At 36.4% G+C, this 72,089-nt stretch overlaps 2 protein-coding genes and 1 pseudogene across 3 annotated transcripts; 2 read left to right on the forward strand and 1 right to left on the reverse strand.

Moving 5' to 3' along the window:
- The first annotated feature begins 21,078 nt into the window (after positions 1 to 21,078).
- LOC127133773 (uncharacterized) lies at positions 21,079 to 21,178 on the forward strand (annotated as a pseudogene).
- A 25,873-nt stretch (positions 21,179 to 47,051) lies between these two features.
- LOC127125901 (uncharacterized) lies at positions 47,052 to 49,699 on the forward strand. Of its 2 annotated transcripts, none has more exons than XM_051054756.1 (2): positions 47,052 to 47,726; positions 49,413 to 49,699. In XM_051054756.1, exons 1-2 carry the CDS (start codon positions 47,056 to 47,058, stop codon positions 49,426 to 49,428), a joined length of 687 nt encoding a protein of 228 aa, XP_050910713.1. In that variant the 5' UTR covers positions 47,052 to 47,055; the 3' UTR covers positions 49,429 to 49,699. The 2 variants fall into 2 exon arrangements, with proteins under 2 accessions (XP_050910713.1, XP_050910714.1); XM_051054757.1 differs by having other exon boundaries at positions 49,422 to 49,699.
- A 15,071-nt stretch (positions 49,700 to 64,770) lies between these two features.
- LOC127130129 (uncharacterized) lies at positions 64,771 to 68,274 on the reverse strand. Its single transcript, XM_051059193.1, has 3 exons — positions 68,176 to 68,274; positions 65,530 to 65,684; positions 64,771 to 65,206 (listed from the first exon to the last, which is right to left on the reverse strand). The coding sequence occupies exons 1-3, from the start codon at positions 68,272 to 68,274 to the stop codon at positions 64,771 to 64,773; spliced, it is 690 nt and encodes a 229-aa protein (XP_050915150.1).
- Positions 68,275 to 72,089: the final 3,815 nt, after the last annotated feature.

Here is a 72,089-nt window from a genome sequence, read left to right on the forward strand (position 1 = left end):
AAATATAATAACTCATTTATAATTTATTTTTATATGAGCTATATTAATTCATTGGTTCTTTAAAAAATAAGTGAGAAGTTTAATAGGTACTTTATTTTTGTAAAAGAGTTTTTTTTTATAAGTGTAATAGATTTTAATCTCTTTTGTAGTTATTTATGTATAATTAATTCTCTTAACTCTTGGTTGAGGGTGTTTACTATCATCGTCTCCCTTGCAATAATTTGATTGTTTTAAGAATTATAATGGGACTTAATGTTTTATCCATCTCAAGAGGTGGCAACAATCTTGATTAAGAATATGCCATTCTAATCGCCTTTATAGACGGATTGGATCCCTCATAAGGATTCAGCATCTTGATCCGGCGGCAAGGATCTCACGTAGAGATTTAGCGTTTTGATCATCTCTATGGCTAGCAAGGATGTCACATATAGATTCAGTGCTTTGATCACCTCTATGGGCAATATTTTCTCCAGCTTGTTGATTTCCTGAAGAAAAGAAAAGGTAATGACCATTAAACACAAATCTACTAAGATAGTAAAATCACATGCCTCATTAAAAAACCCCACCCTATGGAAACTACAGAGGGAAAATAGTGAATCTTCCGAAATAACTTGTCCTTACAATTTTCAGAGATGTAATACTCGTCTATAAAAATCAATAACAAACTAGTTAAACAGCAGTAAAGAAAAACAAATGGATGACAACGATGAGTGTGGTTCTAGAGGGCATTTCTTTTAGCCTTTCAATCTTCGATATCTTCAGCCTCCTCGCTTTTGTAGCTTCATCTTGGCAATTTTATTCCTGAACCCACTTTCTTGGCTTTCGTGCCTAGAGTGAGGACCATTTTCAGCTTGAGGCTCTCTACGTAACATTTTCTGGAAATCTCCTGATCTCCTTGGATGACATCCACCCGTCCATTCGGGAGTGAGTACTTCATGCATAAATACATATTGGATAAGGCAACGCCTAGCTAGTTAAAAGTAGGTCGCCCTATAATCATATTATAAAAAGAAGGGTGTCAATAACCAGATACATGATCTTTATCTCATTGGTCTGGTCATGCTCTTCAAAAGTGGTCTTCAGCGTGATGTATCCCTTTACTTGTACCTGCTCACTAGAGAATTCAACCAGTGAACCCTTAAAGGGTTTTAGGTTATCTACGTCAAGGTGAAGCCTTTCAAATGCCTCCCAATAGAGAATGTTTGTAGAGCTTCCTTGGTCTACGAGAACTCTTTAAATCTCTCATTTGTCACATATGACGGTAATGATCATGGGGTCATCATTATGAGGGTGGATGTCAGCTGCATCTTTCTTAGAGAAGGCGGTTGTGGCTTCTAGATCTTAGATCTCACTTTCACCTTTGACGTCAGGGAAGTCTTCTATATTTAGGATTTGGCGAGCGTAAAGCTATTTTCCTCGTCCCTGGTGAATCCTTTTATTATGGTGTTGAGCTTGTGGTGCACTGCTTTGCTACCCTCTCCCTAGGATGCCTCTTTTGCTTTGTTGGGCCTACGGCCTCCTACGTCGTCTCACCCTCACAAGTTTGACTTGTCTGACCGATGGGAAGAATCTCCCTTTACATATTTCTTTAGGTGTTCCTCTCGGATTAGTATCTTGATTTCTTTCTTAAGTTAGTAACAATCTTTAATGTGGTGCCCCTTGACTCTATGGAATTTGCACCATCCTCCCGGTTCAGTACATATTACCTTCACCTTCGGAGCGGGCGACGTAGAGATGTTGTGCAGGTGAAGAACCTCACGCTAAATTTGTTCACGGCGGGTGTTTAGGGGCACAAAGTTCTCTGTCATCTTGCCCATTCTCTTGAACATAATCTTGTCTTTTATGGGAGAGGTATAATTACTCTTCCTTTTTTACATCATGTAGCTTCTTTTCGGCTTTGCTTTCCTCGCCCTTTATGTAACATTCTGCTCTAGTGACCGCTTCTGTTAACGAAGGCGCTGACTTTTAGGCAAGAGACTCATTGAAGGGTTTTGCCTTAAGTCCATTTTGTAACGCTCTCACAAACATTTATATATTTAGTGGGAAAACCCTGATGGTGGCTTCGTTAAACTGGGTGTGGTAGTCCCTCAGCGACTCTAATGGACCCTGGCGTATATTGAACAGGCTGGTGGTAGGCCATCAACACTCTAGGTGAGAGACTCGTTGAAGTATCTTGTATTGAGTCCATTTTGGAACATGCTCACAAACATTTCTTGGTTTGGTGTGATGACCCTGATAGTGGCCTCATTAAAACGGGCGAGTAGTCTCTGTCATACCCTAATTTTACCCCTTATATTCCACCTATCATATCATTTGAATTTCAACTAAGATCACAAGCATGGTATCCTCCTAACTTTACCTTTTTGGGTTTACCTTTGTGGGAGATCATCGAGCACCCTTTGTGTTTCTTTTTCACCTTTTTGCTTGCCTACATTCTAACTTTGCTAACCTTATTCAAAATACAAAAATATGTGTTCTTTCCTTTTTCTTATTATATAAGGTAGGGACTTGCAATCAAAGGATCAAGCTTGGTTTCTAAATTAGGGTTTTGATTCTCAAAGTCAAAGCTTTGATCAACAAATGGTTCACAAGATCTTTCACTTCAAGGCATCACGTATAATCTTAGGTCACATTCATGTTAAGCTTCATTCAACATCATTTTATCGAGAGAAGTTCAAGTTGGTACATGATTTCAAAGGTTATTTAAGTATAGTTCATGTGTTTATTTCCATGCCATCTCCATCCAGTTTTCAAGCAATTATCAAGATTATTCAATGGACAATCAAGCTTCCTTCATTTGGTATTCAAGTGTTCATCATTGGGCCTTTAGATGCAAGAAATGGCAATAAATCATAAATTGGTACATGTTTGGTTGACCTAAAATCAAGTATGGCATGTCACTTGGTCCAAACACCATAACTATCTCATTTTTCAATATTTTTGGAATCTACTTTGAGCTAAATGTCACATTTGAATCTCCCCTACAACTTTGCTTCAAGGGTCAAACATCAATTTTGCATCTAAGTCCATGAACTTTGGAATTTTCTAAGATGTCTATGTGTGCATAAAAGTAGGCCCTAGACCTGGTCGACCTAATTCCTAGCCTAGAATTCAGGTCACGATCCCAACTTTTCATCCATGCCATTTTCAACTCAAGCATCATTTTAATTTGATTCTTTTTGCATTTGATTTTTTTACCATGAGGAGATCATTTGGTACAAAGAATATCTCAAAACGCATGAGTGAATTTCATTTAGCCTAAGCTCCAACATGGTACCTCAAGCTCTACTTCTTGCGCAAGTTTCAGGTCATGAAATTTGTGCCAATCTCAAAATGGGACCACCTGCACATGTCCAATCTCTTTGGCAAAGCAAAACGCATCTGAACAAGTGCAAAACGGCTTGGTTTCATCATCAACTTACACATTTCATGTTTCATTTCACACGGATTACAAAACACCAAAACTCAACCCTAATTCACACGAGTTTACCTCCATTTCACACATATCATGATCTCACTTCATTTACTATAAATATAGGGTTGATTTGCCTTTATTTCCAAGCTTTGATAGCCAAGTAAACTCTGAAGCCATTTGAACCCGATATCTCAAAAAAAAAACTAACCATTTATTTTATTCAAGCTCTTTTAGCTTCGAATCATCGCCCAGAACTCTTCATCGACCTCCTCTGAAGCTAATTGAAGCATTGTCGTGGCTTGAAACTCCTTGGAACCAGACTTCCAGATCTACCATTGTTGACCTCTAAAGCTTCAATTGGAAAGGTAGATACGAGTTAAATTTATGAGCAAGCAAGTTACCATTCTCTTCGTCTTGATTCACTGATCAAAAGCCATCACCTACCTTGAATTTATAATGCATACTAGTCATTTAATTTTACTTTTAAGAACTAGGGTTCTTCGTGTTCTTGAGTAAATTCTCTCTGGTCATAGTCAATCAATGGCTTTAAAGCAAAGAGACGCGAACGATGATGTGAGTTGATGCTTAAACATGTGTTGTTTGAGCTTAAAACTCAGAGTTCATGATTTGCCAAAGATCCGGTTCAAAGGTTGAAGACGAGTGTTTTCGCGCGTGTTTGAGGGAAATTCAAATTTCCTTTGCTCTTTGGTATTTTCAAGCCACGACAATGCTCCAATTGGCGCCATTTTCAAAATATTTTCTATTTTTATTTGGGAGTTTCAACCAAAAGTTTTTTTACTTTTAAATAAGTGGCTCTTCGTGCGTGTTTGAATTTAATTTCTTGTAGTTTTTTTTACTTTCTCAAATTTTCTTGGCATTTTATTTGATGTTTTGATGCCTCTTTGGTATTTTCCATTTTAAAATCATTTCTATTTTCCATTTTCCATTTTAAAATCATTTCTATTTTGACTTTTGTTGACTTGGATCATAACTAGGTTGACCAATGCTTGTATTAAATTTCATAATTTCAAACTTATCATTTAAATGATCATTTGATCATTTTTGGTACTTTGGACTAATGATAAGTTGATCCCACTGCATTGTGAACTTAGTTGATTAAAGTTGATGATAGATGATCCCTTGCCTTGTTTCAATTGTGGTTGATCATCTCTCTTGTTCTCCATTTTTCTCTTTTCTTCTTCTGTTTTAACTATTGTGTTATATTGTTTTAGGAGAATGATTTTTGTATCATTTCTCTAGCATGTATGACACATAAATTGTTATTGGCCGACCTCAAATAGGTGTGACTTCTATATAAGTTCACTTACGATTACTTAACATAGCGCTAAATTGTCTAGAATCGGTTGAATCCTCATTAATACTAACATTGACATATTAATTATGCTAACATCTAATATTTACTTTTATGTTTTTACATTTATGTCATTTACATTCTTGCCTTTTACTTCTTCTTTTTTTGCTTTCTTATTTCAAAAGAAAAAAAAAACATTATAAAATGGCTAAAAACCCTAAAAAACTTTAATTTGGTCTCATGGACTTTGTGTTACTATCCCTTGCCTGATGAGTATTTTGGACTTTGGACCTTAGGACTTAGTGCTTTCTCCTTGCTTGGAGTATATTTGATGCTTTGTGATTCATTTGAGACCTTGTGATCCCTGTGGACCCTTTGATCTTCAATTCAAGACTTGGATGTTTCTTTGTGACTTTGTTGTTCATCTGGATCTTCTGATATTCACCTACTTCTGTGCTTTTTCATCTTGTGGATCAATCCAAATGGAAAGGAATGTTTTTTTGACCAAATGTTAAATGTTTGCTCCATCTTATGGTTAGTACACTTGCACGCACAAAGGCTTTCTCTTGAGCTGCCTTACAATGAGACATTTTATTTCATGTCATTTACTTTATGCTTTAGGGTAGTCTCTTCATCTCCTTCCCACTTCTTCAATTTTCAAAACGCCCCCTATTTCAAAAACCTCTTATTTTCAAACTTCACACATTTTCTTAATAAATCTTGGCTTTGTCAAGTGATTCAGAAAATCTTTTTCTCAGTGAATGCTAAAACAATTAAGCATACTTAGACTCTTTTTTTTTCAAACTTCTAAAAAAGGACAAACCTCATCAAACTTCTTTTTGTGCCTTTGTGCACGTTCCTTTAAGGGCTTTTTTAGGAAAAGATTGGATATTAGTCTATTCTCATAGTGATGCAAACCACTATAGTTCTACAATATGTTGAGAAATGATTGACATTTTTCACCTGAATATTGAGACGTGCTTGTGAGAAAGTCCAAGTAAAAGTTTTCCATATAAAGATGATGTAAATGCTTATTTCCTCATACTTGTGGGTAGTAAGCTGAGTTTTCCACTTGAATACGACAAAATGTATTTTCAAATTAAAATTAATCAACAAATAACCCAACCTTTTTATAAACACAAATTTGCAAGTGGTTCCTATTGAGTACCATAGATGTGAGAGATGTCAATACCTTCCCCTTGCATAACCAACCCCCATATCCAAATCTCTATTTTGTTTGACCTTTTATGGGTTTTGTTCGGCCTTTTTCTCATTCCCTTTGGAAAAAATAAAGTTTAGTGGCAACTCTTGCTTTTCTGAGTTAAGTTAATCAATAACTTAATCTCAAAATTTTCCCACTACGACAGCTGACGACTCTGTTGGGGAGTAGTCTCTAAGTGGGTTAAGCCTAGCTTGTTTATCTATATTTATGTTATTGCTTTTTGTTTGCTGTTTTTGTTTGTGTGTGCTTGGTGATCTCTGTGTGGTGAGATAAGTCCCCTACCCTGACTTGAGTGCACTTGAGTGAGGATGGTGGTATAGTCTTGTTGACCCTATTGGCGTTAGGCCTTGTTAGGTTAGCATGAGAACCCCGCTCAGATGAGACCCCTTTGGAGGTATTAATGTCTTGCGAGTAGTCGTAATGGCGTTAATATTTTTGACCTAGGAGTCTGAGATTCTGAGTGACCTTAGAACACTATAACCCCTCTTGGCATTTTAGGATGTAGTGTGGTAACCTTTCTGGCGTATGCCTGGTCTGGTTTATACACGATACTACACTCAGACGAGGTTCTCTTGAGAATATTATTAGTCTACGAACAAGTAGTTAAACCGATAATATCTGAAAGATGGATTTACGACTCTAGGAACTTTTATAGAACCTGGTTACTGTTTGTGACATCCAAAGCTATAGAACACCCTGTGGGATGGTTGTCACACTGTCCACCTGACTTCATGCTCGTGATGTTGAACCTTTGAACCCCCATGTTTGTGATTGTGGCATAATCATGCATTCATGAACATATCTTTTTCATCTGGTTTTCAAGGAACTTATGAACTTTATTTGCAAACATCACATGTAATTTGAGTATGGACCCTGGAAGGAGAAACACTCATCAGTTCCATTTCAAACGTCCTGAATTGAAAGAGTTAAGGGAGCTAGGATATTTGGTGGCTTGTCCTTCTGATTTCAAGGAACGGTATGGCAGACTTTTGAATATGTTGAATACTGATGTAGAAGACGAAGTCCTGGACACCTTGGTACAGTTCTATGATTCAGCGTATATGTGTTTCACTTTTCCTGATTATCAGCTTGCACCTACTTTGGAGGAGTATTCCTATTACATAGGCTTACTTGTATCAGATCAGATATCGTTTAATGGTTTAGAGGAGATTCCTGAGTCTCATGTCATTGGAGAGGCTATGCATTTTAGAAAATGGGAGATTGATGTTAATCTTGTGACTAAAGGAGGTGTTTTTGGTATACCTGCTAAATTCTTGATGAAAAAGGTTACTACTCTTACTAGTGCTGGGAGTATGGTTGCTTTCGAAGTTGCTATCGCTTTGCTTATTTGTGGCATAGTCTTGTTCCTTAATGTTGACAACTTTGTGAACATTAATGTTATCCATATGTTTCTGATTCGGAGTTCAATTCCTACTTTGCTCGCAGATACCTACTATAAATAACATAACATTATGAGTATACCTTACAATCCACATGTTGGTGTAGTCATTAATCCTTGCAATCCTAATAGCCAAAACATTACATTATGAGTATACATAACATATAAGTTTATAAAGTACCAAAACATAGCAGTTTGTAAAATACATCTTCATAATGTTAGGTAAGATGTCATCATCAGTAAGGTTTGCAAATCTCATTCTATTTTTTACCCACTTTTCCATTATGTATGTTCTAATCTTTTCTAGCATTGTCACTATAGGCTTAGCTCTTGCTTCAATAATAACACTATTGAAGGCCTCTGACATGTTGTTCAACATGCTATCACACTTAGAGGTTGTCTTGAATTAAGATTTGTTCATAAACCTAGGAGGTGTTTTTGTCATATGCTTGAACGCTTCCTCATTAACATCTCTCATTTATCTCATTTCCCTTTCCCAAGATTATGAATATGTTGACTTAGTAAATTTCCATATAATCTCTTTCAACTTCTTTCCAAAAAATCTATTCCTAAAATTGTTGTACAAATGGCATACGCAAAACCTCTGTTCCACACCCGGTAAAAGTTCATCTGTAACTGACAAGAGACCCTAACAAATAAATACAAGAGTCATTATCACAAATTCAAAACATTATAATCATGCACAAAATAAATACGAGATTAATTATCACAAATTCAATACATTTTGTTGGTCTGATATGAAGGTATATGTACAATAATGGCTTTTACCTCAAATATCCTCAATCAATAGTTCTAGAAACAATATCCAATTGTCTTTTGTTTCACCTTTAACAATGGCAAAGGCTATTGGCATCATTTGGTCGTTTGGATCTGTTCCTATAGTTGCCAATATTTGTCCTCCACGTATGCCCTTCAAAAAACAGTCGTCAAGCCCAATTATAGGTTTACATTATTTGAAACTCTCTTTGCAAGATACATAAATCCATTGGAAGTGATGCCTATTGTCACTTGCATTATCTGGAACAGGTTGAACATTAATCTTGACAGTTGAACTAAAATTTATTTTAAGGATTTTATGTGCATATGCATAAATTCTTGTATACTGTTCTAAAAAGGAGCCATCAACCAATCCTCTTATTGCACACCTATCCCTAACAGCCTTAGTCTTGTTTACACCAACATTCCATTTCCTTTGGGCTTTTTCCTTGATGTCCCTGGTTTTCAGATTTGGATTATCTTTCAAAGAGTTTTTAATTCTTTTACTTAACCATTTTGTAGTCATGAGCTTCACATTATATGATCTACTACAGTTATGCTTATCCACCAATTTCCTCAATTGCCAAGAATCTTCATATGATAACTTGCCACATTATGCATTCCAATCACACCTTTCTTTATATATCACTCTTACCCTTTGTTTATCATTTTTAGAGAACCTCAAATCCCTTCCTAACTGGACTGCATATGAAGTAATTGCCTCCTTAAAATCATTCTTTGTTGCAAAATAGGTTCCTAATTCCCATTTGTAGTCTGACATGTTTTTGGGCATTTTGAAAACAAAATACTTCTTCCTATAATAGTTACTTTCATCATCAGTTTCACACTCACTCTCTAATTCCTCACTAGCACCTTCAGATTCCTCACTATGTTTTTCCCTTTACGTTCTGCCTCTTTATCATAACCCAGTAAATGTGTAATATCTTCTTCCATTAAACCATCATTGTCTTCATTTGAGTCTTGAAAGGCAACATCTAAGGCACTGTCATACTGAAAACTCACATCATCATTATCACTCATATGATCAGCCCCATTAACATCAACATGATTACCTCCTACCTCACCCTTACTCATATCCCCAGCCTCATTAATATCAACATTATTATCTCTTACCTCACCCTCACTCATATCCCGAGCCCCATTAACATCAACATTAGTATCTCCTACCTCACCCTCACTCATATCCTCAGCCCCATTAGCATCAACATTTGTGCCTCCAACCTCAACCTTATTCAAGTCACTTACATCATCTGCTTTACCATTGAGAACTTCTTCAACCAGGCTTTCAATGACATTTTCAGTTTCATCAACACTAACTATAACCTTAACTATGTTTTCAGTTTCATCCTCTATAGGTCCATCATAATAATCAGGTTGAGAAACTGAATGTTGCACATACAAATGAACACTCTTATGTACCTTACATAAATCAACTATATCTTGGGCACCTTTATCATCACTTAAAGTAAACAAACCAATTATTGGGTCCTTGTATATTATTGTTCCAGATTCCTCATATCACAGTTCTTTAACAATCTCTAACACCTCAAAATAACTCCATTTATCAACATCAGACTTCACCTTAGCAATTGAACCCTAATAACTTGACTCATCACATATTTATCCGTAATATACCTAAAAATTACAATATTTTGAATCAGGAAAACAAAACCCTAAATCCATGACAAACCCTAAAATGTAAACCCAGATGAACCATAAAATAGAATTGGACGAAGATTAAAAAGAAGAAAAAGAACATCACTGGTATTCTCTTTAGAAATCTGATCGCTCGACTGGGTGAGTCGAGAATGGGATACAAACTGCAAGTGCACAGTTCTATCGCGTAGTTTTAAAAGATATCGATCCCACAGGGACTTATGAATCGATATACCGTTATCTAAAGTTACTACGTAAATCTAAGGTGAAGATGTTTGATTGTTTGGGGAAAAACTAAGAGCTAAATTAATGTCTAGATAAAATATTAATAAAACGGATATCGGTATGTAATTCGTCAAAACTAGGGAATCAAGTCTTTGTCGGTTTCTTGGTTTTAAAATGAATCGTTTCGGTTAACTTTATTGGTTAAAGGTTCTATCTCAAACTCTCGCTCTGTTGAATAAACCATGATTTTATATTAATGTTGCTGTCACTTATAATTAAGTCAAAAACCATATTTTGAAAACAATAAAGTTGCAGAAACTCTTTTTAAGAAAATACTGACCGTTTTAAACACCCTTATCTCAAACTCTCGCTCTGTTGACTTAGGTTATATAATTAAATCCAAATGCTTAACTCTCGTCCTCACATTCAATCTTTAAAAATACTTTTTGGAAAAGGTCAGAATTTAATTAACTCTAAAACTTGCTCTCGCCCTGATCTAGAATTAATGCCTAACTTACACTGTCCAGTTAAAATCTCAAACTCTCGCTCTATTGATTTTAACTTCTTTATGTCTTTTACTTTTGTAAAAAATCTTGTTATTAAACCTGTAAGTTGAGACCATAAAAAGATTGATTTTGATTTTAAGTTTAGATAGACCGACTCAGTCTCGATCCCTTATTCTGCTTACTTTACATACCGATACCTAGGCAAATTAGCCAGACATGCTAAATAAACAAGAATTTATATCATGCATAAACAGACTCATTCCAGGCAGGCAATATGAATAAACAATAGAATAAAACATTAAAAATTAAATAACAATTAAAGAACCTGAATGCGTAATACAATGGTCTTGAACACTCCACCACAAGCCGGTAGGATTTGTTCTTCGATTCTTCAATTAAGCAGTAAAATAAATCAAGGAAATAAAACTCGAATATAACGTAAGGTTAAATCCGGTATAAAGTTGCACAGTAGTTTCCGGTGTAGAAACTATTACGCGAAAAAATATCTAAAAGCTAAAAACGGGAAAGATAAATTGCAAGGGAAAAGAGAAAGTAAAGCTTGCAAAAGAAATAAATAAAATGAACAATGCTGGAAAGGAAGAAAAATAAGCAAAGGCGTGAAAGGAAAATTTGGCAGAGCTTCCGCAAAACTGAGCGTGCAAAAACTGTCCTCCCGGCAAAGAGAGGAGATGGCTATTTATAATAGCCTTGGTAACTGCATTCCGTTCCCTACGAGTCTTCAGCATGGCTAAATACACGGCTTGGGAATAGGACACGAAGTCCTCAACGTTACTTCCATTCTTCTGAGAGCGTAACTTGCGCCAAAAAGCTAGTGGACTGGTGTGACGCTCGTCACACCATGTGTGACGTCCGTCACAAGGCTACTTCGCGTGACGCTCGTCACAACCCTTGTGACGCCCGTCACAGGGGCAACGTGCGCTTTCTTTTGGGCTGGGCTTGGTCTTGGTTATTTGTTTCCTTTTTATTGCTTTTTACACCTCCTTTTCTTCCCTTTTTCACTTTTGCTTCAAAATGGGTACCTGATGTAAATAGAAAAGAAATACTGCATAATATCTGATAAAATGGGATAAATTAAAGTAAATGATAATATAATCTAATTAAATTAAGTCTTAAAATGTGATATAATTTCATGTTATCAAACTCCCCCATACTTAAATCTTTGCTTGTCCTCAAGCAAAATTCAGTATAGAACTTGTTAAAAGTTTTAGCCAGATGAAATTTCAAAGCACACATCAATTCGTACTAGGTTGCGAATGCATTTTTGTTTAGGAGGACTTGAGTTTAATCTTGACATCAACAACCACCGTTACAACTTAGATAACCCTATTTTTATGCCAATCAGTTTCAAGTACCCTATGATAGCTATCCTGGTTCCTTTAGTCTTATTTTACCCGTTTTCATTCTAGCGAAATCACATTAAGCCCTTTATCTTTTCGCGCACATAGTGGAGTAACCGGTTAGTGATTATGATCCGCTTTTAGCTAGAAGTTCTGGTATATAAGTCGGATAACTTCATTATTCAGTCCATTGCAAATTGCGGGGGATCGAACCGTAGTCCGCCCTACCAAGTTCAGTACCAGATTCCTACTGAACCAACTCATAATGGATCTTTCGTATTGTGCTTTTGCATGATCTGCAACCTTTAGATTAAATGATCTGGTAAGGATCACCTAATTTAATTAGTGCATTTCTTGATATATTTATATATTTTAGGTTACTTTGGGGATCATTCACTTATATTCATCGGCTCTCCACGTAGTTTGCTATTAAGATGGTGCTGACTTCTGTATAAACTACTTGGGGTTGCCATAGAACTAAAAGTTCAAGGAATTGGTATAATAGGTACTTTATCCTGATCTAACATATTGAGGTTCTCAGAGCGTTGTTATGGTAATAATTTTGTTTTGATCTCACTCAAGTTTTATAAAGTAAGCAACCTTTATACTTATTGGGTGTGTTAAAATTTTTGTTATGGCTCAGGAAATTGAGGGGAATAGATAATAGAAAATTTTCACACTTAGGAACTTAACTTAAAATAAATATATATATATATATATATATATATATATATATATTTTTATATATATAGGGAAAGAAAAAAAAAAGGGAAATAACAATGAAAGGGAGAGTACATATTTGAAAAATGAGAATGGAAAGAATATTGTTTCCCCCCCATACTTAAACTAAACATTGTCCTCAATGTTTTAAGGAAATGAAATACAAGATGGAAAGGAAAAAGAAAATAACAACTAAGGCTGCCTTCCGCCTCTGGTTCTTGGACCTGGTGATCTTTGACGTATGTCTAAGTTGTTGAACCTGCTAAACAACTCAGTAAATCGCTGGTCGGTTATGGCATTCTGAGCATCCTGTTGCTGTTGCATTTGACGCATCATCTGCATCATCTCTGTATTCTGTGCCTGCATTCCATCGATAGCATCCATAATGTCATCGTTGGTCGCAGGCCTTCTTCGTCGACGACGTTGGGAGGATGGGCCGGCTGCATTACTGGAAGGGTTTAGCGGGACTGATTGTTGTGTTGGCGGATGATCACCTTGTTCCATTTCTTCAAACTCATCTGTTTGCTGGTTTGTTTGTGAAGGCTCGGTGGTTTCAGGAGCGCTAAGATCGTAGAGGTGGCGGTCGGGGTTTGTGACATCAGTTAGGGTGGTATTGGGTAGCACAACACTCGGGACTGCTTGGTTGTTCACCATAAGATAATAGCCTCCGCCTACTCTGTTTTTAATCAGGCGGCTGGAGCGGCAATAGCTGATATCCATAGACAGGGGAGGTAGGGATTCTAAAGTTTGGAGTTTATCCCCTAGGTTCAGGCCAAGTGCTATGGAGGTTATTAATCCACCAACTATAAAGGGTTGCCGGCCTCTAGCACATAAGGTGCGGATATGATGAAAGAGAAAAGAGGCGGCGTTTACCTGAGCATCCGATTCGAAAACGCACTGGAGGAAAAATAACTCCTTTGAGTTGACCTTACTGTTGTTTGGTCTTCCAAAAAGTGTGTTTTGCAGGATACGGAGAAAATAACGGATGGTGGGGTTATGGATGTGGGAGAGAAGGAGTTCTTCCCAGTTGTAGGTATTTATACCGGAAATTTTCTTAAAAAGATCGAAAACTAGAACTGTGTTCCAGTTTGAGGTTGGAGGGATTCTGGCATGCAGCAGACCTTCGGTGGGAAATTGTAGCATGGCACTCAATTGGCGTTGGGTTAGAGAGTACTCGGTGTTAAACATACGGAAGGTTGCGGTACCGGTCAGAAATTCACCTTCACCGACGGGAGTGGTGTAGTCGTAAGAACTTAGGAATTCTAAGGTTAGGGAAGGGTAGGTGGGTTGGTTATGGGTGCAAAGGAAGGTTAAATCGGCTTTACGGAGCATCCACTCGATACCTTGGAGTAAGCCCAATTGTTGTAAACAAGTTAAATCGGGGTACCTGGTGGAAGCGACGCCTCGCTGTTGGAAGCGCTCGAATTGCTCTTGCTGATAGTTGTCATCTCCGGATCGGAAGATGATATTTCCGAAATTTTGATTTCCCGCCATTGTGATGAATTTTTGAAGGGATGATTTGGAAAGGAAAAGAAGTGTATTTGATATGAGAGAATTGTTTTGTGGTGAATGAAGGAAGTTTTGGTAGGTATTTATAGGAGAAGGATTGGAAGGTAGAAAGAAAAAGTGGTTGAAAAGTAATTAAGTGTGGTAAATGAAAAATGAATGGGGAATGTAAAAAATTAAAGTGTAACGTTTGTCTCCAACGGCTCCTTAACGTTCACTTGTCTGAAGGGCGTTACGCTCGTCACAGGGGTGTGACGTTCGTAACAGGCGTTTTGCGTGCCGTTCGTCATGGAGTGTGTGACGCTCGTCACACCTCCTTTTTGGCAAGGCTTCAGTGGCGCTTCACAGAATTACTTTGGTAGCGTATTTTAATGTTTCATTTTGCTTATGATCATTTTTAGTATGCAATTTTAATGCATTGTGCACGCTTACTTGCTTTGTATAATAATAATAATAGGTAACAACAGTAGAGCATAATAGCCATTGCATAATAAAATTAATTAAACAGCTTCAATAAAAATGATCATAATGTATTACAGGGAAGGAAAATAATGAAATGAAATAGAAATAAACATGAATTCAAACAACATTAATGAAAAAAATCTAGCCTAAAACTAAATAACTTAGAAAGAAATATAACTAAATTCCATCTATCTTCGGATCTCTGGCCGGAGGAGTAAAAGAGTTAACATGATGCCGTAACATACGTAACTGACTTGCCGTGCTGCTCATGTATTCTAGGATTTCAAGTCTCAAGTTATGGAAATCTTCCCTGAGGGCGTCTTGCTCTGACATCAAGGCTTCAATGACTGTTTTAATATTTGTTCCTGGCATATGATGTCGGAGATCAGGCATGACTGATTCTTCGGTCAGGACAGGCTGAGGAGGAGGATCAATATCATAGTAGCCGGAAGGTGTCTGAGGGTCAGATTCAGCAAGAGAGATATGGTCAACATAGTGCTCATAGTCGTCACAAATCTCATAATCCTGGATGGATTCAGTGGATCCAGCCGGAGTTGGGGTTTCATTCAGGTTATAGAGCCAGTTCCTTTGATTATGAACACTAGTTCTAGGATCGGGCATGGTGAATAGGCAGAGAACCTGGTTATCAATAATAAGCTCGAACTCATCAGACCCTATGTTTGCTATAAACATAGTGTTGAAGAGGAAGGGTATACTCATAGTAGTAATGCCACAAAAAGGGTTAAGGTCAAGCATAGGCTGACGTAGTCCAATAGCATTACCTATCATAGTGATCAAACCGCCTATTCTAATGGGTGCTCGCTCATACTGGATAAGGTGGTCCAAATTAGCTAACATAAAAGTAGCACCGTTTACTGGACGGTTCTGGGAAGCACAAAATATGATGAAGAGTTCATCACGTGAAACTGAAGTACTATTTGGCTTCTTCCCAAATAAAGTGTGGGTCAGGATCTTATGGAAATAGCGAAAAGCCGGGTTATGTATGTTTCTAGAGAGAAACTCATGTTCTTCGGGCTCATCATTTCCAGTCAGCTTACCCCAAAAGTGTTCAAGCTCTCTATATTCAAAAAGTTCTTCCTGGCTTACAGTGAATGTATCAAAGGAGGTAGGAAAACCCAAAAGGTTGGTGAAGTCTCTAATATTAAATTGGTACTCCATATTGAACATTCTGAACTGGATAAAACCTCTGCTAATTCCTTTTCCATGGCTAGGTAGATAGATTAATGAACTAAGAAATTCTAGTGTGAGTCTCCGGTAGGTGGTGAAATGTCTCAGGATAGGGGAGGTCTCCCATCCTATCTGATTCAGCAAAAACAGGACACTCTGTCTCAGTCCAAGGGCAGTCATAGCCCAATCATCAGCATATAAACTAGGTAGCATCTCTCTAGCGGCTAGTTCTTCAAACTTTCGTTTCTGAGCCATTCCTCTGAACTTGATACCCATACGATCAAAATGTCCCATCTGGTTAGTGTTAACTAGAGAAAAGAAACATGAGTTTAAGTCAGGATTTGGCCAAATGCCGAAAGAAGAAAAGAATTATTATTATTATATATATTTTTTTTTTCTTTTTGAATAAATCAATAATGAATACTAAATAGAAATTAAAAGAAATAATTAAGAGAAAAATAGGGAAATGATAATAATAATAGAATAATAAAATAACAGATTAATTTGTGGGTTGTCTCCCACTAAGCGCTTTGTTTAAATGTCGCAAGCTCGACAAAGAAACTGTTAAATATAGTCTATGAGTCCTGGGGGCGTTTCGTCTAAGTGTAGAATTTGCGAATCCTCGTTGGTTTCCGCATAGTGATAATGTTTCAGACGTTGCCCGTTTACGGTGAACGGTTCTGTAGATTGTCCTTTTATTTCTACCGCTCCACTGGGAAAGATTTTAGTGATATGAAAAGGTCCTGACCATCTGGATCGTAGTTTTCCCGGGAATAACTTTAGTCTAGAGTTAAATAAAAGTACTGCGTCGCCTTGCTTGAAGACTTTCCTTGATATACGCTTGTCATGCCATTGTTTTGTTCTTTCTTTATAGATTTTGGCATTTTCATAGGCGTCTCTTCTGAGTTCCTCTAATTCGTTTATGTCAAGGATTCTCTTTTCACCGGCGGCTTTATAATTCAAATTTAAATTTCTAATAGCCCAATAGGCTTTATGTTCTAATGCTACCGGGAGGTGACAGGATTTTCCATAAATGAGCTTAAATGGGGTCGTCCCTATGGGAGTTTTATAAGCAGTTCGGTATGCCCATAAAGCTTCTGGTAATTTCAATGACCAATCTTTCCTTGAAGTGGCGACCGTTTTTTCTAGTATTTGCTTGATTTCTCTGTTAGATACTTCCACTTGTCCACTGGTTTGAGGGTGGTAAGGTGTTGCTATCCTATGTCTCACTCCATATTTAAGTAGTAGTTTTTCGAGTACCTTGGATATAAAGTGTGATCCACCATCACTGACTACTATTCTTGGGATGCCAAATCTCGGAAATATTATATTTTTAAAGAGTCTAGTTACTACTCGGGTGTCATTTGTTGGAGAAGCTATAGCTTCGATCCATTTTGATACGTAGTCAACTGCCACGAGTATGTATTTGTTACCGAAAGATGATGGAAAGGGTCCCATGAAGTCTATCCCCCACACGTCAAAAATCTCTACTTCCAAAATACCTTTTTGTGGCATCTCGTCACGTCTAGATATGTTTCCCGTGCGTTGACATCTGTCACACTCCTTAATAGCCGCATGTACGTCCTTCCATATAGTTGGCCAATAAAAGCCAGCTTGTAGGATTTTAGAGCAGGTCTTGGATGTACTTGTGTGACCACCATAAGGCGCAGAGTGACAGTGTTGGATTATATTTTCTACCTCTTCTTCGGGTATACATCGACGGAAAATACCATCGGGGCCTCTTTTGAAAAGTAAGGGATCATCCCAGTAATAGTGTTTTATGTCGTGGAAGAATCGTTTCTTCTGCTGGTAAGATAAAGTAGGTGGAACTATTCCGGCAGCTAAATAATTGACTAGATCAGCGTACCATGGTATGACAGATATAGCTAAGGTGGTTTCTACTTGCATGTCGGAGTTGTTCTCTTCCAAAGTAGCTATGAGTTTATCATACGAGAAATCATCATTAATGGATGTTCTTTCTGGTTCAAGGTTCTCAAGTCTAGAGAGGTGGTCTGCTACTACGTTTTCAGTTCCTTTCTTGTCCTTGATTTCTAAGTCGAATTCTTGTAGTAACAAGATCCATCTTAGGAGTCTAGGTTTAGCATCCTTTTTTGTTAAAAGGTACCTGATAGCAGCGTGATCAGTGTAAACTATTATTTTGGCTCCTACCAGGTAAGAACGAAATTTATCTAGCGCAAATACCACTGCTAGGAGTTCTTTCTCGGTTGTGGCATAATTCATCTGCGCTTCATCCAGGGTTCTGCTAGCGTAATATATAACGTGAAGCTTTTTATCCTTTCTTTGTCCTAAAACAGCACCTACAGCATAATCACTGGCATCGCACATTATTTCGAATGGTTCATTCCAGTCTGGTGTCTGCATAATGGGTGCGGAGATCAATGCTTGTTTAAGAGTTTGAAATGCTTTTAAACAGTTATCGTCGAATATGAATTCAGCATCTTTCATCAACAGTCCGGTTAAGGGTTTAGTTATCTTAGAGAAGTCTTTGATGAATCGTCGGTAAAAACCGGCGTGTCCTAAAAAGCTTCGTACTTCTCTCACGGTTCTTGGGGGTTGAAGATTTTCGATTACCTCTATTTTGGCTTTGTCTACTTCAATTCCTCTGTTCGAGATGATGTGTCCTAAAACAATTCCTTCTTGTACCATAAAGTGGCACTTTTCCCAATTAAGTACTAAGTTTACTTTTACACATCGCTCCAGAACTCTTTCCAGGTTTTCAAGGCATTCTTCGAAACTTTGTCCGTATACAGAAAAGTCATCCATGGATACTTCCATGATGTTTTCGAGAAAGTCGGCGAATATTGCCATCATGCATCTTTGAAAAGTTGCAGGGGCATTACACAGACCAAACGGCATTCGTCTATACGCGAAGGTACCAAAAGGGCATGTGAATGTTGTCTTTTCTTGGTCATCAGGGTGAATTGGTATTTGAAAGAAGCCTGAATAACCGTCTAAATAACAGAAATGTGAATGTTTAGCTAATCGTTCTAACATTTGGTCAATGAATGGTAAAGGGAAATGATCTTTTCGGGTTGCTTTGTTTAGTTTCCTATAATCAATGCACATTCTCCATCCCGATTCGATTCGTTTAGTTATAGTTTCTCCTTTTTCGTTTTCAATAACGGTTATGCCTCCTTTCTTTGGTACAACGTGTACAGGACTAACCCATTTGCTGTCAGATATAGGATATATAATACCTGCTTCTAATAACTTGGTTATTTCTTTCTTTACTACCTCACTTAGGATCGGATTTAGTCTTCTCTGGTGTTCCCTAGAGGTTTTACAGTCTTCTTCTAACATGATGCGGTGCATACAAATAGAAGGGCTTATTCCTTTAAGATCGGTGATGTGGTATCCTAGTGCAGTTGGATATTTTCTTAAGATATGTAGGAGTTTTTCTGTTTCGAGTCTTCCTAGATCTGCATTAACTATCACAGGTCGTTCAAGTTCTAAGTCTAGGAATTCATATCTCAGATTTTTGGGAAGTGTTTTCAAATCAGGGGTTGGTTTGTTAAGACACTGCGTAGGATCTGGTGTTATTGCTAGGCATTGTTTAGATTTGTCCTCTAAAAGATAGTCTGATGGTTTGTCTTCTCCTGACTCTGCTTCTTTTATGCATTCATCGATGATATCCATGAAGTAACATGTATCTTCTATTGCAGGTGCTTTCAAGAATTGGGAAAGAATGAATTCAATTTTTTCTTCACCTACTTCGAAGGTGAGTCGTCCTCGTTTTACGTTTATGATTGCACCGGCAGTTGCTAAGAATGGTCTTCCTAGTATAATAGGTGTCGTATCATCTTCTCTAATGTCCATAATTGTGAAGTCAGTGGGAATGTAAAACTGACTTATGCGTACGGGAACGTTTTCAAGGATTCCTACAGGATATTTGATGGAACGATCTGCTAATTGCACAGACATTTTGGTCGGTCTTAATTCTCCCATCTCCAGTTTCTTACATATGGATAAGGGCATAACGCTAATTCCGGCTCCTAAATCGCATAAGGCTTTGTCGATGACAAATTTTCCTATGTGACAGGGTATAGAGAAGCTACCCGGATCCTTGAGTTTAGGGGGCATGTTTTGGATTATAGCGCTACATTCGGCAGGGAGTGTAACGGTTTCGCTATCCTCAAGTTTCCTCTTATTAGAAAGAATTTCTTTTAAGAATTTAGCATATGAGGGCATCTGCGTAATAGCTTCGGTAAACGGAATTGTAACGTTTAATTGTTTAAGGAGATCAACAAATTTTCTAAATTGGCCTACATCTTTGGTTTTAACAAGCCTTTGAGGGTAAGGTATAGGTGGTTTGTAAGGTGGTGGAGGTACATAAGGTTTCTTCTTTTCTAGGGTTTCCTTATTACTCTCTTCCTTTTCCTTAGGTTCACTTTCCTCAGTGGATTTCTCAGGGTTTTGGTTTTCTATCCTTGGGTCAGACGGTCCTTCCACTTCCGTTCCACTTCTCAATATAATTGCATGAGCTTGGCTTCTCGGATTGGGTTGGGGCTGTCCAGGGAATGTACCAGTTGGTGCAGCGGTAGGTGCTTGTTGTTGAGCTACTTGAGATATTTGCGTTTCCAGCATTTTGTTATGGGTAGCCAAGGCATCTACTTTGCTTGCTAGTTGTTTAAGTTGTTCGCCAGTGTGTATGTTCTGGTTTAAGAAGTCTTTATTGGTTTGCTGTTGGGAAGCTATAAAGTTTTCCATCATGATTTCCAAGTTGGATTTTCTAGGGGTATTATTGTTAGAATTCGGTTTCTGATATCCTGGAGGTATAGATGGGGCTTGATTTGGAGACTGTCCAGGTGCGTATAAAGCATTATTACTCTTATATGAGAAGTTTGGATGGTTCTTCCAATTTGGGTTATAGGTATTCGAATAGGGGCTTCCTTGAGCATAGTTTACTTGCTCTGTTTGGATTCCAGTCAAGAGTTGACATTCCGCAGGAGTGTGGCCTTGGATTCCACAGACCTCGCAATTCTGAGTTATAGCAACCACGGCTGCTGGAGGTGATACGTTTAAACTTTCAATCTTCTGGACCAAAGCATCCACTTTTGCATTGACGTGATCAAGGTTACTTATCTCGTACATGCCAGTTTTCGGTTGAGGTTTTTCCACTGTTGTTCGTTCGGTTCCCCACTGATAGTGGTTTTGGGCCATGCTCTCGATAAGCTGGTAAGCATTAGCATAAGGTTTGTTCATTAGTGCACCACCTGCAGCGGCGTCTATTGTTAACCTTGTGTTGTATAAGAGACCATTATAAAATGTGTGAATTACTAACCAGTCTTCCAAACCATGGTGTGGGCAAAGTCTCATCATGTCTTTGTATCTTTCCCATGCTTCGAAAAGAGACTCGTTGTCTTTCTGTTTAAATCCGTTTATCTGGGCTCTTAACATAGCTGTTTTGCTTGGTGGAAAATATCGGGCAAGAAAAACTTTCTTCAACTCGTTCCATGTGGTGACTGAGTTGGAAGGAAGAGATTGAAGCCATCTTCTAGCGCTATCTCTTAATGAGAAAGGAAAAAGACGAAGTCGAATTGCCTCTGAAGTGACACCATTAGCTTTAACAGTATCAGCGTATTGGACAAATACGGATAAATGAAGGTTTGGATCTTCAGTAAGATTTCCAGAGAATTGGTTCTGTTGCACAGCCTGCAACAACGAAGGTTTAAGTTCAAAGTTGTTTGCTTCGATTGCGGGCGGAGCAATACTTGAATGCGGTTCATCTTGCGATGGAGCGGCGTAATCTCTAAGAGCACGAGCTGGTTCTGCCATCTCGGTTAAAGAAGGAAAATCTTTGAGATCAGGAAGGTCTATAGGAGGGAGATTGTTTTCAGCACGATATTCCCGAATTCGTCGTAAGACTCGGAGATATAGTTCGATATCGTTGATTCGTAAATAGAGCGGTTCGCCTTGAGAGCGAGTGCGTGGCATACAAATCAACGAAAGAAAGAAAATAGAAGAAAAAGAAACCTTAGTCTCTACAGCGTAACGGAAGAGTTACGATATCGATTGAATAAAAGTCCCCGGCAACGGCGCCAAAAACTTGATCGCTCGACTGGGTGAGTCGAGAATGGGATACAAACTGCAAGTGCACAGTTCTATCGCGTAGTTTTAAAAGATATCGATCCCACAGGGACTTATGAATCGATATACCGTTATCTAAAATTACTACGTAAATCTAAGGTGAAGATGTTTGATTGTTTGGGGAAAAACTAAGAGCTAAATTAATGTCTAGATAAAATATTAATAAAACGGATATCGGTATGTAATTCGTCAAAACTAGGGAATCAAGTCTTTGTCGGTTTCTTGGTTTTAAAATGAATCGTTTCGGTTAACTTTATTGGTTAAAGGTTCTATCTCAAACTCTCGCTCTGTTGAATAAACCATGATTTTATATTAATGTTGCTGTCACTTATAATTAAGTCAAAAACCATATTTTGAAAACAATAAAGTTGCAGAAACTCTTTTTAAGAAAATACTGACCGTTTTAAACACCCTTATCTCAAACTCTCGCTCTGTTGACTTAGGTTATATAATTAAATCCAAATGCTTAACTCTCGTCCTCACATTCAATCTTTAAAAATACTTTTTGGAAAAGGTCAGAATTTAATTAACTCTAAAACTTGCTCTCGCCCTGATCTAGAATTAATGCCTAACTTACACTGTCCAGTTAAAATCTCAAACTCTCGCTCTATTGATTTTAACTTCTTTATGTCTTTTACTTTTGTAAAAAATCTTGTTATTAAACCTGTAAGTTGAGACCATAAAAAGATTGATTTTGATTTTAAGTTTAGATAGACCGACTCAGTCTCGATCCCTTATTCTGCTTACTTTACATACCGATACCTAGGCAAATTAGCCAGACATGCTAAATAAACAAGAATTTATATCATGCATAAACAGACTCATTCCAGGCAGGCAATATGAATAAATAATAGAATAAAACATTAAAAATTAAATAACAATTAAAGAACCTGAATGCGTAATACAATGGTCTTGAACACTCCACCACAAGCCGGTAGGATTTGTTCTTCGATTCTTCAATTAAGCAGTAAAATAAATCAAGGAAATAAAACTCGAATATAACGTAAGGTTAAATCCGGTATAAAGTTGCACAGTAGTTTCCGGTGTAGAAACTATTACGCGAAAAAATATCTAAAAGCTAAAAACGGGAAAGATAAATTGCAAGGGAAAAGAGAAAGTAAAGCTTGCAAAAGAAATAAATAAAATGAACAATGCTGGAAAGGAAGAAAAATAAGCAAAGGCGTGAAAGGAAAATTTGGCAGAGCTTCCGCAAAACTGAGCGTGCAAAAACTGTCCTCCCGACAAAGAGAGGAGATGGCTATTTATAATAGCCTTGGTAACTGCATTCCGTTCCCTACGAGTCTTCAGCATGGCTAAATACACGGCTTGGGAATAGGACACGAAGTCCTCAACGTTACTTCCATTCTTCTGAGAGCGTAACTTGCGCCAAAAAGCTAGTGGACTGGTGTGACGCTCGTCACACCATGTGTGACGTCCGTCACAAGGCTACTTCGCGTGACGCTCGTCACAACCCTTGTGACGCCCGTCACAGGGGCAACATGCGCTTTCTTTTGGGCTGGGCTTGGTCTTGGTTATTTGTTTCCTTTTTATTGCTTTTTACACCTCCTTTTCTTCCCTTTTTCACTTTTGCTTCAAAATGGGTACCTGATGTAAATAGAAAAGAAATACTGCATAATATCTGATAAAATGGGATAAATTAAAGTAAATGATAATATAATCTAATTAAATTAAGTCTTAAAATGTGATATAATTTCATGTTATCAAAATCCTTTTTCTTCATGCTTTCTTCGTTCTTCAACAATTCACTTCATTCGCCAAAGAATGTGTTTGTCGTTCTACAGAGTGATGTTTGAGAGAACTTCAGAGAAATGTGAGAGAGATGAGAAATTTGGGTATACCTTTTTTATATATTACATTGTCAGGTCATCATAAACGAATATACATGTATGTCACCTTTGCATCTCAGTTGTCTTTAACTAACATTTTGGACGGTAAGGAGGATAAACGTGAACCACTTTGAATAAGTGAGAGATCAAAATGGTCTTTTTAAAAATCAAGGGACCAAAATGAACCCTACACAAAACATAAATGACGAAAAAAGGTATTAATCCTTAAAGAAACTTAAAATTCTCATCAATGTCCAACCTGTTTAAAAAAATATGTAATAAGTCAGCTAAGATGGGTGACTAGGCTATAATAATACCATCACATGGTCACTTATTAACCACTTTTAAAACATAATCAACTCGTTAAGTGTCAAATTTTCCTAAACTAAATATTTTTCTTATCAAGAATTCCTTTCTTGCGGTTTCCCTAAATTCTCTAATAAGGATTTTCATCAATCGTTGTGTACAACTTCAAATCTTTCTTCGATGGTGATTTTTTCAAGATATGATCAGAGAAAGCATGGAATAAATACACAACCACTAATGGGCATCTATCAAAGCTTTTTGGATAATTGTTGAATGTATGTTGCCATTTATTTCCTTGAAATAAACTGAAATAAGCTGAATCAAATAAGCACTTGGTCTTTGACACTCTATTAAAGTGTCCATGGACACTATGAAAGCAACAAAATGAGCTTAAGGCAACGACATATGAGCTGAAAAAAAGGAAGACCAAGAAAATGAATAACGATACTTCATTGAATTCCCTAAACATCCATCTAGACAAATTTTTAGAGTATCCTTTAGTTGAACAAAGAATCTAAAAAAGCAAAATATCCAATAGATCGAAAAAAATTCCCAAATATCCAACAATAATAGCTTTGGTAAGTGCTAGTGGGGTTAAAGGGTGTTGATGAAGAGCTTCTTTGCCAAGATCACAAGGCTTAATTCCAGATTCGACTGCATTCATCCCATATTAAGCGGATAATTCAATCTCTGGCGAATCATTAAGTAAACCTCTTGTCAGAGATGAATGACTTTTCTTTTTCCATTTGAATATACTAAAAGCACTGGAACTACTTGATCTGCTAAACATTGTTCACAGACACTAACAGTAGGTGTAAACAACCAATCCATTCCCCAAAGGCCAAAACAGTTATAACAACACTCTACATTCATGACTGAGTAAATATTAGAATCTTACAAAGGAAAATAAACAGATATTGTAAGAGACTATGTAATTGCAATCCTATTTGGCAACTCAGATCAACAAAAGAAAAATAAATTAAAAGACAAAGTATGAATCGCCAGCCAAAAACATGCAACTAGACTAGGTATTGTATCATGTGCTAGCTGGCAACACAAAATATTGTCAATAGTATCTAGACTAAGATTTCTACAAGCTAATGAACGTCATACATACCTGATCATGTGAAATGTCATACAAAACTGTCAACACCAAAATCCCAAAATGATTCGAAAGGGCGAGCAACACCTGAAGAGACATTATAAAATGTCAGCATGAAACCATTTCACAAAAGCACATAAAAATTAAAGTTCGTGAAAGAAAGTTAGGAAGTCCCAAGTGTTCAATAAGAACCAAGATAAGTTAATTTGCACAATTACATGGTGCCAATTTTGAACAACCTAACGACCAACAACAACAACAACAACAACAACAACCAAACCTTATCCCACTAAGTGGGATCGGCTACATGGATCAACTTCCGCCATAATATACTATCCAGGATCATACTTTTATCCAAACTGTTAAGTTTGAGATCTTTCTTAATAATTTCTCTTATGATTTTCCTAGGTCTTCCATTACCTCTAACTATTTGACCCCTCTCTATCTGATTTATTTTCCTTATCACATAATCTAAAGGTCTTCTCTTTACATGACCAAACGAACCAAACAACAAATGATCATAAAATAGGCAATACAACATGCGTCAAATTGGCATGAACAACTTATATCTTCCAAACATATTTTCTTTCTCAACAATGTCATTTCATTTTAACTACTAGACACCAGTAAATAATAATTTCTATCTACATTAAGCACCAACCAAACTCTAAAGGATGACTATTCATTGATTGCAACTGATTTGCCTCATGCTGCTAACTTAAAGCTCTAGCCATAAATATCATACCCCAAAACAGGAAAAACCTGGCTCTATTATATTTCCTCTCATTCCTACAAGCCTACAACACACTCAAAGAAAATAGTAACTACAATTCCAATGTTACAAAATATGCAAACACTACAACTTTCATTATATGTAAACTGATTCAACAAAATAAAATATTAAAAAGAGAAAAAGGAATATGCATTGACGGTGTAAAATATTTTTACACCGTCAATCAACGAGATCCGTGTATTCCGACATATCACACTTTTATTTTTAAAATATTGTTATAATTTGACAATATAAAATATTTTGATTAGATGTCAGTGTAATATTTCTTCACACGCACAATGCACTACCTTTAACCTCTATTAAAAAATAAATAAATTGCAAATCAGCACCAAATCATGCCTGCAAAATACAATAGTATTAATCTTCAAGCACTTCTTCTTCTCCTTCCCAACAAGATCCCAATTGAAACGCCGCTCTCTTTTCTATTCACTTTTTTTGCTTCAAAAAAATGTTCCAGATCAAGTCGGGTTGTACGTGGTTCATTCTATTTGAGTACTTGACCGTCATATTAAAAATTTATTCAAGAATTTATATGTTTCTTTAATTAATTTTTTTTTTTTCAAGTTTATTTCATAATCAATGTATTTAAATGTATAGTAAATTTAATAAATTTATTATTTAATAAATTTAAAAAATCATTTTTTTTATCAATATACCCTATTTTAATCATTTAATAGAATTCTATATTAGTTTTATTTTGTTGTTTCTTCAATAAGTTTTTTTAAACTATGAACAAAATCATATTTATGTCTTGATTCAAATTTAAAAATCATAAATACAATATTTTAAGATACAAAGTCGACATCATAACTAATATCAGGTGATTTTTTAAATTTATGATTCGCTTCATTAAAAATGCACATTCTTATAATATATTTATTTTTTATGGTAAAATAATAAAATAAGATACTAAAACATATTTTATATTTTTATTATTTAATAATATTTAGAAGATTTATTAACGGTACATAACTTTATAAAATATCGCTTTTATTTTGCAAGAGTTATGCTAAGTAAAATTGTCATTCTTTCAAAATTAACCCATATATGTTGAGGAATAAAATAAATTATGCTGAGAGTTTTTTTTTACCATATATTATATTTATATATAAGTTGTTATTTTCTTAATGCAAATTTAATTCATTAAAATTGTTGTGATCGATGTTATTTAACATATATTTTTAATTGATAATAAAAACAATTCATCACTTTCAACTTGTATTATTTATATTATAATTTTTAGTTTCATATTTTTGTTTTATTCAACAATATCTAATTTGTCATTATAATTTAAAGACTATTCAAGATTAAAATAATATTCTTTAAAATGTTAATATATTTTAAAATGTAAATGCTATATAGAAAACTAAAAGTTTAATTATATATTTTAAATTGTTTCAATTCTAAGTGATAGTTTCGTCTTTCACACTACATTTCAAAAAAGAGTGGCACAACAAGAGTACTCTACTTAATGAATAAATATGCTGACTTTTTCTATTTTCCCTTTATTGTGAGAAATTTACAATTGAACGAGGAAGAATGAGAATGATTGTCTTGTAAGTATAGGCACATATTTTAGCTTATCGATTGATATTTAGAGAATGTTTGGTTCCTAATAGATGAAGAAGAAAGGTGAGAATGTTTGGTTCCTATATATATATACTTATGCATCCTGCGGCAAAACTTTTTCTTTCTTTTTCTAATTATTTCCACCTTGTATTCTATTAGGAATTATTAAAGTGAAAGAAACTGAATAATACCGTTTCCCACCTTGTACCTTTTCCTTTCATTAATATTTACCATATTAAAAAAATGGAATTAAAATTACCCCCAATATAGATAACTAGAATAAAAATTTCCTTTAGAGAAAAGGGTTCGATGGCGGCAACCCCTAAACTATTGGGGAGAAATAATGACAAATTTGTCAAATACGACATTCCGCAAGACCTTTACACCAACCATCATTGCATCATGTTAACATTCAAAGACCCCAAACACCACAGGAAAATCGTGGAAGACCTCGAAGACAGACTAATGCACCGGGATGTGGAACAAATGGGTGTTTCGATTGGACAGGTCATTGATTTTCTTGTCAATTATTATGTATTTTAATTTTATAACATAATATTATTAATTATTTCCATCTTTTTTATTTTATTTTTTTATAATAATAACTTCAAAATAAAAAAAAAAAAAAAAAAAAAAACAAAGCATGCACCACTTGCAATATCGCATGCTCTTAATGGCATAATGTATGCGCCAATTGCATTGGCTTAAGGTGCATGCAGTAGCCATGCATAGTAGGGCCTTAGTGCAACAAGCAAACTCCATTTGATATGGCAACTACTTTAGACGTGTAACTATTTTTGTTTGAAAAATAATTATATTGATAATTAATTTGAAAAGTAAGTTATTTTGATATTATTTTTGAAAATAATAATTATTTAAAATATAAAAAAATCATAAAAAGAAGTTAACCATCATTTTATTTAAATATTATTTAAATAGAAAAATATTTATGAAATAAAAAATAGACTATTTCAAAATCATATTTTTACCTGAATTTTATTTAAATAGAGGAATATCTATGGAATAAAAAATAAGCTATATCAAAATCATATATTTACCTGTATTTTATTTAAATAAAAAATATTTATGGAATAATAAATAGACTATATCAAAACCATATTTTTTGATATTTTATTTTAAATAAAGGGATATTTAAGGAATAAAAACTAGGTTATATCAAAATCGAGTTTTTTTATATAGGTATTTTATTTAAATAGAGGATAATTATGGAATAAAAAAAATACTATATTAAGATTATGTTTTTGCCTTTATACATAGGTAAAGATATATGTATTTTATTTAAATAAAGAGATATTTATGGAATAAAAAATACAATATACCAAAATCATGTTTTTACCTATATTTCATTTAAATAGAGAGATATTTATGAAATAAAAAATAGAGTGTATCAAAATTATGTTTTTACTTTTATATATAGGTATTTTATTTAAATAGAGGGATATGTTTAGAATAAAAGATTGATTGTATCAAAATCATGTTTTTACTTTTATATATAGGTATTTATTTAAATAGAGGGATATTTGTGGAATAAAAAATAGATTGTATCGAAATCATTTCCCTTAATGTATATAGGTATTTTATTTAAATAGAGGGATCTTTATAAAATAAAAATAGGCTATATTAAAATCAATTTTTTTTATCTTTATATATAGGTATTTCATTTAAATAGAGAGATATTTATAAAATAAAAGTTAAGTTATATCAAAATCATATTTTTGTTTATATATATATATATATATATATATATATATATATATATATATATATATATATATATATATATATATATATATATATATATATATATATATATATATATATATATATATATATATATATATATATTATTTAAATAAAGAGATATTTATGAAATAAGAAATAAATTAAAAATTTTTACTCAACTAACCCATTTTTTTAAAATCAAAATCAAAATAATCCACTTTTCAGAGTAATTTCCAAATTACCCCACTTTGAAGAGGTGACGTCAGATGAATTGGTGTCTGCTCTCTAAGTTAAAGAGGTGACGCCAATTGTGTTGACTAGTGCACCTGGTGTGGCCAATCTAATTGTCGCCCATGTGTAAAAAAAGAGAGGAGACGCCAATTAGTCTAGCGCCTCTATGTATTGCGTAATTATTTTTTTTTAAATAATGTACGTTATAGATAAAAGTCGAAATCGGACCAATTGATATTAATATTAATATGCGTTTACATAGGAATACCATAAAGACTAATGTCGTTAACCGGGATGACCTAACCGACCTCCGGTACCACATCCCTTAGCTACCCGAACGCATGACCTTAACCCACATTGATGATTCATCCCAGGTGTTTGAGGATTTGAGGGCTCAGGAACATCACCATCACCTGCAATGAAGCGCTACCGCCATAGCTGAGTTCGTGATCCATGCCAGAGTAGTTGAGATGCGTTTGAGTTATTAGAGGACGACCAGGACGATTGAAGGGAGACATTGGTGTGAATGATGCGTCGAGTAAAGGTTGAAATGATTGTTGTGTTGTTTGGTAGCCATATGGTTGTTACATCATCCATTGTGTATGCTTCACTTGCCTGGTTAAGATCCATTAAAAGCCCACTTGTTCATCGTTATTATGAAGGTTTCTTTGGTCTGTTTAGCATTCACTTCTTGGCCTTACATGTTAATCTTTTGCTTGTCTATGTTCATTGGTTCAAGCCTGATCGGAAAATTAGCAAGTGTACTATTTTTACCGATGTAGTAATAAGGAGTTTTATTTCCAAGTATCGATCTCGAGGATTGCGTAGGAAATACTTATTTTAATTTGATTCTCTCAGAACAAAACGATAATGGTTTGGTTGTTTTGGAATTTATAATAGTAATAAAACAAAAGATAGTAAAAATGGAATTGATTAAGTTAAAGCATGCTAGGGGAAGTGGTTGATTTAACCAATTATGAATTCAGTCAAGATTTCCTTAATACATATGAAACATTCAATTACCTAACCTTAGAATGTTCTTCCTTAAGTCCTTAAGAAAGAAACTCTTAAACTACCAATTCTTGCTCAAATGTCCATTCAATCAATCATTGGTTTTAATCATAAACAATATCAAGGTTTACGGTGATTTATAAAAGTTCCTAGTCCTAGGTGATGCAATCATAAACCTAATTGTGTGAAAACCCTAACAATCACAGTCCTGTTATTGATAGTCATAGATCAATTTGTATTTGTCCGATACAAAAGCATAATAACATCACACAATCGAATTGAAATAAGTAACATAGCAATAAGGAAATCATTTGTTCAAATTCATAACATCATATCAAATCAGGACCACCCCCTAGCATTGGGGGGTTTAGCCTCTCATAGTACTTAAAGAACTCATAAAGGAAAGATTAAACATTACAAAGAATTAGGAGAGTTTGATCTTCAATGGTGGCTACCCTTGAATCTCGCCGTCTTCGAATCCGTCGTATTCGCTATCTCCTCCACTGTAATGCTTTCGTTCGTCTGTCAACAAGTCCCCTCTTCTTTCTTTTCTAGGCCTTCTTATAGTTTCAGATCACTCTCTTCCAAGCAAAAGGTCCAAACTACCCTTAATGAGCAGCATCGGTTCACAAAGCAAAAATTAGATTTTCCATGCTGCGTCCAATCAACACGGCCGTGTTGTGGCACACGGGTGGCCGTGTTGTTCTTCAACATTAATTATTTTCAGCATAAGTTACAGTGGCAACAACACGGGCCGTGTCCCTACACACGGGTGCCCGTGTTAATGCATTGTTTTAATCAACACGGCCGTGTGGTGGCACACGGGTGGCCGTGTTGATTTCTGTTTTCTGCTTCATCTCTGCTCTGCTTGATCAACAACACGGCCGTGTGGTGGCACACGGTTGGCCGTGTTGTTCTACTGTTCTTTCATATTTTCGTCCTTCAGAGTGTCCATAACTTCACCATTCTTGCTTTTAAACCTGTGCAATAGCCTGTAACAATGACACTACCAAACGAAGCATAAACGAGATCTTTTTGACATAAACTTGTAATCGAATGCAATGCGATACCAAATCAATAAAACATGATAAATAACTCCAAAGCAACTGAAAACAAACATAAATCTTACCAAAGTGATGAAAATATGTCGGATTAACGGCGGGAATTCAATGGAAATGGTGACCGATCACAACCCCAAACTTGTCTCATTGCTTGTCCTCAAGTGATGTATTGAGTCCAAACAAAGGTCACCCCCGAATTCGCTTTCCACAATGCAACCTAGTCTTTCACCCTTTGTGTTCTTCCTTTCCAATCGAGTTTCAGGTCTCTCTGATTCAGGTAGTTTACCACATTTCCACATCAAAAACCTCTTCACCTGCAAGCTTTTCACACACTCACAATATCTCTCAGGGTTAGGTGTGTACACTCACAACACAGTATGCAATACCAAACTCTTAACTTTGAATACATTCTAATGTCACTACCACAGCAGATTCCACACACTTTTTGAGGTCTTTTTAGGTTGTAACGGGGCTTGGGTACGGTCGGATAAACAAAAAAAAAATTGGATAACAAAGGGCTTTGAACTCGGTAGTCATGTTGTGTGATTTTTCTTTCTCTTTTTTTTCTGTGCATCACATATACTCTGGGGGTTAATTTCACTCTTTTGACTCTTTTTCTACTCAAATTTTCCGAGCATTTTATATCTGTTAGAATCTAAGGTCTCGGCAAGTGCATTTTTCTTTTTTTTTTCTTTTCTTTTTTTCTTTTTTTTTTCTCTTTTTTTTTCTTTTAAAGAAAATACATACTATTTTTCTTTTTGTATGATCTCATCTTATGCACTTGCCTTCTCTTTCAAGATTTCCACCCCAAACTTAGTTTTATTGCACATCTTGCAATTCACACAATCATACAGAGTTATGACACAAAAGGAAATGGATGATTAAAAGTTAACAGGGGGTTTATGATGAATAATGCTTAAACGTTAAGATGGTGTTTACGATGAATAAAATGGCTAAGGCTCAACGGGGTTTACGAAGGGAAACATACATATAGGGATGGCTAGAAAGGCCCTGGCTAAACAAACAACTTGCCTCAGTGTGTGTTGTCATGTTGTGACGTGTCAACAGAACATACGCAAAATCAGAGTGATAAAGTCATACCTGGCTGAACTCTCATGTTGATATTTCGTGTTTGGCTTTTTGTGATCTCACCATGTTGGTTAGCTTGCAAGCTCTGAAAGTCTCTTCGTGTTATGTGGTTCTTTCCTGACTTGGTCTTTCCATACCGCTTTCTTGGTCCGGTGTCCCCAAAATGTGTCTGACTTCTTTTCTCAAGGTTGCATCAACTTCCGGGGTACCTTATCAGCCTAAGTTTGAGGGGTGTCTTTCATCCACTACCATTGATCTCGGATTCGTCCAACCATTTCTCATCACCCTGTACACACAAGTAAACAACAAAAACAATACGACGACAACAAAAACAAAAGCGATGGAAATAAAACATGAAAGGAAAAACCCCCCCACACCTGAACTAAACATTGACCTCAATGTTTAAATCCAGATACAAAGGGGACTCACAGCGACTACTGTTGGTTTACTGCACTTGTGTAGTTTCCTTCCATTTGGAGGTGTTTGTGACTTTGCCCTTTTACTTCTCCTCCTCCCCTACACAAAATTTTAGCACACACCCAGAAAAATAAAAACGAAATAAATTAGAAATCAAACGCGTGGGTTGCCTCCCACGAAGCACTTCGTTTAACGTCGCATGGCTCGACGGTTCATTTCCCTTATCATGGGGGGTATTTCAGGTTGAAAACCTTGTTGCACCTTTTGTCTACAACACGGACGTTGTCTCTTTTATCAGTGTGGACTCTTTTGTGCCACGATTCCTTTTTAACTATCCTTTCAGTGTTAGGAATCTTTCCATTTCGGGTGGCTACTGGCAGTGGTGAGCCTTTGATAGTATTCAATGTCTTGATTAAGCCTACTTGATACTGAGCTTTTGTATCTTCCTCCATCTCCTGGTTTTCAATAGCATTCAATGTTATTTCCTTGTTGTGAACTTTCAAGGTTAACGTGCACTCATCCATGTCGAGCTTGCATCGACTCGTCTTCATGAAAGGTCGACCCAGAATGATGGGTGCCTCATTGTCTTCAGGTATGTCTAGGATTACAAAATCGACTGGGAAAGTCAAGTCCGCTATTGTTACCAGCACATCTTCAACTATACCATATGCATCTTTTCTTGAGTGATCCGCAAACTTCAGATTGGTCTTTATATCACTGATATTTTTAATATCCAGCCTGTGATAGATCGATAATGGCATTAGATTCACACTAGCTCCAGAATCTATTAGTACCTTTTTGAAGGTTCTTTCTTTGATTGTGCATGGTACTGTGACGGTTCCTGGATCCTTTTGTTTGTTAGGAATGTTCTGCTCCAGGGAGTTTGCATTATATTGTTCCTTACCGGATACCTGTTCTTCAGTGGTTGGTTTCTTTTCAGCCATTACCTCTTCCACGAATTTCTTGTACATGGGCATCCTTTCAAGTGCTTCAAACAAAGCCATATGACCTTCAATCCTTTTAAACATTGTCATGAATTTCTCCAAGTCTGACTCACTAGGTTCCTTCTTTGTCACTGTAACACCCTTCTAAAATACCCCCAAATATTTAATTAAAATAATAAATATCTCAATCAGAGTAAATATGCAATTAAGGGTGTCACACAATATTTCACACCATTCAACAATATAACTGTCATGCTCTTTTGTTAATTCAAAACATAAGCATTTTTGCATAAAACGCAGCGGATATAAATCTCATCAATCATGTAAAACATGTAACATGTTGCATGTAAAATTATTCAATAAGGTAAAACATCCCATCCCGATGTTACATCTATCAGAGCACGACCCACTAAGGAGACTACACTAGACTCCAAGCACTAGCTTCTACTCAATCACTGCTCGTTACCTGAAAAATAATTGTAAGGGTGAGTTTCTCAATCGATATAATAAGCATTATAAATTAACATGTAATGCCAAGTAATTTCACACATTCATCACCCTAATCAGATCATACATTCAGCAGCGGCAACATCAACTAAAATCATACTCAACTCAACCACAAAACACACGTATAATATTGGAATACATCCATTCATATTATACGCCATACAATACAAATGCAATGAGACTCCATGCATGCGGTACCGACTATTCGTGAACATATAGTTCAACCTCACCGACCAAATCCAGGTACGGCTACCAAGCTCACTAGTCCCACTCATTTGAGACCTAGTGACTCACATCACTAATTCCTCACCATGGGAATTAGCTACCACCCCAAGGGCCATGTTATGCACGCTAAATCACCTAGCAATGCAAACATCAACAACAATTCACAATAACTCATCACTAATTCCTCACCATGGGAATTAGCTACCACCATAAAGGCCACAACATGCATGCTAATCACCTAGTAATGCTACATCATCAACAACAATTCAAGAATAGATATATGCTCACACTCTAAGCCATAAAACAGTCTATTCACCAATGCACACATAACTGATACATTCACAGCATCACGCATACTATCACACATCAGCAGTATTTTATCACATAAGCATATCATATCATGCCAAATAACAACCACAGTATTAGCACACTCTACTAATACCTATACTACTCAAAACAACGGGAAATGATCCCTAATATATCATACATCAGCTAATTTACATTACTCAGCTGAACAACCAAAAACTGCACAACAACAACACAGAAAAATCACAATCCTGCCCATACGCGTATTGCCTAGTCCCATACGCGTATGGCCCATTCCTCAGCCAAATCCCATACGCGTAACACCATCTCATACGCGTATGCTACGCGTACCACTTCCCCATACGCGTACCAACAGAGACCAAACTACGTTCAAAACATAATCTTCCTCATCCATATGCGTATTGCCTAGTGCCATACACGTACCATGCCATCTCATACGCGTATTGCCTAGTACCATACGCGTATGACCAGAAACCAGACTTCCAGATCTGCTATGGCTTTCTCTGCTACGAGATTTATCCAATTCAACCTTCCACAGTCCAATTTTACACATTATTCGTTCATATCCTCTAACACAAATCATACCCTATTCGATTTCACAAACTCTAACATTATTACATCTAATTCCTACGAATTTCCTTCATTTATAATCCAAATTTCGTTCATCCAATATTTCACAATTTTCATCATACATCATTCCAATCAGAGGTAAATCAATGGTTTATCACTACCCAGTACATATTATCCCATAATACCCGTTAAACGATGATAAACCCCCCTTACCTGAGTTAATCCGGCAATCCTGCAGCTTCAAGCTTTTCCTCTCTTCAACCCTTGTTCTCTGGCTCTCTTTGCCCTTTTCCACTTTTCTGTCTCTTTTCCCTTTTCACGTGAAAATGAACCTTTTTACTAAATGGAACCTTTTTACTGATTTCTACTTTTATTCCAATAATAATAATCTCAATAATATTCCAATAATTATTATTCCAATAATAATAATAATTCCAATTATTTAATTAAATTAATAAATATATTATTAACTCAATTTAAATAATTATCTTATTTTATCGGGGTGTTACAACTCTCCCCCACTAAAAGAGTTTTCGTCCTCGAAAACATACCTCAAGTGAATAACTCAGGATAAGACTCCTTCATCCGACTCTCAAGTTCCCAAGTCACATTGCCACCTGCTGGTCCGCCCCAAGCTACCTTTACCAAAGCAATCTCTTTACCCCGCAACTGCTTCAACTCTCGATCCTCGATCCTCATAGGTGATGTTTCAACAGTCAGGTTATCTCTCACCTATACATCATCTACTTGGACCACATGCGACGGATCATGAATGTACCTCCTCAACTGAGACACATGAAAAACCTCATGCAAATTCGCAAGTGACGGCGGTAAAGCGATACGATAGGCTACCTCTCATATCCTCTCCAAAATCTGATAAGGACCAATAAATCGAGGTGTCAACATCTTCGACTTCAAAGCTCGACCAACCCCAGTTATCGGAGTAACACGAAGAAACACATGATCTCCCTCTTGAAACTCAAGTGACTTCCTCCTCTTGTCGTGATAACTCTTCTGACGACTCTGAGCAATTCTCATCTTCTCCTGAATCATCTTAATCTTTTCCGTAGTTTGTTGAACAATCTCCGGTCCAACCACAACACTCTCACTGGACTCATACCAACATAAAGGCGTCCGACATCTCCTACCATACAAAGCTTCAAACGGTGCCATACCAATGCTCGAATGAAAACTATTGTTGTAGGTAAACTCAATCAAAGGTAAATAACAATCCCAAGCACCTCCCTTTTCCAAAACACAAGCCCTCAAAAGATCCTCCAGTGACTGAATCGTCCTCTCAGTCTGACCATCAGTCTGCGGATGATATGCAGAACTCAATCTCAACTTAGTTCCCAAAGCCCTCTGCAAACCTTCCCAGAACTTCGATGTAAATCTAGGATCTCTGTCCGAAACAATACTCGACGGAATACCATGCAAACTTACAATCTTCTCAATATACAACTCAGCTAATCTCTCTAACGGATAATCCATTCTGATCGGAATGAAATGAGCCGATTTCGTCAATCTATCAACAATCACCCAAATGGCTTCAAAATTCTTATTTGTCCTTGGTAACCCAGAAACAAAATCCATACTGATACTATCCCACTTCCACTCTGGAATAACCAACGGTTGCATTAGCCCAGACGGCTTCTGATGCTCAATCTTCGACTTCTGACAAGTCAAACAAGAATAAACAAAACTCGCAATTTCTCTTTTCATTCCCGGCCACCAAAATAACTTTTTCAAATCATGATACATCTTCGTAGCTCCAGGATGAATACTTAAGCCACTACGATGTCCTTCCTCCAGGATACTCTTCTTAAGTTCGGTAACATCCGGAATACACACCCGATTACCAAATTTCAAAACACCATTCTCATCAACTCCGAATTCACCACCTTGACCTTGATTCACTAAAGTCAACTTATCAACCAAAAGCACATCGGATTTCTGACTCTCTCTAATCTCATTCAGAATACCACTCGTTAACTTCAACATTCCCAACTTAACACTATTGTGGGTACTCTCACACCCCAAACTCAAGTCTCTAAACTGCTCAATTAAATCCAATTCCTTAACCATTAACATAGACATATGCAATGATTTCCGACTCAATGCATCAGCCACTACGTTTGCTTTACCCGGATGGTAATTCAAACCAAAGTCATAATCCTTCAAAAACTCTAACCATCTCCTCTGTCTCATATTCAGCTCTTTCTGATCAAACAAATACTTTAAACTCTTATGGTCGCTGAAAACCTCAAATCTTGACCCGTACAAGTAATGTCTCCATAACTTCAGAACAAATACCACGACTGCCAACTCTAAATCGTGCGTCGGATAGTTCCTCTCATGAACCCTCAGTTGTCTCGAAGCATAAGCTATAACCTGCTTATTCTGCATCAACACACCACCCGAACCCAACAATGAAGCATCACAGAAAACCTCAAATAATTCTGACGGACTTGGTAATATCAAAATAGGAGTAGTAGTTAACCTTCTCTTTAACTCTTGGAAACCTTCTTCACATTTTGAGTCCCAAACAAACGCTTGCCCCTTTCTGGTCAACATCGTCAACGGTAACGCCAACTTAGAAAATCCCTCAATGAACTTCCTATAATAACCAGCCAATCCAAGGAAACTTCGAATCTCAGCAACAGACTTCGGAGCTTCCCACTTAGACACCGCTTCTATCTTAGAAGGATCAACAGCAACACCACCTCTTGAAATCACATGTCCAAGAAAACTAACCTCTTCTAACCAAAATTCACACTTGGACAGTTTAGCAAATAACTTCTTTTCTCGTAGAACTCCTAACACCACTCTCAAATGCTCAGCATGCTCTTCTTCAGATTTCGAATACACCAAAATGTCATCAATAAACACCACAACAAACTTGTCTAGGTACGGATGGAAAATCCTATTCATATACTCCATAAATACTCCATGCGCATTAGTCACACCAAAAGGCATTACAGAATACTCATAATGTCCATACCTTGTTCTGAAAGCAGTCTTCTGAATATCCTCAGCTTTCACACGTATCTGATGATACCCAGATCTCAAATCTATTTTGCTGAACACACTCGCACCAACCAACTGATCCATCAAATCATCAATCCTCGGCAAAGGATACCGATTCTTGATCGTCACTTTATTCAGTTGCCTGTAGTCCACACACAACCTCATAGTACCTTCTTTCTTCTTAACCAATAACACTGGTGCACCCCACGGTGACACACTCGGACGAATAAATTTCTTATCCAACAGATCTTCTAACTGACTCTTCAATTCAGTTAACTCAACAGCAGACATACGGTACGGAGCCATCGATATCGGTCTAGTACCAGGTACCAAATCAATCGAGAACTCAACTTCACGCTCTGGCGGTAATTCATTCACTTCTTCCGGAAACACATCAGGAAAATCACACACCACGGCTAGATCGCGAATCACAAGTTTATCTTTAGCCTCCAAAGTCGCTAACAGCATAAACAACTCTGCCCCATCTGCTACTGCCTCATTCACCCGCCTTGCTGACAGAAACAAACTCTTTCCTTCCTCAATCTCAGGAAAAATCACAGTCTTATCAAAACAATTGATATAGACTCGGTTAAACACCAACCAGTTCATACCCAGGATAACATCAATCTGCACTAGTGGAAGACACACGAGGTCCATTCCAAAGTCTCTACCAAAAATACTCAAAGGACAATCCAAACAAACTGAAGTAGTAGTCACTGAACCCTTCGCAGGAGTATCAATCACCATACTACCATACATCTCAGATATCTCTAACTTAAGTTTCACAGCACAATCCAAAGATATAAAGGAATGAGTCGCACCTGTGTCAATAATAGCTACAAGAGGAAAGCCATTAATATAACACGTACCTCGGATCAAACGATCGTCTGCAAAAGTCTCAGAACCCGATAAAGCAAAGACCTTGCCTCCCGACTGGTTCTCTCTCTTCGGCTTAGGACACTGTGGACTGATATGACCCACTTCTCCACAGTTGAAACAAGTCACAGTCTTCAACCGACAATCTGCAGCCAAGTGACCACCCTTGCCACACTTAAAACACTTCTTCTCATTACTGGTACACTCATGGATACGATGTCCAGCCTGACCACATCTGAAACATTTAGCAGGGGCACTGGAGTCTCCCCCCACTAGACCTCTTCATCCCACTTTGTCTCTGGAAACCTTTGCCAGCTGCATACGGTTTCCCACGATCATTCTGATTCTTGCCTTTCCTATCAACCCTCTGCTGATAGCTTTCCGCTCTGGCCTTGGTATCCTGTTCAAAAATCCTGCAACAGTCAACCAGATCAGAAAACACTCTAATCCGCTGATATCCAATAGCCTGCTTGATCTCGGGACGCAACCCGTTCTCGAACTTCACACACTTTGAAAATTCCCCAGTAGCCTCAGCATAGGGAGTGTAATACTTTGACAGCTCTGTGAACTTAGAAGCATACTCAGTAACAGACCTGTTACCCTGCTTCAATTCTAAGAACTCTATCTCTTTCTTTCCTCTGACATCCTCTAGAAAGTACTTCCTCAGGAATCTCTCTCTGAACACCGCCCAAGTGATCTTAGCATTCCCAGCAGATTCCAACTCAGTGCGGGTAGCAACCCACCAATCATCTGCTTCTTCTGACAGCATATGCGTACCGAACCTGACCTTCTGGTTATCGGCACACTCAGTCACTCGGAAGATCCTCTCGATCTCCTTCAACCACTTCTGAGCGCCATCTGGATCGTATGCTCCCTTGAACATTGGAGGATTGTTCTTCTGGAACTCACTCAGTTGACGAGCAGCTCCCATTCCCACAACATTCGGATTTCCTCCAAGTACTCCAGCTAGCATACCCAGAGCCTCAGCAATTGCAGCATCATCTCTACCTCTTCCAGCCATCTCTATTCTGAAAACCCAACAAGCTAAAACAATAAGTACTGATAGGGTTACACAACACCTATCCCGTACAGGGGAACAGAATAATTACGACTCGACTCGACCGACTATGCTCTGATACCACTAATGTAACACCCTTTTAAAATACCCCCAAATATTTAATTAAAATAATAAATATCTCAATCAGAGTAAACATGCAATTAAGGGTGTCACACAATATTTCACACCATTCAACAATATAACTGTCATGCTCTTTTGTTAATTCAAAACATAAGCATTTTTGCATAAAACGCAGCGGATATAAATCTCATCAATCATGTAAAACATGTAACATGTTGCATGTAAAATTATTCAATAAGGTAAAACATCCCATCCCGATGTTACATCTATCAGAGCACGACCCACTAAGGAGACTACACTAGACTCCAAGCACTAGCTTCTACTCAATCAATGCTCGTTACCTGAAAAATAGTTGTAAGGGTGAGTTTCTCAATCGATATAATAAGCATTATAAATTAACATGTAATGCCAAGTAATTTCACACATTCATCACCCTAATCAGATCATACATTCAGCAGCGGCAACATCAACTAAAATCATACTCAACTCAACCACAAAACACACGTATAATATTGGAATACATCCATTCATATTATACGCCATACAATACAAATGCAATGAGACTCCATGCATGCGGTACCGACTATTCGTGAACATATAGTTCAACCTCACCGACCAAATCCAGGTACGGCTACCAAGCTCACTAGTCCCACTCATTTGAGACCTAGTGACTCACATCACTAATTCCTCACCATGGGAATTAGCTACCACCCCAAGGGCCATGCTATGCACGCTAAATCACCTAGCAATGCAAACATCAACAACAATTCACAATAACTCATCACTAATTCCTCACCATGGGAATTAGCTACCACCATAAAGGCCACAACATGCATGCTAATCACCTAGCAATGCTACATCATCAACAACAATTCAAGAATAGATATATGCTCACACTCTAAGCCATAAAACAGTCTATTCACCAATGCACACATAACTGATACATTCACAGCATCACGCATACTATCACACATCAGCAGTATTTTATCACATAAGCATATCATATCATGCCAAATAACAACCACAGTATTAGCACACTCTACTAATACCTATACTACTCAAAACAACGGGAAATGATCCCTAATATATCATACATCAGCTAATTTACATTACTCAGCTGAACAACCAAAAACTGCACAACAACAGCACAGAAAAATCACAATCCTGCCCATACGCGTATTGCCTAGTCCCATACGCGTATGGCCCATTCCTCAGCCAAATCCCATACGCGTAACACCATCTCATACGCGTATGCTACGCGTACCACTTCCCCATACGCGTACCAACAGAGACCAAACTACGTTCAAAACATCATCTTCCTCATCCATACGCGTATTGCCTAGTGCCATACGCGTACCATGCCATCTCATACGCGTATGACCAGAAACCAGACTTCCAGATCTGCTATGGCTTTCTCTGCTACGAGATCTATCCAATTCAACCTTCCACAGTCCAATTTTACACATTATTCGTTCATATCCTCTAACACAAATCATACCCTATTCGATTTCACAAACTCTAACATTATTACATCTAATTCCTATGAATTTCCTTCATTTATAATCCAAATTTCGTTCATCCAATATTTCACAATTTTCATCATACATCATTCCAATCAGAGGTAAATCAATGGTTTATCACTACCCAGTACATATTATCCCATAATACCCATTAAACGATGATAAACCCCCCTTACCTGAGTTAATCCGGCAATCCTGCAGCTTCAAGCTTTTCCTCTCTTCAACCCTTGTTCTCTGGCTCTCTTTGCCCTTTTCCACTTTTCTGTCTCTTTTCCCTTTTCACGTGAAAATGGACCTTTTTACTAAATGGAACCTTTTTACTGATTTCTACTTTTATTCCAATAATAATAATCTCAATAATATTCCAATAATTATTATTCCAATAATAATAATAATTCCAATTATTTAATTAAATTAATAAATATATTATTAACTCAATTTAAATAATTATCTTATTTTATCGGGGTGTTACAGTCACTCTCTGAGGGTAGGGAAACTTAATCATCGGTTTAGTTCCTTTTGTAGTTTCTTCTTTAGTCAGCTCGCTCGGTGATATAATTTTTTTCTTTTTAGCAACCTCTTTCTTTGTCGTCGTGACAGTATTAACATTCTCCTGACCTCTCGGATTTTGAACTGTTTCACTTGGTAGGGAACCTGGTGTTCGAGAACTTGCCAAGTGTTGTGTTATCTGCCCCAGCTGCACTTCGAGATTCCTTAGGGAGGCGGTGGTATTTTTCTGATTGTTTCTAGTTTCTTCTTCAAATTGCATATTTTGAGCTGCCATCTTTTCAATTGAGATCTCCCAATCTGCCTTCTTAGGGACCTGTTGTTGTTGTTGCTGATATTGGTTTTGATATTGACCTTGTACCTGCTGTTGCACATTCCCGTTTTGATCCTTCCATGCAAAGTTGGAATGATTCTTCCACCCTGGATTGTATGTGTTGGAGTAAGGATTGTTTTGCTTTAAAAACTTGATATCTTCTATCTGCTGTGGTGTTGCAAAGCAATGAACAGTATTGTGTGGTCCATTACAAATGCCACACACATCGTTTGGTGCCTGTTGTACTTGAGCCACTTTCTGAGCACCTATGTTTAGTGCTTTCAACCTTTTCTCTACCTCCGCAGCAACTGCTTCTTCAATTTTCACCTGTTTGTTTGTTTCAAGCTTCAAGTCGATAACTGCAGATTTGCTTGATACCCTGTCATATAACTCTAAATGCTCATTTGAGGCAATTGCTTCAATTATCTTCTTCATACCTGTGGCTGTTGCAAAGTTAGCTGAGCCACCAGCTGCTGAATCAAGGATTTTCCTCGTTTGAATTTGAAGACCATTAACAAACATTTGCATCTGCTTAGTTTCATCCATGTTGTGAGTAGGACAAGCCACTAGAATTCTCTTGAATCTTTTATAGGTATCTCCTAGTGACTCACCCTCCTTCTGCTTGAAGTTTAGGATTTCGTATCTTTTTCTCAGTGACACTGATGCAGGAAAATATTCATGCAAGAATGTTGTTTCCATCTCTTCCCATGTAGTGATACTGCCAGTAGGTAAGAATAGAACCACTCTTCGGCTTCATCTGCTAAAGTGAATGGGAACATACCAAGCCTTATTGCTTCTTCGTTATGTCCAGGCATTTTCAGCGTTGTGCTCATAGTTAAAAACCTTTGGAGATGCTTGTTGGCATCTTCATTCACTCTTCCAGAAAAGGACCGCCTTTCAAGTTGATTAATGGTGCTGGGATGCAACTGAAATTGGTCGACATTTACCGGTTGGTTTACAATTGTCATACGACCACCCGGAGTGTTGTTTCTGCCATAGTCACCGAGAAGTCTCTCTGGTGGTGGTGGTGGTGGTGGTGGATTAGCAGCCATGATTTCAGGAACTGTTTCCGTGTCTGAATCTGAATTCTCTGAGTGCACTGAAACAACTTCTCCCTCCGCTTTCTCTGCTAATTCCAGTTTCTTTCTCTTAGCTTGTCTCAGTCTAGCGCGAAGAGTTCTTTCTGGATCTGCGTCAAAAGAAAAATTCGCTGAGGGCTTACCTCGCATAAACAAGTTAGACAAATATTTGAATTGAATAACAAGGTCATCACAGATAAAATTTTGGTTGGCGAGCAACAAAATTTCAATAGAATAAAAATTAAAATAGGTATTTTGGCAATCCCCGGCAACGGCGCCAAAAACTTGATCGGAAAAATAGCAAGTGTATTATTTTTACCGATGTAGTAATAAGGAGTTTTATTTCCAAGTATCGATCTCGAGGATTGCGTAGGAAATACTTATTTTAATTTGATTCTCTCAGAACAAAACGATAATGGTTTGGTTGTTTTGGAATTTATAATAGTAATAAAACAAAAGATAGTAAAAATGGAATTGATTAAGTTAAAGCATGCTAGGGGAAGTGGTTGATTTAACCAATTATGAATTCAGTCAAGATTTCCTTAATACATATGAAATATTCAATTACCTAACCTCAGAATGTTCTTCCTTAAGTCCTTAAGAAAGAAACTATTAAACTACCAATTCTTGCTCAAATGTCCATTCAATCAATCATTGGTTTTAATCATAAACAATATCAAGGTTTACGGTGATTTATAAAAGTTCCTAGTCCTAGGTGATGCAATCATAAACCTAATTGTGTGAAAACCCTAACAATCACGGTCCTGTTATTGATAGTCATAGATCAATTTGTATTTGTCCGATACAAAAGCATAATAACATCACATAATCGAATTGAAATAAGTAACATAGCAATAAGGAAATCATTTGTTCAAATTCATAACATCAGATCAAATCAGGACCACCCCCCTAGCATTGGGGGGTTTAGCCTCTCATAGTACTTAAAGAACTCATAAAGGAAAGATTAAACATTACAAAGAATTAGGAGAGTTTGATCTTCAATGGTGGCTACCCTTGAATCTCGCCGTCTTCGAATCCGTCGTATTCGCTATCTCCTCCACTGTAATGCTTTCATTCGTCTGTCAAAAAGTCCCCTCTTCTTTCTCTTCTAGGCCTTCTTATAGTTTCAGATCACTCTCTTCCAAGCAAAAGGTCCAAACTACCCTTAATGAGCAGCATCGGTTCACAAAGCAAAAATTAGGTTTTCCATGCTGCGTCCAATCAACACGGCCGTGTTGTGGCACACGGGTGGCCGTGTTGTTCTTCAACATTAATTATTTTCAGCATAAGTTACAGTGGCAACAACACGGGCCGTGTCCCTACACACGGGTGCCCGTGTTAATGCACTGTTTTAATCAACACGGCTGTGTGGTGGCACACGGGTGGCCGTGTTGATTTCTGTTTTCTGCTTCATCTCTGCTCTGCTTGATCAACAACACGGCCGTGTGGTGGCACACGGTTGGCCGTGTTGTTCTGCTGTTCTTTCATATTTTCGTCCTTCAGAGTGTCCATAACTTCACCATTCTTGCTTTTAAACCTGTGCAATAGCCTGTAACAATGACACTACCAAACGAAGCATAAACGAGATCTTTTTGACATAAACTTGTAATCAAATGCAATGCGATACCAAATCAACAAAACATGATAAATAACTCCAAAGCAACTGAAAACAAACATAAATCTTACCAAAGTGATGAAAATATGTCGGATTAACGGCGGGAATTCAATGGAAATGGTGACCGATCAAAGCCCATTTCCATGGTATCATAACTTCCACTTGATTCAACTCATCCCTAGCATTGCACCTGATCATATGCTCATGCTTAGTCCATGCCTAACCTATTTCATCTGGCCAATGTCATTCATGCCATTTGCATTGCTATTGTTGTTTGGTTCATGAATCTTTGATTATGACCTAATTCATTGTACATCTTGGGCCTTGCTAGAGTTTTTGTTTCATGCTTGGCATTGTTCATCCAAGTTATGGTCATCTCCATTGATCCATGATTAGGTATTCATCAAGTTCATGACTTAGTCTATTCCATGTTGATTCATGTTCATTCATTTCAATATCTTTCATATCCATACAATTTATTTCAAACAGTCCATGCATTCAAATATCAAATATCATTTCATACAATCACATTCAAAGTTCACACATGTACAAAGAGTACAAAAGTGACCATTTATACAACAGTTGACTTTTGGTCAACAATTGACTTTTTGCACGACAACCACAACATTTAAAAACAACATTTCTATCTGATTACAACAATCAAACCGATAGCATTTGGTCAAAACATCACTTCCATAACATCCTTATCATTTTTTACTCGCACTCATCCACGTAAGACATCGAGTCTCTCAATACTTCTATTTTTTTTGTCTTTAGGTATATTTCTGTCTAACCAACGAACCAACTCGCATCAACGTGGGTTAAGGTCACGCGTTCGGATAGCTAGGGGATGTGGTACCGGAGGTCGGTTAGGTCATCCTGGTTAACGACATTAGTCTTTATGGTATTTATATGTAAACGCATATTAATATTAATATCAATTGGTCCGATTTCGACTTTTAGCTAAAACATACATTATTTTTCAAAAAAAATTACGCAATACACAGAGGCGCCAGATCAATTGGCGTCTCCTCTCTTTTTTTACACATGTGCGCCAATTGTATTGACAACACCGGCTACACTAGCCAATCCAATTGGCGCCACCTCTTTAACTTAGGGAGCATGCATCAATTCATCTGACGTCATCTCTTCAAAGTGAGATAGTTTAGAAATTAATCTTGAAAAATGAGTTATTTTGGGATTTTAAAAATGGATTAGTTGAGTAAAAATTTCAATAAACTATATCAAAAGCATGTGTTTGTCATTATATTATATATAAGTATAGATTATATTATTATAAATTAAAAATATGTTTGGTATTAAAAGTTTTTTTAAAATGTGGCATTTGTAAAATATATATAGGATGTGTTGTGTTTTCATAAACCCTGTAAAACCCGTTTCGGTTTCGCAAAACCCAGCCAATCATTTTCAGGGAGAACTTTCATCAAACACCATGAGCTCCCCTCCAAACAACTCTTCCTCCTCCGTCAACCGCCTCGATACCATGTTCCTCCACCATCTAATGCGCAGCCTTCAGGTTCAAAATTCTGACAACCAACTTACCGACGAGGATTTCATTTCCGACGACGACGAAGAAGAACTAGAATACGAGCCCCATCCCTACCAAGACAATGGACTAAGCGCAACCTTTCAAGAAGAATCTCAGATTGAAGCTGAAGTCGTTTACCGAATTCTCAATGGGAAATCGCATTCGCTGAAGCCTAATTCTGGTGAAACGGTTATAATTTGTGAAAGTAGCATTGCTGTTGGGTTTCATGCGGAAGAAGAAGGGGAGTATATTGTGTGGGAATGGCATGGTCACATTCCGAGGTACACTGAAGACCATGAGTTTTCTCTTGAGTATATCTATGGGAATTACTTTCAGAGGATTGTGCCTGAGGAGTGTACTCCCACACCGCCTCGAGTAGATGCAGCGGTTGATATGGGCTTGAAGGACTTGTTTGATGGTGTTGTCAATCCCGCCCCTGGTAGGATTCTTCATCGCAATCTCAACATTGGTTCCACTCCTCCCAGGTACTTTTTTTTGTCAATTCTATTTCTTTTGTTTTGTTGCTATCTTGTGATTTTTGTTTGTCTGTTTTGATTACATTATTTTGGTGTGTTAATGTTTACTGTTATTTATTCAGTTGTTTTTATTTTTGAAAATTCACATGCCATGTGCTTTGATTGTAGATGAATTTAGCTGTTTGGAAGTTGGATATTGTGTCTAGGGTTTAGGATGTTTATATGGTACGCACAAATGGGGGTTCCCCATGCCCTAGTCAGGTTGTGATCATGGGGACCCTCATTTGATGCAGGTAATAAATGTAGTCACTCTTAGCAAATGGGAGCTACTAGATGAAGATCGGGTCTAGGGTTCTTGATCCGGTTTTCGTGTAGTGCCTTCAATTTGATAGAGACCGATTCGAACATTTGTTTTTATTGCAGCAAATCTGCAGTTGCCAAACCTTGCTTACGCTGGGTTCAGTGGATCTATGTTGTTGGATGAATATCGGTTTGCTAGTATTTTAGCTTCCTCCAAATCTAGTTTAAAATACAATTTGGATCGTGAGTTAATCGCTCCTCATCAAACAACCTAGATCCGCAATTAATGAAATTGTGTCTAGAGAATTTTGAGTCATGATTCTTGTCGGAAGCCAGAAGTGAGACTTCATCGAACAGAAGTGAAATCATTGGTTTTTTGTTGCAGCAAATCTCCAGTTGCCAAACCCTGATGTTGTGTTAATGGATACTTATTGTTGGATTAAGATTGGTCTACTTGTATTTTAAATTCCCCAAATCTGTTTTAAATTTAAAATACAATTTGGAATGCTAGTCATCAGATCTTCATCCAATAACTTAGATCCATAACTACTGAAATTGTGATTGTATAGAATCTAAGGTGTCTTTATTCTTGTCGGAAAACATGGATTTTGGTAATTTAATTAATTCAAGTTTGTTGCATGAAAAATCTTATGTCTCACATGTTAAGATTGTGTTTTGAATTTGGTTTGCTGATATTGGAATGCGGGTCAATTGGTCTTCATCCAATAGCCCCAACTCACTAAGTGCAATGATTGCACTGCATTTTTTTTCCAACTCTAGCAAATTTGTGCATGAGAGGGAGACTCTCCCAATGGCCTTTCACGTGAGCCAGGTTGGCTACCGAGATTGACCAAAAGCTCAAAATCTGGGCTCTAGTAACTTTCTTTTATGTGTGGGAGGGCTAGCTTTGGATGTGCTTCTTTGTAGCTGAAACTACCGGGCTTATGCGCTGTGTAGTTAACTAACTCCTTGTTACATCATTGGAAATGATGTACCTACGTTGGTTGTTATGGTTAATTTGACCTCTTTGTTTCATTGAAACAACAGGTGATGGAGGATTGTGTTTATCCAGAGCCAGTCATATTAGAAATGTGCTTCTAGATCTATTTAAGATATTGTTGTACTCTAGTCAGCTACACATACTCTGCTAACTGATCATTTATATTTTATTAAGTCTTGGAATTTTTTTTTACATCATTATATAAAGAAGCCGGACGTGATGTTTTTCATGTTGGTGATTTATGTTTTTCATGTTGGTGATGTATGGTTGTGCTATACTGTGATTTATTATGTTAGAAATGTTTAATTTGCTTTTGAGCATTTCTATTGCCTGTTATATTGCATTTAGTGAATTGAATGTTATATGTTTGGTATCTCTCATATTCTTCTCTGAAGAATTTGCAGGCTCTAAGAATTTCGTCATTGGATTTTAAAATTTAAAGGATCGCAGGCAGAGGTCATAGTCATCATCTCCTTCCTTTTGTGAAGCAAAGATAGTTTTCCCATTTTCCCAGTACAGATCTCAAGAATAAGCCTGCATCTGTATGCCTGTTTGACTTTCAAATCATACTTGTAAAGGATGCAAGACATGGTTTTTTAATAATTTGTCATCTTTGCTGGGTGAATTAATATGACATTTTTATATTTGGTCCATTATCATGATTATATTTAGCCATTTGTTACTTTCGTCTTGCACTTTTATGAAGAATTTTTTCATCAGTAGGTTGTATCTAATGTGTAACAGATAGATAGATCTTGTACCTTACAGTTGGATTAAGCTGTTTTATTAGATCTCTAGTTTGATTTTCCATGAAGGTACCCCTTTCATCCGCCGACCTCTTCCCTCTTATTTGCATCTCTTCCCTTCCACGACCTTTTGCTTCCATGTCTCAACCTTTTCAAACCCAACAAATAAATATACCTCCTTAACTTTTCAACTGAAACATTTTTTTTCAGATCTTTTTCTACCAAACTCTATTACTTTCCCTTATGTAATGACTAGTGTTTAGTTGTTCTTATAATACCAGAAAATCTCCATTTTGTTTTAAATTTGTTTCTCTATATTTCTAATTTAGCTTTCTCTTATGTTGACTGTTTGCACACTATCACACTTGTTTGAATGGAGAAAACTTAAGCTCAAATCTAGAGTTTTGTTTTTGCAATAGTGTAGTTAGTGAGATATGGAGTTGTTGTTCTTCATAGTGTATTGGTTTTCTTTTGGCTCTGTCTAAACTACTTCGCAAGCCACAGTCCTAACTCTTCAGAATTTATTTTCTTCAAAATCAGTTCATATTTTTTCCTAACTCTTTTGAGATTAGCCTATGTTTGGTATTACTCCAAAACCACATTTATACCTCAAGTTTGATAGAAGCTAGTATTACGGTACATATAGCCTTTAAACGTGAGGTAATGGCAATTGGCTGAGTTTCCAAACACTAAAATTTCATTTCAATCAAACTATACTATGAAGTATTTATGCCCCGCTGAATGTTCTGGTAAAAAAAAATTATGTGAAAAAGTAATAAAATTGAACCAACATTATTTATAAAATTTAGTATTATTTAACAATGGATTAAACTCAAAATTCAGAACAAAACTATTAATGTGGCCTGTGAAAGTAATTTTTGGTGGCCTAGAAGCTTCACTTCTATATGATGGTCATTTATTTTAGACTTAAATACATTTTTGGTCTTTTTAATTTTGACATTTTAAATAACTGATCTCTTATTACAAAATTTATGATTTTGGTCCCTTAAATTTGATTGCGTTTGGATTTGCATGGTCCCCTATCCAATTTTGATTATGTGTCCATTCATTAATGACGCGGCATATACTATTTGGATCTATGTAAGCATTTTCAGATATTTTAATTCCCACTTGGATATTTTAATGTAGAAAATATTAAAAAAACATTTTGGAAATTGAAAAAATAAATTATAAATTGTTGAAATAGGAAATAAATTATTCCTCGTTCATTGCCTTCAATGCACTTTGTTTGTTTTCCGAAATTGAAACCATAATCCCCTTTTGGCAACCCCTAATATCTCAATCATCTCCATCGTTTGTTGTGTGCGTTTTGTATACATCATGAAAATCGTGCACTTTGTTACGAAGATGAAGAATTCTGGAAGTCAAAAGGAGAAGGTCAAATATTGTGTAAGGTACATATTGTTGTCCTCTTAGTTTAGTATTGCTAAAGTATTGTTGTGGTCTTTGTGGTCCCTGCTGTTAGTTTATGTTTGTTTGATTCAATTTTTGTCAAAAAATTTCAGACCTGCTATGAGTAATAAGATTAGGTTGAGAATACAACATATGAGTAAATTAGTTGAGACACCTGTAAAGTGGTATGTGAATGGGAAAGTAATTGAGATGAATTGGAGTTGGGATGTTGATTATATGTCTTACATGGAGTTAGAGGATGTGATTAAGAGTGGGGGTTATGTAAATATAAAGTGCTTGTGGTATTGGCACCCTGCATAGAGTTTTTCTCGTGGTCTTAGACCCTTGAACAATGATCAAGATGTACTGCAATTGTGGCCTGTAGATGATCTAAATACAATGGCACCACCATTGATGAGGAGAGTCATAGACAGGATAAAAAAACAGAGGAACAAGATGAATGATGAACCTAGAAATCCCCATATACTACAAAATAGATTTTCAACTGTCACATGTGCAAAATATGGTGTTATAGGACAAAATAAGAGGAGTTGTAAAGGTAAAAGGACAGCTTACAGAGTAATTTCAAAGGTGGTAAATGAAGACTAAGAAAGTGAAAGGTGGAAATGGAACAAAAAAGTCCAAAGAAAAGCAAACAGAAATTGCACAAAGTTCACAAGCTCCGCAACCTACTCAAGAATAGTTTCATTAAGACTTAAGTAGTTTATGATTTATTTTGGTTGTATTGTATGACTTAATTAGTTTATGACTTAAGTAGTTTCATTTTGACTCGAGTATTGTCTTGGGTTTTATTTTGGATGTTCATATATTAATGTTCAAGCAAGGTCAATATTAAGTATATTGGTTATATATTAATGTTCATTTTGATAGTATTTTGAGTTAAAATTATATCAGTTTTCAAACAACAACATTCAACTGTTTCTTCTTCTAACATTTTCACTTTCATCTTCCTCTGTAAACATCAATGGAGATCCTTATACATATTTTATATGTCCCACATCCATAGAAACGACGATTTAGATGTCCATGCTATCATACCTGCCTAGAACGACTTGAAGATCTACTTCCATGGCTGAAACCGGATTGTTGTTGTGACGTTGCAGGTAGACGAAGAAGGAGATGAATAGAAATTAATTATTTAAAATTTTGAATCTACTTCCAAGGCCCAATTCATTATTTCATCTATTTCAAGCTTGAGTCCAAGAAGATATGGGATATTGCATTGTTGACATTTATAAACACTAAAATTATTTATGAAAAAAATAATGTGGGACTCTAGTGCAATTAAAAACTTGTATCATTTCACCCTCTTTCTTGACTTCATCTTCCAAGTGATTCTTACTAATCACAACAATGTTTAAAATTTTTCTTTTTTGAATATTTAAGCTATAAATACCCGTCATTTCATCATTAACCATACTAAAGGATGGAGTGTTAAGTGTACGGGGAATGTCAGCTACAAATGCCAGCTACAAATGTCTAGGAAAAGCATAGGAAGTTAATATGCCAAAATCTATAATGCCATAACCATTTTCATTAAGAATGTGCATGGATCATGAACCAAACCAAATTGAACCATATATATGGTTCGGTTTGGTTCATAAAACCATTTTTATAAAATCAATTTATTTTTTAAAAATCGGTTTATAAGTGGATCGGTTCGGTTTTAAACCGGTTTTTCAAAAAAAAAATAGTTTAAAAAAAACAGTTTTAAATCAATTTCTTTAAAACCAATTTTTTATTTTCTTAAAAAAATCAATTTTAAAACCAATTTTATAAAAAAAATAGTTTTTAAAACTATATTTTTAAAAAATCAGTTTTATATCGAAAATAATTTTATTTTCTTTTAACTAACTTTTTTATTTTCACTAATTATAAAACTATTTTATATAAAAAAATATTTATTTTAACAAATTACTTTAAATTTGACTTTTATAATCACCTTAAATAATATCTCGATTAAAAACAATCTCAAAGTATGATGTGTTACATAAAAACGGTCATAAAATAAAATAATTATGAATCATATCTCTATAAATCATAATTGTTCATAAAATAAATAACTCATCAAAAAAATTGTTCAAATTTCTAAAATCTCTCATAATTGTTCATAAATAAATTTTATGAGGTTTTAAAATATTTTTTCTTTTAAAATTTAAAAAACATAAAAAAAAACAATTTTTTAAGAAAAAAAATAACAAATATTCTGAAAAAAGAAAAAAAATTGAAAATAATAAAATTATATTCTGAAAATAAAAATAAAAATAAAATTAAAAAAAATCTATTTTTTTTAAAAAACATTTTTTTTACTGAAAAAGTTACAAAATATTTTTGATAAAAAAAATCTTTTTTATTTAGAAAAAAATAATAATTTTATTTTAAAAAAATATCAAATATATTTTTTTCGAAAAAAAATCTAAATATAATATTTTTGGTGAAAAGAAAAAAAAAACTGATTTTTATTTTTAAAATAATTTTTTTATAAAATTTAAAAAAATTTAAAATATAAAATTAATTTATAATGTGATAAAACATGAAAACATACCAAAAATAAAAATTTAACACATAGTAAAATTTGGATAACTAATAACAAACCCAAAGTTTTATAATTGGTAACTGTTGATATTTGGATAACCAATAACAAAACCAATTTTTATTTTAGCATTTGGTTTTGTTTTTTTAAAGGGAATCTGATTTGGATACCAATTTAATTATGGATAACCGGTTTTTTTCACACCCCTAATTTTCACCATCTAATCTATAAAATAAGAAACAATGCACTTTTATTACATAAAGATTCACTTTGAATGCTCAAATAAAATTTGCACCATTTTCATTGTGAATAATTTTTCTAGTAGTTGTTCAAAACTCAAAATATTATTCTATAAATTTGTCACATATTAAGTGGTGGCTTCCCATTTTTCCTTTTCATCATTGCCTTCTAAATTCCTTCCGCCAAAGTTACTCTTAACTATTGCATCAGAATCACATAATCAGTCTTTATGTCCAATAATATAATTTTAACAAGTATCAAGATACCAAGATCTTAATTTATCAACATCATAAGGAATTTAATTATTTAAATTAATTTAATAATTAAAATATATATACTTGAAATAACCTCTGAAAGATGGGTACTCCATTTTAGACAAAGTATCGGTACTGGATACGTACCGGATACTGGTACACATACGGTACTCGTATGGTATATACCGATACCGTATCTATTCTTTTTTTAAGTCAGTACTCCAACGAGTACATATTGAATACATATTGGGTACACGAATTCAATTTTATTTTTCTAATGATATAGTTTTTTTTCTTTTTCTAATGGTATAGTTTTAGACTATTTTTTAATGGGATTTTCAAGTGTTGATGTAGAGTTTGACCAATTTGATTCGTTGCAAGATCGGTGATCTTGAAAATAAAGCAATGGTGAATAATTTATGGATTTTCAATCTCTAAACTTCAATCCATTGCATTGAAACTCCTTACACAACCAAATTCTTCATCTTTTGCTGAGATAAATTGGAACACATATGAATTTATACTCGCGTATCTTTCTAAAAATACTGTATTCTGTACCAGCACCCGTACCGGGTACCGGATACATATCTATACCTTTACAACTAATTTATATAGCTCGACAACAATGAATATATAAACGTTCTACACAAATTATATCTTCATTTCTCTTTATTTAAGGCATATTGTTGAAGTTATGATCTTGCTACTCCTGAATCATACTTCACAATTGTAGCCTTGGCATCATGAGCATGTAATCAGAATAATTCAAAGTTACTTAATCTCAACCAGGTCTTTTGATTATATTTTGTATAACCACCGTCCTTGCTTTTCGTATCTGTCGACTGTATTTATCAGCATTTGCGCTTAGAGTCTCCAACGTCTCTAAAAAAGTTTCTATATTCTTCTTAATCTCGTCGATTGCAAGCTTTCAGCGCAAAATCAACATTCTGCAATAACGATTCAAGCTGTAGTTCCAATTTGTTCGTAAGCACACGAATATTGTCCAAATCCTTCAGTGAAATGTAAGTACCGAGCTGCATTGAGTCAACTACTTCCCTTTGTCCCTTTAGAGCCTTCTCATAGCCTTTAAAAAGCGAGTTACACCATTTTCCAACCGACCCTAATGGAACAACCGATACCCTATACACTTAACACTCCATCCTTTAGTATTGTAAATGATGAACTGACATTTATAACCGGCATTTATAGCTTAAATATTCAAAAAGAAAAGTTTTAAACATTGTTATGTTTGGTAAGAATCACTTGAAAGATGAAGTTAAAGAAGAGGGTGAAATGGTACAAGCTTGCAATTGCACTATAGTCCCACATTGTTATTTTCATAAATAATTTTAATGTTTATAAAGGTCAACAATGCAGCATCTAATGTTTTCTTGGGCTTAAACTTGTAATAGGGAAATAAATTGTTTAAAATATCTAAATTAGGAGGATCAAAAGTGCATTTTAAGCCAATCTTTTTTAAAAAATTATTTATGAAATTGTTCCATCCTGGAGTTAAAAATAGAGTGAGAATCGGAAGTGATGATGGATCTAAGTTTCTGACGCGGTGGAGAGGAGAATGAATTGAATTTGAATTTGAAACTTGTTAATTGAATTTGACGTCTTCTCTCTCTCTATATAGTAGAGAGTGAATAACAAACTCGTTATTTTGTAGGAGTAAGTTGTGGAGTCATTGAATGCACTTGTAGTTTAGATCCTTTGTGGTCATCAAGAGGAGAGTCCTCATGTGCTGAGAAGGTTCTGGAAGGATTATAATTCCTTCAATATGGTCGGTCGGGGTCACTATGGTTGACCCATAACTGTTACCCCTCAAGTCGGTGGCTATGCATAGCAAAGAAAGGGTTTGTTACTTCAAACTCGGTTGTCGACCACTCTTGCATCTACGTTTGGAAGAGAAGAATGAGACATTCTTGTTTTTTTTTATTCTCGCATTTAATGTGCCATACTTCAAACATATTTTCAAAGATGTCATCATTACGACTTTTGGAAACTGAAACACTTGAGTATTACGTGTGAGTGATTTGATACATTTGAAATAGTCTACTTCCTTTTGTATGTTAGAGTATAGCTCTTGAAGAGTCAGCATCATTTTTCTTTATGTCATTTTCTCAGTTTAGCGATTATCTTCTTCTTTCACACTTTGTTTTCCTGCATCTAAAAAGTTAGTGCATTACGGGTAAACAAATTAGAGAAGAGTGCAAAAAAAACCTCACAAGACTATTCTATCTTCTTGGGTAAACTATTTATATTATTCTATCATTTATGTTTTTTCCAAAGATGGTAGTCTTGATGGGATCTCTCTTAACATTTGTCTGTCTTTGAATTGGGGTGTCCTAACTCCTAACGAGGATGAAAGTATATGCAGTGAGTATGGTGATTATGTCATTCCCTCTTATGAATTCACTTTCTTCGTTCTAGGTATTCGTCTTCCTTTCACTACTTTTGAGATGAAAGTACTGAAGCACCTGGTTATGACTCCTTCACAACTTCATCCAACAAGTTTGGCGTACATGAAAGTCTACCAATATTGATGTGAATATTTAAAGGGAAATCCTTTTGTGACCCTTTTATTTCATATCTTTCGATGCTAACGTAGTTCTACGACTCGATCACTGAGTATGGGGTTAATTTTGATGGCGCCAAACGTCTAAGGCTTTGAGGTTCTTCCTGAGTTGCATCCTTTCAATGATCGGTTCTTTCTGGTTACCTCTGTCCACATGGATCCTCACTTTATAATTTACACTATTGGGATTGGGGTGGAAGGCAGATGCACTGAGTTATTTCCTAAGTATTTGGATGAAGAGTACTTCCTTATAGGAAATAGGGTGTATGTATATAAAGAGAAGGACCTCACTACAGAAGATTTGTATCATAAGAAACGGTTGATGAGCTTCATCAATGATTTAGGTTACCTCGGTAGTGGCATACCCTCGGACAAGGCCGGCCAGAAACGCTTACAGTGCCTCATTAATGTCCAATCGCTGATGGAGACATGTTTTCGAGAAGAAAGAAAAGTTATTTTTGGTAATTTTTTTAGAAGCTTTTTGCTTCTTTTGTCTTTAATTTTCTTACTCACGACATATTTGCTTTTGTCATGGTTATGTGTAGATTTAATGAAGAATTAAGTACAACTTCGGATCCTGAGGCAAAGGATATTGTCAGCAGGGACTGAGATAAGCCCTTCTGGTACTTTAGACACTTTTAGAAGTATTACTGCTTTAATTTCCCTTCAGAGGTCACATGGTGCTTCAGGGTCAGAATCTCACTCCTATGGAGAACATCAAGCTTCTCCCCCCGGAGGAAAAATGTTTGTATTTAGCTAATTCATCGAGGCGCGCTTTGGAGGAAGAATTGATAACTCTTGCTCAATATACCCGACGTTCCTCTCTTGCCTACGCCCTTGGGGGGCTGGCCGCTGGGACACTCTTTGGTCTGACTGAGAACGTGTTGAGAAGGATCGGTTGGAAGAGAGTGTTCGTAGTTTGACACTTCAACGAGATATGTATCTGCAGAAAATCTAGATAACTTCTACCTCTTTTGTTGATATAAAGGACGTTATGCTCCCACTCAATCTCCTAGCTCTCTGGTCGGTCAGATGATTCATCTGGCGAGGGCACTGGCAAGGAAAAACCAAGCTCTAGTTGCTGCTTAGGGAAATTTATTGTATGCTCAAACATCTCTTACAACATCTTATAGGGGATTGGAATCTCTACGTCTTGATAACGCTTCTCTAACTCAGAGTCTGGATAATTGTGCAACCTCAAGTGTTAGGGCAATGTCATAATCATTTTAGAATGCCTTGCAGTAAGTGGAACATTTTCACTATCCTCTATTAATCTTGTGGGAGCATATTCGACCGGATCAAATGCTCAAAGATGGAAAGATTGTCTCTCTACTAGAGCAGCCTTGTCAGTCACTTTTTTGGTGCAATGTATGCTGAGTATTTTCTAAGTGAATAATATATGTGTATATATTACCATATTTAGAATTACTGCTTTCTTTTACCTGCATGAGGTGTATATGTGTGATCTTAAGTGCAGGACTCTGGATCTCACACAAACTTATAAGGTTTTCACTTGAGGTTTGTTGGAAATCACTAGGGATGTTCCTGGTAAAGGGTTGGTTCCTCTCCCCATGGTGAAAACCCAACCTGGGGTAGACAAGTGGTCAACCCACCGCGGACTCTAGAGTGGATAGCTGCCATAATGGAATAGGTTGTTATTTCCTATGGGAAATTGAGTGCTTTAGTCGCACAAGCAAATCATTTACGACATCACTCCTAACCTTCAGTGGGGAATTGATTATTTTAGCTGCACGAGCAAAGCGTCTACGACAGTACCCCTAAATTTTGTCGGGGGATTGGTTGCTTTAGACACACTAGCAAAATGTCCACAACAACACCCTTGACTTTTGGTGGGGGCTTGATTGTTGTAGTCACACGTGAAAAACTTCTACGATGACGCATCTGGCTTTTTAGTGTGTGCTTTATGTTGCAGATGAGTTGATTGTTATAGTCGCATGTGCAAAGTGTCTGCAACAACACCCCCGTTTTCTTTACGTTGGGCCTCGATCTCATCGGTCGTACACCATATTTATTGTTAACATGTACAATCAGAAAGAAATAAATGTTTAGGGAGTTGGCATATTTCATTCATAATTGAAAACAACTCTTGTACATGAGAATGGTGATTATACAAGTATAACATTTAGTACAGAACAAGAAATAAAACATAACTGGGTAGGTTAGCTGCCGTTTATTTTCCCTATTTTCCTTCTTACGATTCACCCACGTCTTGGTGGGCCGATGTTCATGTTTTGGAGCTTACCAGTCAGTGATGCCACATTGATCTCCATGACGACACACACTCATTGGTCTCGTTGGAGCACATGGTAGATTCTTTTTTCTTCTTCAAGATCAACGTTGATGATTGCCAGTTATCCCTATAAATTATGGTATTTGAGTTTGAGGTGGACCTGTTAAGCTACAACGTCCAATGTGCCTTTAAGGCAAAGAAATACACACATATCATGCATCAAATACACAATCAGCATCACTATAATCTCACATCCAATCATAACAATATGCAATCATATACGTAATGCAACTCAAGACACAATGTGCACTTATCCATGTAGTACCAACTCAACATTTGGTTCTCTCTAGAATCGGGTCCCCCCTTCTGAACCCATGAGCCCTCTCTTCTGAGCTTGGGACAAGCCACTAGTCCACTCTTCTGAACTAGCGAACATGTATCTTTCAACGACATAACAAAATGATGCATGTGCATACAAATCAATGCAACAATAATAATAATGCTTCCGGCCCCCTTTTGACCATAAATAACATGCATTGACACACAATAGCAATCCCCCCTTCTTCTAACCATAAATAACATGCATTGACACACAATAGTAATCCCTCATTCTGAATTACTATCCACCAATAATAACAATGTATGCATACCAACAATATATAATTAATCACCATATAATCATGTAGTTCAATAACATATCATTTTCTCATTAGCTAACAACACAAAACAACACAGTATATATTCACACCATAGTTACACCATAGATGAAAACATGTAAGCAAGGCCATTACCATTTAACAACAAATAATTCTAACATAATTAGTTCGAAATAATTAATTAACAACATCAAAGCAGTCAAATAGTAGCCACTCATCCCCCAAACAATGGAAACACCTAAAAAATCCAAACTGACAATTCAAATCAAGCAACATGGACAAGAACACCCATTCTGACAGCATGGCGGGTGACCCATCACCCTGGTGACGTCCACCATCTGCTTTAAAACCCCAATCTATCATCAAGATGACGATCGACTTGGAAAACCAAGTCTGGAGGCCATGACGGTCTCCCCGCCAGCGTCTCAGGTGCATGGCAAGTAACCATTCATCTGGGTGACACCCGTCACCCTACAACAGAAGGCAAAAATATGATTTTCAGCCACGGGAGTCCCTTTGACACCAACATTCAATATTCAATCACCCTAACATGCCCAGAAAATTATATCACATGTTATAACATCATACCAACGTAATAAATCACAAAACTACATAAATCATTCATCAATTTCATGATTTTTCATGTTAGGTTCAAACCTTCAAAATCCCATCAATGGCATAAACACATACGTAACAAAATAGAATATTACACATACAATTTAGTTACAAAAATTGGATAATTACACATACATTCGTCAATTTTCAGAGCCACACATAATAAAAAACAATTCATGAACAATTCACACAATCCCTAAAGAGAGTAAGGGGTCTCTATTTTCTACCATTTCATGCAAAACTCCCATATCAAAGCACTTTCTCACCTTTACCATAGATTCCTTGCAAAAATTTAAAATTAGATTGAGGTTGATGTTTGTGTTCTTCCCTCTTTAAGCCCTAGCATTCTTCCTCCAAAACTCTATTTCACGTACTGTTTTTCTCCAAAACTCCATTAACTACTATTTATCTCTAAATCTAATTTTAATCTTTAGGTAATTATACCAAAGCCCAATTCTTTTTAAAAATACTAATCACTTCCCTCATTTCCGTTTAGTTCCTATTTCCATTCATAAACTCATATTTCTGCTTATTTAAGTAATTAATTAAAAACAATTATTTATCCCAATTAACTATAATTATTTAATTTTTGTAATCCTTCTATTCCTTCTACCATCCTACCAAAGCTCTCACTACACCCCGTCAAGGCTCCACATACACATACCACTCAATACACATATTTGATTAAAAGCACGTCAAATACTAAATAATTAAATAAAATATGAATAATTTGATTAAATAAATTAATCAAATTTTGGGGTGTTACAACTCTCCCCCGCTTTGAGAATTTTTGCCCCCGAAAATTACCTGAAAGAAACAGAGCCAGATACGACTCTCTCATCTGACTCTCCATCTCCCACTTCATGCTTCCACCAGCAGATCCTCCCCATATCACCTTTACCGACGCAATCTCTTTTCCTCTCAAGTGCTTCACTTGTGATCCTCTACTCTCAAGGGAAATGTCTCAACAGTCAAGTTCTTTCTAACTTGCACATCGTCCACTTGAATCACATGAGACGGATCATGAATATACTTCCTCAGTTGAGATACATGATAGACATCGTGAAGATTTGAAAGAAATGGTGGTAATGCAACTTTATAGGACACTTCTCCTACTCGCTTCACACCTTGGTAAGGACTAGTAAAACTCAACGTAAGCTTTTGAGACTTCAAAGCTTGACCACCACTAGTTACCAGAGTAACTCTTAAAAACACATGATCTCCCTCTTATAATTCAAGTGTTTTCCTCCTCTTATCATGATAACTCTTCTGGTGACTCGGAGAAGCTTTCATCTTCTCTTGGATAATCTTGATGTTCTTAGAAGTTTGGGGTACAATCTCAGGTCCAAGCACTACACTTTCACTTGATTCATACCAACACAAAGGCGTCATACACCTTCTACCATACAAAGCCTCGAAGATGGCATTCCAATACTAGAATGGAAATTATTGTTATAGGTGAACTCAATCAACGACAAGTAGCTATCTCAAGCACCTCTTTGATATATCACACAAGCCCTCAATAAATCCTCCAAAGACTGGTTAGTTCTCTCCATCTGACCACCCATTTGTGGATGATAAGTAGAACCCAACTTCAGTTTAGTACCCATGGCTTCCTAAAAACTCTACCAAAACCTCGATGTGAATCTCAAATCCATACCCAAAACAATACTCAAAGGAATACCATGCAAGCTAAAAACCTTCTCAATATACAACTCAGTTAACCTCTACAAAGGATAACTGATCTTAATTAGAATGAAATGAGCTGATTTAGTCAGTCCGTCAACAATGATGCAAATGGGATCGCACTCTTTCGTTATATTTGGTAAACTCTTCACAAAATTCATGGAAATGTTATCCCATTTCCACTCAAGAAATCTCAACGTTGCATCAACCAACGATTTTTGATGTTCAATCTCCGACTTCTGACAAGTCAAGCAAGCGTAAATAAACTCAACCACTTCCTTTTTCATTCTTGGCCATCAAAACATTATCTTCAAATCTTGATACATCTTAGTGGCATCAGGATGAATACTCAAACCACTCCCATGACCTTCCTCAAGAATACTTTTCTTGAGTTCTGATACATCTAGTACATAAACCCTGTCTCTGAATCTCATCACACCATTCTTGTCGATCTTGAAATCACCTCATTTTCCTTGATTGATTAACACTAACTAGTCGATCAATCCCTAGTCAATTTTTTGAACTTCTCTAATTTTTTGAGGATACCACTTACCAGCTTCAACATACTCAATTTCACACTGTTAAGAGTCTTTTCACACACTAAACTCATGTCTCTGAATTGCTCAATCAATTCTAATTCCCAAGCCATCAGCATCGACATGTGCAACGAATTTCTGCTTAAAGCATCGGCTACGACATTGGCTTTACCCAGATGGTAACTCAAGCCAAAATCATAATCCTTCAGAAATTCAATCCACCTCCTCTGCCTTATATTCAACTCCTTTTGATTGAATAGATACTTAAAACTCTTGTGGTTACTAAACACTTCAAATATGGATCCAAACAGATAATGTCTCCAAATCTTTAACATAAACACCACGACTGCCAACTCTAGATCATGCGTAGGACAATTCCTCTCATGGACCTTCAACTGTCTATAAGCATAAGTCATAACCTAACTATTCTGCCCCCACATCATCTAGACCCATCTATGAAGCATCACAATACATAACAAAGGATTCAATTGGACTTGTCAAAATCAAAGCTGGAGCAAACGTCAACTTCCTCTTGAGTTTTTGAAACTATCTTCACACTGAACGTCCCACGCATAAGCTTGGCCCTTTCAAGTCAACTGAGTCAAAGGCATCCCGAGCTTCGAAAATCCTTCAAAAAACTTCCTATAATAACCAGCTAAACCAAAAAAACTTTTTATCTATGTAATGGATTTCAGAGTCTCCCTCTACAACACTACATCTATCTTTGATAGATTAACAACAATACCACCACTAGAAATTATATGCCCGAGGAAACTCACCTCTATCAACAAGAATTCACACTTGGATAACTTTACATATAACTTCTTTTCTTGCAAGGTCTGCAACATAACTCTGATACGCTCCACATGCTTTTCACCAAAGTAGAATATATTAAAATATCATCGATGAACACAACCACAAAATAATCTAACTATGGATAAAAAATTGTGTGCATGTACTCCATGAACACTCCAGGCACATTAGACGCACCAAACGACATCACTAAATACTCGTAGTGATCATATCTCATTTTGAATGCATTCTTCATAATGTCTTCTATATTCACTTGAATTTGATGATAACATAACCGCAAATCAAACTTACTGAATACGTAAGCACCAACCAATTGATCCATCAAATCATCAATTCTCAGAAGATGATACTTTTTCTTGATAGTCACTTTATTCAACCGTCAATAATCAACATACAACCTCATGCTACCATATTCCTTCTTGACTAGCAACGCTAGCGCTCCCCATGGTGAAACACTCGGTCGAATAAACTTTTATTGTTCCTTCTTCAAAATACTTCTTCTTATTTCATGACAACTCTCATGCTTAAGTTAGAACACCCAACATGTTATAATTAATCATATGACATTAACACCCAAACCATAATCCCTATCTCAAAGAAAAAAGATCTAACTAGAACCCACCCTAGAGATAAAGATGTTGAGAGATTTGAGATGAGATGAGATGAATGAATCCAAGCTTTTCTTGTTCCTTCTTTAAGATACTTCATCTTCTTTTTCCTAAGTTTTCTTCTTCTCCCAATTGTCTTTTTCTCCCTGTCTCTGATATGTTTCTTTTTTGTGTGCTTCCTCTTATTGATATGTTGAAGAGAGATGGGGAAATAAATGGGTAGAAACAAGTGGTTGGAATGAGTGGACAAGAATAAGAGAAAAATTGTGTGGTTGAAAAATAAAAAAGAAAGTTAGTAGAAAATATTTTATGTAGTATTACATTATAATATTTTCTCTACTAGAGCAATTGACCCATTATTAATGTTATCAAAATTTCCCTTCCTATACCAATTAATAAAAGGTCAGTCTAAAAGAATATTAATCAAGTTAATATGAATTCACTATTTACTCTATTTGTCCCAAATGACAACTTTCAGAGTATATAGGGATTCAGTTGATCTCAACTGATATGAATTTAAGTATTTAGGGAAACACAGGGTATTACACCCCCCCCCCCCACCCTTAAATAAAAATCCATCCTCAAATTTAAAAGATTGTCTGGAAGAGATGAGGATTAGCTTCTCGCAATATATACTCAAGCTCCCAAGTAGCATCGCCCGAATGTGATTCGTCCAACTGAACTTTAATAAGAGGAATCTACTTATTTCTTAATACCATAGTTTCTCGTCCTACAACATAACTTGGTTGAGGCTTAAAAGTTAGTTATGCTTCCACTTTTACTAAATCTAGAAGAATGGACTAAATGGAATCAAGAATGAATTTTCGAAGCTGAGATACTTGAAAAACATCACGCATATCAGATAAAGAAGGTGGTAAGGCTAATATGTAAGCTACTTCGTCGATCCTCTCAATAATATGATATGGTACTGCATATCTCGAACTTAACTTATGCAACTTAAAAGGGAAATTCAATCTCAACCTTGGAGTAACTTTCAAAAACACGTGGTCACCTTCCTTAAATTCTAATGGTCTTATTCTATTATCTGCATAACTCTCCTGACGTTCTTGGGCTTTATTCACTTTCCCACTAACCATTCTTATCTTCTTTGTGGTCTCTTGAACAATCTTCGGTCCTAAAATCCTTTCTTCACCAACTTCCGTCCAACAAGGAGGTGTTCTACATTTTCTCATATACAAAGCCTCATAAGGAGCTATTCTTATGCTTGCATGGTAACTATTTTTGTATACAAATTCAATCAATGGTAAGAGCTCCTTCTAATTTCCTCCACTTTCAAGCACACAAGCTCTTAACATATCTTCAAAAGTCTGCATCATCCTCTCAGTATAACCATTCATCTAAGGATGATTAGACGTACTCAAACAAAACTTTGATCCTATGGCCTTCTGAAAAACTCCCCAAAATCTTAAAGTAAACTTTGGATCCCTATCTGACACAATACTAGTGTGTACACCATGCAATCTTACAATTTCCTAAATAAACAACCGTGCAAGATTGCTTACCTTTTAAGTAGTTTTTACAACTAGGAAATGGCAGACTTAATTAATCGATCCACAATCGCCCATATAGAGTCATAACCACCTTGCGTATATGGTAACCTAACTGCAAAGTCCATGGAAATACTATCCCATTTACACATTGGAATTTCTAGGGGTCGTAACAATCCACTTGGCTTTTGATGTTCAATCTTTACCTATTAACATACCACACATTCAGGCATATACTCAACAATATCCTTTTTCATGCCAGACCACCAATAATGCTTCTTCAAGTCTTGATACATATTTGACGAACCTGGATGAATGGTAAATGCACATTTACGCATCTCTTGCAAAACTTTTCTTTTTAACTCTGCATCATTCGGACCATAAATCATTTGATTAAAAAGGAAAAATCTGTTTGTGGCTTGAGTGAAACTTGGTTGAAGTAACATCGCTTGCAAACTCTCATCCAAAAATATCCCTTGATAGAATTATTCTCTTAGATTGTAAGTAACAATCAAATTTCCCATCATCACACAATTTTGAGTCCAAGCAAACTAAAGGTTAAGATCTTGAAACTTTTCTAACAATGCATACTCCAACATCATCAACTCAGCCTTGTGTATCTTTTCGACTTAACACATCTGTAAATTTATTCGGCTTTCTGGGATCGTACTTTAGCTCAAAGTCAAAATCTTCCAAGTATTCCATCTATCTCCTTTGTTGCATGTTTAACTCCTTTTGATCAAATAAATATTTCAGACTCTTATGGTCACTAAACATTTCAAACTGTACTCCGTACAAGTAGTGATGCCACATATTCAAGGTAAAGACAACAATTGCTAACTTAAGATCATGTATTGGACAATTCTCCTCACGAGCCTTCAATTAACGAGACGCATATGCCATATATTAACCACTTTTCATTAGCACTCCACCTAGTCCTTTCTTAGAGGCATCACAAAAGAATTCATAAGGCTTACTAGGATCTAGAATAATTAAAACAGGTGCAGTCGTTAACCTTTCCTTTAAACTCATATAACTCTGTTCACACTTTGAGTCCCAACTAAAATAAATCTCCTTCTGGGTAAGTCAAGTCATTGATAAAGCCAACTGAGAAAACCCTTAAATGAACCTTCTATAGTAACCTGTTAAACCTAAGAAACTTCTGACTTCAGAAGCAGTTTTTGGTCTTTCCCAATTAATAACTTCTTCAACTTTAGATGGATTCACTTCTACTTCTCCTTGTGATATGATATGACCAATAAACTTAACTTCAGTCATCCAGAATTCACACTTACTCAGCTTGGCAAATAGTTCCTTTTCCTTCAGTACCGACCGAACAATTCTTAGATGTTCCCCATGCTCTTATGAAGTACGATAATAAATAAGAATGCCATCAATTAAAATCACCACAAACCGGTCCAAATAAGGTTGGAATATTTGATTCATATAATCCATGAAAACATCAGGTGCATTCGTCACTCCAAATGGCATTACAAGAAATTCATATTGGCCATATCGGGTTCTAAATGCGGTATTTGGTATATCAGTACTTTTAACCCGAATTTAATGATAGCTCGATCACAAATAAATCTTCAATAACACACATACTCATTTCAATTGATCTAACAGATCGTCTATCATTGGTAGGGGATACTTGTTCTTAATGGTAACTTTATTTAACTAGCGATAGTCAATACATAAATGCATACCGCCATGCGTCTTCTTTACTAGTAACGTTGGAGCTCCCAATGGTAAAACATTAGGCCGAAGAAATGCTTGTTCAATAGCTCTTACAATTAGTTCTTTAATTCTCTCAATTCAAATGGTGCCATACGATACAAAGAGACGAATATTGGGGTCGTCCTAGGCATCAAATTGATAAAGAACTCCATTTCTCTTTTAGAAGGGAGGGAAGTGACGTCCTCGAGGAAAAATTCTAGAAATTCACAAACTATTGGAATTTGTGTAACCTTCAGATATTCGATTGATACTTGGTGAGAACCAAGAGAATAAACTTTTCCTTCTCAAAGAGGTAATCAACCATACCAACCGTACCTTCCAAGATAGTAGTTAGTACACCCTTAAAAGTAGTTTCACTAGATGGAATGATAATTATCTTCTCTTCACATTCAATAAACATCGAATTGGCAGAAAGCCAATCCATTCCCAAGACCGCGTAACTTTCTTAAGGGGTAAACATATGAGATCAATCTTAAAAACTCTAGCATTTACCTACAACAAACAATTTTCACAAATCAATGGCGTTTTCATAACATCATCCATGGCGGTAGTTACCACCATAAGAGGAGATAAGGTAATTTCTTTCAAACCACGACACTTCATACATCGAATCAATACAAAAGAGTGTGTTTCTCCAAAATCAAACAATACAAAACAAGGAGATCATTTACGTGACACGTACCAACAATTAACACATTTTTACCTATATACTTCTTTGCATCCAAAGTATAAACCCGACCGGTACTCTTCCCTTGCATCTAAACCTTATTTTTAGGACAATCTCTACCCACATGACCTTCTCCCTAACACTGATAACATCTCAGTCCTCCCATAACACATCTCCCGAAATAAGTATTCTTACACAACTGACGAAAAAGATCTGGGGTAGAGTTTGCATTCTGCATAAGTAGTAAACTTTCTCTAGGAAACACTATGAGAGATTTCACCTCTTAATACAAATAGAAACTGATCAACTTTCCACTTATCATCTAGTGCATACATGGCTTGCTTAGAGTAAGCAATCATGTCCTCATACTTTTCAGCATATTCTACCATTGGTATATTACCCTGCCTAAGCTGCTAGAACTCAAACTCCTTCTGGGTTCTCAAGGTGCTTGGGAAATACTTATTTATAAAGGTAGTCTTAAAATGTTCGCTGGGTACTCCTTGATTAGTCATAAGAGTCAAAGCACTCTCCCACCATCTAACAACAGATCCTCTCATCATATGATAAGCAAACACAACCTTATTCTCCTCATTGTAGTGCACTATCTGAATAGTTATTTTTATGCAGGTTACCCACTCATGAGCTTTTAAAGGATATAACCCACCATGAAACTCAAGAGGATTAATGCGAAATAAATCTTGGAAACTACCACCTGCAACTTCTTGTGGAATCACTTGGGGGTAAAGACCACCATTCAATTATTGCATCATATGCTGCATGAATTGGTTTTGTTGCTATTGCATCTGTTGCACAAATTGAAGCTACTGAACACCATTATTGCTAACTACTGGTTCTGGATTTGGATTCTGAGTTATAGGCCTACCAGGACCTCTGCGTCTGTCATCCATGATCCTAAATGTCAAACAAATAGAGTTAAGAAAATCAGGCTCAATACTAAGAATATTACATCGAGAATAATGATGACAATACGCATGTGAGACATAAATAATAACTTATGATATTTTATGGCTAGGTAGAGGAATCGACCTGCCCTGATACCAATTGTAACACCCACGTGTAATACATGTCAATAGTATATATTATACATAGTGTAATTTTGATACTAAAATACATAAGAGTCTATCGACAACAGTGTACATATATACATGCCTAAAAAGAACTACAAACTATGGCACAATATATACAAAGGTGCCTAAAATAAAACAAAGAGATTTATCATTCTCTAAATGATCTCAAAATAGATATCTGCACAGCGGAATGCCATCCAAAATATCGAGTAGTCCAGGACATCAAACCATATTGTCTTTGCCCTTCATTTGAACAGAACTTCCTGAAAAGTAACAACAATTAATGGGTGTGATAATAATCCTAGTGGGTTCCATATCTTATGGGTCCACTTAACTCTATAATGTTTCTAATTGATTTCTAACTTAAGTCAAAAAGAGGAAAATACTCAAGTAACAGAGAATTATCGCAATGTATGGAAACATGCTTCTTGAGTTCATCTAACTCAAACAATCACTAATCAGAAACCGTACCAAGGTATCTTTCTCCGGCCAACCCTACGTCTAGGATTATCAACATAGGTCAAAGATACTTGTATCATACTTAGACTTTCTTGTGATTTCAGATTCTAATTGATAAACAAATTCACCTCTTTGTATTATACTTCTACTTTCTTGTGGATTTCATATTCTAAGTGATAAACAAATCCACTTCAAGAATCATCCAAAACAAAGATATGAAGCAAAAACACATAAGCCAGTTGATTGGTTGGGGGAGCCAATCGATTAGTTGAACTCTCTGCCCAAAATTTTCACAAAATTTGCATTGAACCAATCGATTGTGGAGGTGGGAACAATCGATTGGTTGAACCTTCTGTTTTCCATTTTTTCAAAAATCCAAAAGGAGTCAATCAATTGTGCTTTGGAACCAATTGATTGGTTGGAGAAAGAAAATCAATTCTTCTTCAATAAAGTACTTAACCAATCGATTGCGCTGGTGTTACCATAAGAAATCTCTAAGGCATGTTGAAGGCGTAATTAATGAAAGGGTCTTGTGAATTTAAGGTTTATACCCCATCAAGGGGTGGAGATGTGCCTGAGATAAGCAAGAGTTGAGAAAAACGTAAGTCACCAGGGGATGAAACTGACAGAAGAAACATGTTTGGTCGAAAATCCATTTCGTCGACTGAAATGAAGATTGGGACTTAAGGAATTTTGGATTGTGCCAAACACATAGAAGACAGCATCTCCCTAAGTACCTGGGCGGGAGAAGTTTCAAATTGAAAATGACTAGCAGTTACAAGAAGAATAAAGCGCCAGAATATGGAGTAGTTTGCAGAACGTGTATAGAGCAGTTTGTAGATCGTGTGGCACGACGTCTGCTATTTTTCAGGAGTTTTTGGCCTGTAGGCAGTTTCTTTAGTTTAGTATAAATAGGATATCCCACGAGGGGCTCGGGGTGTTCATTTTGTACCAAAATCACTTGTAAAAAACTTCTCATTCCCAGCGCGGGGAAGCAAGAGTTTTTAAGAGTGCTATGTACGTGAATCACCATATTTATTTCAATGTAACTTCCTTACTTTCCAATTGTTCCCGTTGAACGTTTTATTTTAATTTCATTTACTTTTGAGTTATCACTTTACGTTGTCATCTACATTGTCGACACTGATTCTATTACGATAATAGAGTTCACCAAAAGCGTGTTCTTCGTGTATGTCTTTTGAGTGTTATAGTGTTGTCGGTTACGAGTCACCCATAGGCTATAGCATCATTTAAACCTTTTTCATGTGGAAAAAACCTGCGCTTATTCAATACTTTGTCAGGAGCCATTCCTCACAAAGTTGTTCTATCGAATTGAATAAGCCACACTTGTACTAGCACATGTCTTAGGATCAATTGGTCGATCCTGCAAGTAACCCTTAGTTTTAAGCCCTAGGGAGGACCAGCGGTTGTTTACCAATTTCCACAGTAAACAAAATGGCATGCCCAGTGGGATGGTGCTAGTGCAGTTACGAAATTGCATGAAACTTAGAAGTGGCAAACTATACAATAAGCCACGAGAAACTTTGAAAATGTCAAACTCCAATACATATGAAGTGCCACAAGGGACTTTGTCTACTACGGAAACAGTAATCTCACAGGTTACCATTTTGCCGCCGATGACAAGTGCAACCTCAACGATGTCGACTACGGGTGCGGTTGGAACATCAATTCCTTTACCTCCATCGGGAGGTTCAGGATCAACGATAACGACGTTCAGACCTTATGTGCCTCGTTTTGGCACCACAGATCCTCTTTATGGAATGTCGTATTCCTTAATGCCAGGATATCAGTCGACATCAAGTGCATCATTATTTTCAGACAATGCCCAAAATACTAATCCCTCCTTGCAAGGATCAACGCAAGGGGGCAATGTTCAGAATAGGAATAATACTCAGACTAGAGCCATGCCGCTGTCGAACACTTCAATAGCGGCGTTGAGGTAGCAAATGGATGATAATAACCATGAGTTGGTTAATATGTTAACTAATCAAATGGGTACTGTTTTTAATCCTGTGATACAGGAATCTGCTGAAACAAATAGGCAGGTGGTGAATCAATTGACGTGCTTGTGTAATTTTCTGGGGGCATCGGCTCGACAGATAGCATAAGTGGCTAGGCAAACCATTCCTGTTCAGATGGAGATAGGGGCAGCGGAAGATGAGACAGTCCACGAGGGACAAGTCCTTAGACCCCAGCAAAATCAAGGCGTCGAATCAGGAGTAGTAGGACGAAACCAGATTATGTTGGTTAACCGACACCAAGACATTGATCAAATTGTCGATCAACATCGACAAGAAGACTTAGCAGTAGAGAATAATTTGATAACTATTGTCGAAAGGATTATGGCTAGGAATGGTATGAGTGTCACATTGCAAAGGCCATTGTATGCTTCCCCGTTGGCGGAGTTTATTCTCCAAACTGAGGCACCTAGAGGAATGAAAGTGCCTAAGTACACTAAGTTTGGGGGAGAATCTGGTGAGTCGACGATAGAGCATATTGCCAGATATCTAACAGAGTTAGGAGATTTAGCTCATAATGAGTGTTTGAGGGTAAAAAACTTTTCTTCCTCTCTGACTAAGGCTGCCTTCACATGGTTCACTTTTTTGGCCCCAAGTTCAATTGATTCGTGGGCCAAG

This window comes from Lathyrus oleraceus, chromosome 3, assembly GCF_024323335.1.
Source record: "Lathyrus oleraceus cultivar Zhongwan6 chromosome 3, CAAS_Psat_ZW6_1.0, whole genome shotgun sequence".
Taxonomy (NCBI): Eukaryota; Viridiplantae; Streptophyta; class Magnoliopsida; order Fabales; family Fabaceae; genus Lathyrus; species Lathyrus oleraceus.

What these genes read in the sequence shown, in the direction of transcription:
- LOC127125901 (XM_051054756.1), top strand. Translation starts at nt 47,056, where the DNA reads ATGTGTTGTGTTTTCATAAACCCTGTAAAACCCGTTTCGGTTTCGCAA.
- LOC127130129 (XM_051059193.1), bottom strand. Translation starts at nt 68,274, where the DNA reads ATGGTAGAATATGCTGAAAAGTATGAGGACATGATTGCTTACTCTAAG. An exon ending in AAGTTGATCAGTTTCTATTT is followed by an intron (nt 65,685 to 68,175) that starts GTATTAAGAGGT and finishes GTATGTTAATAG; the next exon opens with GTAAAGATTGAACATCAAAA. An exon ending in ATTGTGGATCGATTAATTAA is followed by an intron (nt 65,207 to 65,529) that starts GTCTGCCATTTC and finishes ATACAAAAATAG; the next exon opens with TTACCATGCAAGCATAAGAA.